Source organism: Triticum dicoccoides, chromosome 4B, assembly GCF_002162155.2.
Source record: "Triticum dicoccoides isolate Atlit2015 ecotype Zavitan chromosome 4B, WEW_v2.0, whole genome shotgun sequence".
NCBI classification, from domain to species: domain Eukaryota; kingdom Viridiplantae; phylum Streptophyta; class Magnoliopsida; order Poales; family Poaceae; genus Triticum; species Triticum dicoccoides.
Genome location: NC_041387.1, coordinates 652,997,839 through 653,069,927, shown reverse-complemented (window position 1 = coordinate 653,069,927; position 72,089 = coordinate 652,997,839). Strand labels below are relative to the sequence as shown.

At 42.2% G+C, this 72,089-nt stretch overlaps 2 protein-coding genes across 2 annotated transcripts; one reads left to right on the top strand and one right to left on the bottom strand.

Annotated features, from left to right (window-relative positions):
- Window positions 1-46,963: 46,963 nt before the first annotated feature.
- LOC119292062 lies at window positions 46,964-48,134 on the bottom strand. The gene has a single exon (XM_037570892.1). It carries the CDS (start codon window positions 47,877-47,879, stop codon window positions 47,202-47,204), a length of 678 nt encoding a protein of 225 aa, XP_037426789.1. The 5' UTR covers window positions 47,880-48,134; the 3' UTR covers window positions 46,964-47,201.
- Window positions 48,135-55,009: 6,875 nt separating this feature from the next.
- On the top strand, window positions 55,010-57,607 carry LOC119292977. The gene is made up of 5 exons (XM_037571604.1): window positions 55,010-55,269; window positions 55,359-55,650; window positions 56,055-56,708; window positions 56,812-56,850; window positions 57,308-57,607. The coding sequence occupies exons 1-5, from the start codon at window positions 55,010-55,012 to the stop codon at window positions 57,605-57,607; spliced, it is 1,545 nt and encodes a 514-aa protein (XP_037427501.1).
- The last annotated feature ends 14,482 nt before the right edge of the window (window positions 57,608-72,089 follow it).

Sequence of the window (72,089 nt, the reverse complement as noted above, 5' to 3'; positions counted from 1 at the left end):
TGGCTCGCTCCATTGTTCCGGAGAACGGAGTTTTAGTCATCTTGCCTGTGAGGCATGGTTCACAAGTATCAAATGATTCATAATCAAGTGATTACAAAAGCCCATGAGCATGGAGTTTCTTCATGCGCTTTACACCAATATGTCCTAAACGGCAGTGCTATAAGTATGTTGCACTATCATCATAAAATTTGCATCTTTTGGCGTCAATATTATGAATATGTGTATCACTACGATCGAGATTCAATAAACCATTAACATTGGGTGTATGACCATAGAAAGTTTTATTCATGTAAATAGAATAGGAATTATTCTCTGTCTTAAATGAATAACTGTATTGCAATAAACACGATCCTATCTTGTTCATGCTCAATGCAAACACAAAATAATATTTATTTAGGTTCAACACTAATCCCGAAAGTATAGGGAGTGTGCGATGATGATCATATCAATCTTCCAACACACATCATCACTTCACCCTCAACTAGTCTCTGTTTATTCTGCAACTCTTGTTTCGAGTTACTAATTTTAGCAAGTGAACCGGTATAAAATACCCAGGGGTTACTATTAACACTAGTAAAGTACACATCAATAACATGTATATATAATATATCTTTGTTCACTTTGCCATCCTTCTTATCCGCCAAATATCTGGGGCAGTTCCGCTTCCAGTGATCATTCCCTTTGCAGTTGAATCACTCAGTTTCAGGCTTGGGTCCAGCTTTGGGCTTCTTCCAGGGAGTGGCACCTGGCTTGCCATTCTTCTTGAAGTTCCCTTTCTACCCCTTGCCCTTTTCTTGAAACTAGTGGTCTTGTTAACCATCAACACTTGATGATCTTTCTTGATTTCCACCTTCGCCGATTTCAGCATCGTGAAAACTCGGGAAACATTGTCTTCATCCCTTGCATATTATAGTTCATCACGAAGTTCTAATAGTTTTGTGATAGTGACTAGAGAACTCTGTCAATCACTAGCGTATCTGGAAGATTAACTCCCACTTGATTCAAGCGATTGTAGTACCCAGACATTCTGAGCACATGCTCACTAGCTGAACTATTCTCCTCCATCTTGTAGGCAAAGTACTTTTCATAGGTCTCATACCTCTCGACATGGGCATGAGTCTGAAATACCAACTTCAGCTCTTGGAACATCGCATATGCTCCGTAGCGTCCAAAACGTTTTTGAAGTCCCGGTTCTAAGCCGTAAAGCATGGTGCACTAAACTATTAAGTAGTCATCATACTGAGCTTGCCAAGCGTTCATAACGTCTGCATCTACTCGTGCAATAGGTTTGTCACCTAGCGGTGCATCAAGGACATAATTCTTCTGTGCAATAATAAGTATAATCCTCAGATCATGGACCCAGTCCGCATCATTGCTACTATCATCTTTCAACTTTTTCTCTAGGAACATATCAAAAAACATAGGGGAGTTGCAACACGAGCTATTGATCTACAACATAATTTGCAAATACTATCAGGACTAAGTTCATGATAAATTAATGTTCAATTGATCAAATTACTTAAGAACTCCCACTTAACTGACATCCCTCAAGTCATCTAAGTATAACGTGATCCAAATCAACTAACCCATGTCCGATCATCACGTGAGATGGGGTAGTCATCAATGGTGAACATCTCTATGTTGATCATATCTACTATATGATCACGTTCAACCTTTCGGTCTCCAGTGTTCCGAGGCCATGTCTGTACATGTTAGGCTCGTCAAGTTTAACCTAAGTATTCCGCATGTGCAAAATTGTATTGCACCCATTGTATGTGAACGTAGAACTTATCACACCCGATCATCATGTGGTGTCTCAGCACAAAGAACTGTCGCAATGGTGCATACTCAGGAAGAACACTTATACCTTGAAATTTTAGTTAAGGGATCCTCTTATAATATTATCACCGTACTAAGCAAAATAAGATGCATAAAAGATAAACATCACATGCAATCAAAATGTGTGACATGATATGGCCATCAATAACTTGTGCTTTTGATCTCCATCTCCAAAGCATCGTCATGATCTCCATCGTCACTGGCTCGACACCTTGATCTCCATCGTAGCATCATGGTCGTCTCGCCAACTATTGCTTCTACAACTATTGTTACCGCTTAGTGATAAAGTAAAGCAATTACATGGTGTTTGTATTCCATACAATAAAGCGACAACCATAAGGCTCCTGCCAGTTGCCGATAACTTTTACAAAATATGACCATCTCGTACAACTATATGACATCATGTCTTGACCATATCACATCACAAGCATGCCCTGCAAAACAAGTTAGACGTCCTCTACTTTGTTGTTGTAAGTTTTACGTGGCTGCTACGGGCTTCTAGCAAGAACCGTTCTTACCTACAGCACAAAACCACAACAGTGATTTATCAAGTTTGTTTTTTTAACCTCCAACAAGGACCGACCGCAGTCAAACTTGATTCAACTAAAGTTGGAGAAACAGACACCCGCCAGCCACCTTTATGCAAAACTAGTTGCATGGCTGTCGGTGGAACCGGTCTCATGAACGTGGTCATGTATGGTTAGTCCGGGCTGCTTCATCCAACAGTACCGCCGAATCAAAATAAGACATTGGTGGTAATCAGTATGACGATCACCGCCCACAACTATTTGTGTTCTACTCGTGCATATCATCTACGCATAGACCTGGCTCAGATGCCACTGTTGGGTGACGTAGCATGCAATTTTATAAAAAATTCCTATGCTCACGCAAGATCTATCTAGGATATCCATAGCAGTGAGAGGGGAGAGTGTGTCTACTTACCCTCGTAGACCGAAAGCGGAAGCGTTTCACAACACGGTTGGTGTAGTCAAACTTTCTTCACGATCCAACTGATCCAGTGCCGAACGGACGACACAACCGAGTTTAGTACACATGCAGCTCGATGGTGTCTCCTCCTTCTTGATACAGTAAGCGGGAGAAGAGAAGAAGATGGGATCACAACCAACACGACTGCGTGGTGGTGATGGTGGTGGTGGAGCACCGACAACGCTTCGCTAAGCGTCCCCGGGACGAGGCGGTGGAACTACGGAGTAACAGGAGAGAGAGAGGGGCGCCAAGGGCTTGGTGTGTCCTCTTGGGGCGCACCTCCCCTCTATATATAGGTGTAGGGGTGTGGAAAACAGCCCCTCCAAGCCCTAGGGCGCAACTAAGGGGGAGAGTACTTGGACTCCAAGTCCAATCCTATTCCTACTAAGACTCCTTCTTTTTTGCCTTCCCTAGCCACATGGGCTTTTTAGGACTTGGTGCGCCTAGCCCAATAAGGCTAGGGAACCTCCCCGCAGACCATTCTAGACTTTGGGTTGTGCTGAACCCAGTTGTGGACTTCCGGGCCCCTACGGAATCCTCCGGAACCTTCTGGAAGCTTCCCGATACAATACCGAAAAAATTGCACCTTTTTCCGGAACCCAAAATATGACTTCCTATATATAAATCTTTACCTCTCTACCATTCCGAGACTCCTCGTGACGTCCGGGATCTCATCCAGGACTCCGAACAACATTTGGATACCACTCATCAAATATCCCAATTGTACTCTAGCATCCACGAACGTTAAGCGTGCGACCCTGCGGGTTTGAGAACTATGTAGACATAAGAGACACCTCTCCGGTTAATAACCAATAGCAGAACCTGGATGCTTATATTGGCTCCTAGATATATTCTACGAAGATCTTTATCGGTCAAACCATTATGACACATACGTCATTCCCTTTGTCATTGGTATGTTACTTGCCCGGGATTCAATCGTCAGTATCTCCATACCTAGTTCAATCTCGTTACCGGCAATTCTCTTTACTCGTTCTGTAATGCATCATCCCGCAACTAACTCGTTAGTCACATTGCTTGCAAGGCTTCTTTTGATGTGCATTACCGAGAGGGCCCAAAGATAGCTCTCCAATACTCGGAGTGACAAATCCTAATCTTGATCTATGCCAACCCAACAAACACCTTCAGAAATACCTGTAGAGCATCTTTATAATCACCCAGTTACGTTGTGAAGTTTGATAGAACACAAGGCATTCCTCTGGTATCCGAGAGTTGCATAATCTCATGGTCGGTGGAATATGTATTTGACATGAAGAAATCAATAGCAATAAAACTGAATGATCATTATGCTAAGATAATGGATGGGTCTTTGATTAATGAGCTAGTCTAGTAGAGGCTTCCTAGGGACACAGAGTTTTATCTATGTATCCACACATGTATCAAGTTTCCAGTTAATACAATTGTAGCATGAGTAATAAACATTTATCATGAAATAAGGAAATATAAAATAACAACTTTATTATTGCCTCTAGGGCATATTTCCTTCATAATATGTTAAGAAATTACCACCTATTGAAGAAATACATGGTCTTAATACTCCGACACATGTAGTAGAGGTAAATTCTCTCCATAGATTTGATGAAGGTGATATTCCTTATAATAAGTCTGCTAGTCAATGCTTGGATGAATTTTTTAACTTTATTGTTAAACAAGAAAACTTCAATGCATATGTTAGTAGACAGTTGAAATGCAATGCTTATATGCTTGACTATTTGAGTGACTATATGTGTTCAACTGTTAATGATCTGAAGATTATTAGTAAACATGCTTCCAGGGCAAATGTAAGTGCATCTAGTGCCCCTTAGTGATTTTGGTGTATTGAAGACTTATAGGTTAAGGGACTAATGCGTTTGTGAGTGTACACAGGTCTATAAGTCTATGAGGAGTTTGATATTTACAGAGAAAGTCGACCCCTAAAAATGAAGTTCTTCAACTGAAGACTTTGATATTCTGAAGACTTTCTGAAGACTTTGAAAGTGAAGAAATTGGTGTGACCTTGAAGACTTGGTATTCATTTGTGGAACATGAAGCGTGAAGACTTTTGTTTTTGTAGTTTCATTTTCTCTTTCTTGAGTCATAGGAAACACCGTACTGTTAAAGGGGGTCGAGAAAATACCAAGGAAAAATTTCCATGTGATGCTCAACTCAAAATCCTACACCTACCAATCCCTTCGAGTGAAGCCTTTGGAAATCTCATACAGTTCAGTCACTTTCTTCAGTGACAGAGACGAAGTTCTTCTGGTCGCTGATGAATTTGTTCTGACTGAGGAGTTAGGAATTCGCCAGTGCGAATTACCTACACAGTGAGGAACATGATAGCCCTGAGGAATTTGAGAGTCAAATTTCCGACTGTTGCTGTGCTGCGCGCCAGCTGTCCCAAAATATCTTATCCACCTAACGGTCATATCATTGAAGGGCATTTATGTCTTATCATGTCGGGCTGCTCCCTAGGCTATAAATAGCCGCCCCCTACAACCACTAGTTGGTTGGCTGCTCCGAGAGAACTTGACACTTGTCATTTGAGAGCAACCCATCCTCCGAGCACTTTGAGCGAAAATCATCAAGTGAGGAAAATCCCAAACCCAAACACCTACAAACCCCAAAGTGATTGAGCATCACTGAAGAAATCGATCCTGCATGGATCCGACGCTTGTTACCTTTCAAGATTGTGCTTCTTCCAGACGGTTAGGCGTCAAGGTCTAGAGCATCCAAGAGGAATTGTGGATCGCCGAGTGACCAAGTCTGTGAAGGTTTGGAAGTCGCCTGAAGACTTACCACGAGTGATTGGACGAGGTCTGCGTGACCTTAGTTCAAGGAGAATACGGTGAGGACTGGGTGTCCTGAGCTGCGTGCTCAGAGACTGGGTGTCCGGGACTGCGTTTCCTCGAGTTTAAATACTCAGCCGCTCCAACCAGATGTACAACTGAGACAGCAGTTGGAACTGGTCTACCAAATCATTGTCTTCACCAACCTACTGGTTCTATTTCCTCAACCCTTTCATTTCCTCATTACTGTGTTGAGTGTTTGTTCATATCTGTGTTTGAAGACTTTGACTAAAGACTTTCTCAATTTTCTCAGTTCAATTTCTTCAGTCTATATGTCTTCATCTTGTGTTATCCTGTGATTACGCTTTCTGTACTCTGTGCTAGTCTTCATTTCATCATGATAACCATGCTTGTATTCTGTCATGCTTACTTCCGAGTACTTATTCCGCTGCTAATAGTTCTTCGCTAAGGAATTTCCTCACCGGCAAATTCCTCAGTGAAGAATTCATAAAAATCGCCTATTCACCCCTCCTCTAGTCGATATAACGCACTTTCAATTGGTATTAGAGCAAGGTACTCCCTTGTTCTGTGTGATTTTGGTTTAACCACCTGGAGTTTTAGTTATGTCGACCGTAGGTATGAAGAAAGTGACATGCCCTATCTTTAACGGTCATGATTATCCCAAGTGGAAGGCCATGATGAGGAAGCGCCTCATGGCAAGGGACAGCAAGCTGTGGACCGTCACTGAGATTGGTCTTACTGATCTATGCAAGTCGGCGAATGCAGATGATATTCGCAAATACACTCGACTTGACTTCATGGCGAAGGATATCATCTGTTCCTGCCTATCCAGAGATCAGTTCAGGCACATTATGCATCTTTGCAATGCAAATCTTATCTGGGACCGAATCTCCGACGTCTATGAAGGTCATCGAACCCGTCATGATCCTTGGTTTGAGGACTTCAAGGAATCTCTCAAATCGATGACTTTCGAACCAGAATCATCATCTTCTGCATCATGTCTCATGGCAAAGGGTGTCGAGGTAACCGAATGTTCCTCATCTGAATTTAGTGACTGTGAATCTGATGATGATGAATCTGATGATGATATTGAACCTAGCTACACCAAACTTGTTTGCATTGCCACCAAACAACAACATGCCTTGGAAAAGGTTCAAAACATGCTAGACAAAAGTGATGATATGTTAGGTGAAGAAATGGATCGCACTAAAGCCCTGACTGAAAATCTTCAGAGACTTCAGTCTAGGTTTGATAACCTTCAAAGTCATCATAACACTCTTTTATCTGATCATGAGAAACTTTCTTATGAATTTCTTCAAAGAAAGCAAGATCTTGAGAAGCTAAGAGTGAGTTATGAAGATCTTCAGAAGGAGCGCGATTCATTACTTGCTCAACAAATCAGCACTTCTCAGGAAGAATTTGTTCCTCCATGCTTAAAGTGCATTGAACGTGAATCTGCTAATTCTTCACCTGAATGTTCAAATGCTTCAACTGTTACAAATTCTTCACCTGCCTCTGCTATCACTAATTCCTCATCTGAGGACATTGCTAGTATCACTGACGATGCAGAGCTGAAGGAATTATACACACCAGGCATGTACAAAAGCCTCAAAGGGCATCAGATTCTTTGTGATGTGCTCAAAAAGCAGATCCTCAACAGAAACCCTAGGAAAGAGGGTATTGCCTTTGAGAGGAAACTTAATGCTGATGGAACATATTGGAAGCCTGAGCAGTACCCCAAAACCTCATGGGTTGCTGCAAAGGGACCTCCAGTTGATCCATCCATGTTATCTGGCTTTACATGTGAATCTCCTCATTCTTCTGATGAGTCATTTGACTCCAACTATAAACTGTTCAAAAATTAGAATGGTGAAGTATTTGCTAGATATGTTGGGACTAACTGCAGGAACGGTTCCCCTATGAAGAAAATCTGGGTTCCCAAAAGTTATGATGAAAGTCTTCAGGTGAATGTCCTCATGACACCACCTGTGAAGAATAGGAACCCCAGAACAAACTCTTCGTATGGACCTAATTCTTCATATGGATCCAAGTCCTCATATGGACCAAATTCCTCACGTGGATCAAATTCCTCAAATGGATCAAAGTCCTCATATGACTATCATCGTGCTAACAACTCTGTTTCGCAGGGTAGAGCTAAGGGCTATGAATATGCACATTATTCTTCAAATCATTATGTTCATAAGTCCTCGAAGAATTTCTCTACTTATTCATATGCTTACCCTAACCCCTCTTATGTGAAACGAAATGGTTTGGCTTCTATGCCACCATTCTCGTATGGTGCTCGCAGAGTGATGAACTCTTTGCCACCCCTTCAGATGTGGGTGGTGAAGAAAAAGAACTAATCTCTTCTGCAGGGTCAGGTCTCCAGACGTGCCTCTAACGTCTGAAGAATTTGCTGGGGACCTGACAAAATTGCCTGAAAGGACGCAGGCTAACCATGATGAAATGAACTTTCATTTCACACGTCCTCATACTGCTATATCTGTTTACCGCTTGATGAAATTCATCTGATGAACTTAATATCATATTCTTCACTAATGAAGCATATGAGATTGTAAGTTACACTAATTCATCTGCAGGATGATCAACCCAAAACCACTGAATGGGTCCTCGATAGTGGATGTACAAATCACATGACTGGTGACAAGGATCTTTTGATGGATGCTCCCTTATCACCGTCACATCTGAAGCATATCATCTTTGCTGACAAAGGCAAAAGTCAGGTATTGGGTCTTGGTAAGGTTGCGATCTCTAAGGATAAACAGATGGACGAAGTCATGCTTGTTGAGTCCTTAGGATACAACCTCATGTCAGTCTCAATGCTTCGTGATCTTGATATGGTTGTTGTCTTTGGCAAGTATCGCTGTGCTGTGATTATGGAAGCTGACAATTCCAAAGTCTTCGAAGGCTTTAGGAGAGGAGATTTGTATGTTGTTGATTTCTCTACAGGACCACAACCAGCCGTGTGTCTACTTGCAAAAGCTTCAGAAGGCTGGCTATGGCATCGACGACTTGGTCACGCAGGCATGAGGAATTTGCACACGCTTGCGAAGAAGAAGCATGTCATTGGCATTGAGAATGTCAAATTCCTCAAGGATCACTTATGCGGAGCCTGTGAAGCTGGAAAAACGACCAAGGCCAAGCATTCAGCGAAGACTATCATGACCACTACTCGTCCATTCGAATTGCTTCACATGGACCTCTTCGGACCTAACCATTACTCAGCAGTCACTAATGCTGCATCTCTATATGGTTTTGTCATTGTTGATGATTACTCTCGATATACATGGGTACACATTGTTACTTACAAACATGAAGTGCAGGAAGTCTTCAAACGATTTTCCTCGAGGGCTTCAACCAACTTTGGTGTGAAGATCAAGCACATCAGAAGTGACAATGGAACTGAGTTCAAGAATTCCGGTCTTGATGACTATCTTGATGAACTTGGTATTACTCATGAGTTATCTGCTCCTTATACTCCTCAGCAAAATGGCGTCGTGGAGCGCAAGAACAGAACTCTTGTTGAGATGGCTCGCACTATGCTTGATGAATACAAAATTCCTGATCGTTTTTGGATTGATGCAATTGATACTGCGTGCCACATCATCAACAGAGTATATCTTCACAAATTCTTCAAGAAGACGGCCTATGAACTCCTCACTGACAAGAAACCCAATGCGAGTTATTTCAAAGTCTTCGGTGCTAAATGTTGGATTAGAGATCCTCACCACAATTCTAAATTTGCACCGAAAGCACATGAAGGTTTTATGCTTGGTTACGGAAAGGACTCGCACACCTACAGAGTCTTCAACATCGCTCTTCACAAGATTGTTGAAACTGTAGATGTGCGGTTCGATGAAACTAATGGCTCGCAAAGAGAGCACCTACCTTTTGTGTTAGATGAACCAGCACCTGAGGATTCTATCAAGTTCAAGGCAACTGAGGATGTCATTCCTACTGAAGAATTTTCTGAAGAATTCATTCCAGTACACGAAGAACGTCGAGCTGACGCACCTGAAGATAATGCTGAAGACAATGGTGCTGAGGAAAATGATCAAATACCTCGATGACAACCAGCTCATCCTCGCGTTGCAAAAGAAGTACAAGTTGACAAGATCATCGATGACATTGAAGCGCCAGGTCCTCTCACACGCTCAAAAGCTTCAAATTTATCTAACTTTTGTGGGCACTATGCTTTTGTCTCTATTACAGAGCCCACTAAGGTAGATGAAGCATTTTTGGAGCCTGAGTGGATTCAGGCTATGCAAGAAGAACTACATCAGTTCGAGCTCAACAATGTCTGGGAACTAGTCAAACGTCCAGATCCTCGCAAGCATAATATCATTGGCACAAAGTGGATCTACCGCAACAAGCAAGATGAAAATGGCCTTGTGGTAAGGAATAAGGCACGACTGGTAGCTCAAGGCTACACACAGGTTGAAGGAATTAATTTCGATGAAACTTTTGCACCTGTTGCTAGACTTGAGGCTATTCGCATATTACTTGCTTATGCTAATCATCATAATATCATCTTATATCAAATGGATGTGAAAAGTGCATTCCTCAATGGTAAGCTTGAGGAAGAAGTATATGTTGCTCAACCCCCAGGTTTTGAAGATCCAAAGAATCCTGACAAAGTCTTCAGACTTAATAAGGCCCTCTATGGCCTCAAGCAAGCCCCTCGGGCGTGGTATGATACATTGAAGGAATTCTTCGTGAAGAATGGCTTCACACCCGATTCACTCGACCCTACTCTCTTTACTAAATCTTATGATGGTGAACTGTTTGTGTGCCAAATATATGTTGATGATATTATCTTTGGCTGTACTGACCAACGTTATAGTGATGAATTTGCCTATATGATGAGTGAAGAATATCAAATGTCTATGATGGGAGAGTTGAAATTCTTCTTAGGTCTTCAAATTCGTCAACAGTGCAATGGCATATTCATATCTTAGGAGAAATACCTCAAAGATGTACTGAGGAAATTCGGCATGCAAGATTGCAAAGGCGTCAAATTCCTATGCCCACAAAAGGCCATCTATGCACTGATGAAAATGGTATTGACTTCGATCACAAGGTATACCGCTCCATGATTGGTTCTTTATTGTACTTATGTGCATCTAGGCCAGATATAATGCTTAGTGTTTGCATGTGTGCTGCACCGAAGGAATCACACCATAAGGCTGTGAAGCATATTCTTCGATATCTAGCTCACACACCAACACTAGGATTATGGTACCCCAAGGGCTCTGTTTTTGATCTCATTGGATATTCTGACTCTGACTATGCTGGTGATCATGTGGACCGTAAGTCAACTTCTGGCACTTGTCATTTCCTCGGACGATCTTTGGTCTGTTGGTCCTCGAAGAAACAGAACTGTGTATCACTGTCTACTGCGGAAGTTGAATACATTGCTGCTGGCTCTTGTTGTGCTCAACTTCTTTGGATGAAGCAAACGCTCAAGGACTATGGCGTCAACGTGAAGAATGTGCCTCTCCTCTGTGACAATGAAAGTGCCATCAAGATTGCTCACAACCCAGTTCAGCACTCGAAGACAAAGCACATTCAGATTCGTCATCATTTTCTTCGTGATCATGTGTTGAAGGGTGACATCTCCATTGAGCACGTGAAGACTGAAGAACAGCTAGCTGATATCTTCACTAAGCCCTTGGATGAGAAGAGATTTAGCAAGTTGCGGTGTGAGCTAAATATCTTAGAATCTTCTAATGTTCTTTGAAAAGGACACACATCCTAACACTTATGCAAAATTGATGACTTAGATGTGCAACACATGAAGAAACGTTTTTCTTCAATCAATGAAGAATAACACTCTAAGTGTGAAGAAATTAATGAAGAATTTGATTCTCAGAACCCTACGACAGTTGTACGCGGTGTCTGAAATCATCATTCTTATACGGTGGGACACGCCACCACAAAAAGTTGAAAATCTTCAATTTGAGTTTTTCCTCAGTTTTGAAATTCTTTAGTTTTTTTTATTCTTCAACTTTGCAAAATCTTCACTGTTCCCTTCGTTTTTCTTCATTGGCTATATATATATGAGTTTATGTCCTCTACATCATTCACTTATGGCTAATTCTTAAAGTTGTTCTTTTTTTCCTAAGTGAATGTGATCGGACCCTTCCCCCTCTATGCTATACTCAACTCAATCTATTCACAAATTCTTCATGTGTGTTCTATTTGAAACTCGTTCAAAATCTTCACTGTGTCCTTGTCAGCTGAAGAAATTGCGAACGAAACTTTAAAACAAATCTTATCCTAATTTTCAATTTTTGCCGCTCAAACCGTTCCGCATCCCACGATGCATTATTCTATTCACCCACGATCGTACACGATCTCCACTACACAGTACATGGGTGACACATGTCGTGAGAAGGAGAAAGGGCAGGGGCACGTTCGTCCTAAATCTTCGGGCGAACAGTTTTTCACTGCCTCTATAAATACCCCTGTCTCCTTCCTCACTTCATTTACTCCGCTCGACCTTTCTCTCCCGCTCGAGCTCCTCAAACCCTAGCGCCACCGCTACTCCATCATCGCCGGTGAGGAAGAGCTTCGCTGCCTCGATCTCGTCGCCGTCGTACTCACGCCGACCGCGGAAATCTTCACTCCGCCGCCGCCGTAGCTGTCTTCCTCCGCCAAGTTAGGGCAAGGAAGATCTAACCTGACGAACTTCCCATATGTTCTTCATAGTTCGTCGTGTTCTTCACTTCGGGTAATTAAAAGTTACTTTTATTACTCGCTTTGATTCTCAAACTTTCCTGAAAATCTTCAAAGGTGTTTATTCTTCAAATCTTCACACACAAACACCTCACTAGTTATATGCTCTTGATTCGTTTCTCTAAGCAATCATTTTTCTTCAAGATTCCTCAATTGTGTGGATCTTTGATCTGTACAACTCTGGAACCTAAGACAAGAACGCTTAGTGAAATTCCTCAAGGTTCATCTGGTTAAATTCCTCAAAACTTGTTCTTTTCGGAAAACCTTCTCAGAACGCATATGACCTCTCCGAATTCCTCGCACCTGTACTCTGTTCACAGGTACTCATGTCTGCTGCTGAATCACTAGGTTCTCATCAACTTAACTCATTTGCAGCGTTCCTCGAAGAAAAACTGCATACTTCTTCAGAGAACTCAATTGTTCAAATTCCTCAACTGAAGAATATGGCAGACGGTAAGAAGCCACAGAAAGGAGGAAAGAAACCTGAGGTTATGACTACGTTTGAAATCCCTGAGGAAATCTATGCTGACTATTACACACCTGATGAAGCAAAATTTGGCAAAGAAAACAAAAATCAGCGCAAGGTGCGCATTCAGAAGATTGAACGGAGATGGGCAAGGGAATGGAGGGAATACAGATATGTGACTCCAAAGTACATGAAGAAATTCGCCCTCAATCCTCCATGCCCAAGAGCTCCATTGGCACCTGGCCAAGTGGCTGATCCCACGAGCATCAAATGTGGTGAGGACTTTCCTGAAGAATGGGCTAAGCGCCAAGCTAAATTGGCAAGACAAGCCAAGGAGGCAGTGAAGAAATTCAATGAGGATTCTGCCACTGCTACTGCTACTGAGGCCTCGGTCAAACCGAGGAAATCCATGCCAAAGAAGCCTGCTCATAAGCCAAGTGCTTCACCAACAGCGCCCTCACGGCCAAGTTCCTCAGCAGCGCCCTCACGGAAAATTCCTCACACTGCTACTGCTCCACCAAAGTCCTCAGCTCCTGTGCATCTGACTACATGTCAAAGGACTGCTGGTTTCTCGATTGCCTCTGGTGTTTCAGCAAGTTCCTCAGCTGCACCAAAGTCATCATCTGGCCCGACTCTGCTGAAGACCAAAGCAACAGCTGGACGAGGTCCTCGGCCAAGTCCAAAGAAGAAACAGGTCGCATTCCATGTGCCTTCTGATGATGAAGCTTCTGATGATGAACTTGCAGAAATCATCAGAGACAGACAGGTGAAGGCCGCTAGAGCCAAGGGCACATTTGTGCCACTGCTATTGGATCCAAGGAAAATCCTCGATTATATTGATCTCTGGCACAAGAATCCAAACACCCCAATGCCTGATTTTCATCTGACCATTGGACAAAGTCATATGTTGACCCATTTCATCACTGAAGAGAAATGGAAGTTTGAAAAGGCAAGAGAGATTAAGAAAGCTCAATACAGAAAGGAGAAGCTCCTGAAGAAAAACGTTGTCAGAATGACACCTGAGGAACTTCTCCAGGCTCAGTCTGAAATTCAAGCCCTCAGCAATGACTTTGATGCATACTATGCTGATTGGCAAGGAGCCAAAGTCAGATTCGTCAACCTGACAAAGAAGTTTACCAATGTTGCTGCCCCAACACAACATGAAATTCCTCAGGCTGAAGTCTCAGCTCAGCCAACTGAAGAACATGCCAGCACCGCTGATGAAGTTCAGGCTGCTGATGAAAATACTAGTTCCAGGGCTGATGATCCCATTCCAGCCGCTGAAGAAATTGCCAGGGCATCCACTAGTGGTGTGCCTGAAGAAACTGAAGAAGTTAGGGCAACTACATCAGTTGCGCCTGAAGAAAATCAACCAGATTCCTCAGCTCCATCTGCACCTACACCAACTCCAATTCTTCCATGTGCATTTGATGTGAAGAATACCAAGGCTGCAGAGCAAGCTGCAGTGAAGAAAAGGAAGGCATACGCTGTGTCAGATTCTTCGGCTGCGAAGAAAATGAAGCCAATGACCAGCTCACTCGAAAATCCAATTGATGCTGTTCCAATTTCCTCCATGCCATCAAAGGACCTTGTTCCTTTTGGAGAAGACTATGAGATCCCAATTGGATCTGATGAAGAACATCATTCTGCTGCTTCATTAGAGCAGATTGATGAAGAAATTGAAGTGGACGCAATCCCTTCAACGCCAATCATTTCCTCACCTATGCCTCAGTTCACAGCTGAAGAGGCTGGTGTTGAGGAAATTGAAGATGAAGATGTGGATATTGGGTGCACCACACCTGTGATGAATGATGACTTTTGGGAAATTCAGCATCCTAATACTCCTCTCTTCACCCCGCTCCAACAGATTCCTCGGTCCTCTGCACCAACAGTTCAAATGGGCTCTGAAGAAACTCAACCCACTCTCTCTGTGCATGAAGAAATTCCAACCACTAGTGCTGATGAACCTGCTGCTGCTGATCCTCAGACTGCACCTGTTGGGGAACAAGAAATTCCTCAGCCTGAAGAACCTGAGCTCGCGATTCCTGAGGTGGTGATGCAACTCACAGACACCCCTCTGCCAAAGCAAAAGAATCCGTTCTCAAGCAAACAGAAGTTTAAGGCTGAAGATTTCTTTGCCGAGCATGTATTCTTCACTGATTACAATCCATATGATTCTGCTCGCATAAGGAAGAGGCGTTTCTGGACTGCCAGCCAAGCCAATTTCTATTCCTTAGTGCTCTTCAACAAAGACAAAGTCTTAGATCATGCACATATTCCTCATGTGGACATGGAGTCTCTGCCCGACTTTGAGCCAGTCCTCAGTGTTCTTCACGACGCAGGACTTCTGAATTTCTGCATAGATATCTGTGACTGGAATGAAGAACTCATTCTTCAATTCTATGCAACTCTGCACATCACCGGAGACGCTGAAGACGTGAACTCATGGGTATTGGACTGGATGTCTGAAAATACTCATTACAAGGCACCAGCAACTGAATTGCTTCATGCTCTACCACTCAGTCCTCCACTTGATGATGCTCGGTGTATCTACAACGAACCAGAACTTTCAAATCACTATATGCAAGTGCTGATGAAGCCTTTGAAGCCAAGGCAGGCCCACGAACCAAATTCCTCGTCAAGGAATTACTGTATGTGCCTCGGACGGTCTATCGAATTCTGACGAAGACAATGAGTCCCATCAAAGGCCACGACTCAAATGATGAAGAAGTCGCTGGCATCATGAAGAATATGCTTTTCAACATCATTCATGGCGTTCCCATCAACTTCCATGATTTCTTCATGAGGACTCTGGCCAATATTGCTGTGTCACCATTCGAGCTGAAGCCCTATGCTCCTTGGATTATGAGATTCATCAGGGCAAGATCTTCACTGAATTACAAAGCTGACACTCTGAACCACGGTAGCTACTTGCCTCCCATTGAAGTCCTCAAACGGACAGTTTCATCAGCTGATGATAAAGGCAAGGCCACTGCTGTGATCGATGAAGGCATTCGTCCATTGGATGGTCAATTTCACAAGGCTGCATCTTACTCTACCAATGACGATTCTGCCACACATGACTCTGCCGCAAATACCTCAGCCAAGCAAAATCCTCAAGCCACAACACCCAGGGTGACGACTGACCATGAGTTACTCCTCAGTCTTCATCAGAAGGTTGATCGCAATCATAAATGGGTCAAGCGTCAGTTTAGTTCAATTCTTCACAACATGACCTCAACACACAATGCAGTGAAGAAAAACCACTACTACCTCCATGAAACCCTCAACCGTACCTGGGCTGTTCTCTCTCATGTCTACAGCGCTGCAGATCTGAAGAATATGGGTCTCAAGGAAGAATTTGACTGGTCTGCACCTCCACCGAAGAAATTCAAGAAGGTCCAAGTTCCTTCCTTGGTGGCCAGCTCTTATTCTTCATCACGTGACACTAATGAGTATGAAGATTTCGACGACACTGCGGTAGGCCCTGCTACAACAAACAACCCCGACAACGCTGGCGCTCCTCCATCGACTTGAAATTCTTCAGGGGCGTTAGTCCTTAGTTTCAATCCTTTTGGTCATTTGATGACAAAGGGGGAGAAATCTGAGTTAGTCTTCAAGCGGGTCTATATTAAGGGCATTTTTTTGAGTTACAACTCTCGTTCTTCTGAGACTTTTATTTGGATCGAGTTGTAATCTTAAACCCGATGGTGCGCTGATACTTTTGTTGCATTATGCTTTGCATGCTTATTTCCTCGTTAATGACATTGCACGCATGCTGAATCTCATCAGGCACCATATTTCATCATACATTTCAAATTCTTCATATTATATATCAAATGCGTGTATGAATTATAAGATATAGGGGGAGATGTCCATGATTCAACTCTTCAAATGTGCATTGCCTCAAAAGCAAATTCCTCACTATGCACATCTTCGGGGGGAGTTCTTCTATATCTTGTAATCAAATTCCTCAATATCAGTGTATACACTTCATATGTTTATCACCGTTGAAAACTTCACCTATGTTGTCATCAATCACCAAAAAGGGGGAGATTGTAAGTGCATCTAGTGCCCCTTACTGATTTTGGTGTATTGAAGACTTATAGGTTAAGGGACTAATGCGTTTCTGAGTGTACAAAGGTCTATAAGTCTATGAGGAGTTTGATATTTACAGAGAAAGTCGACCCCTAAAAATGAAGTTCTTCAACTGAAGACTTTGATATTCTGAAGACTATCTGAAGACTTTGACAGTGAAGAAATTGGTGTGACCTTGAAGACTTGGTATTCATTTGTGGAACATGAAGCGTGAAGACTTTTGTTTTCGTAGTTTCATTTTCTCTTTCTTGAGTCATAGGAAACACCGTACTGTTAAAGGCGGTCGAGGAAATACTAAGGAAAAATTTCCATGTGATGCTCAACTCAAAATCCTACACCTACCAATCCCTTCGAGTGAAGCCTTTGGAAATCTCATACAGTTCAGTCACTTTCTTCAGTGACAGAGACGAAGTTCTTCTGGTCGCTGATGAATTTGTTCTGACTGAGGAGTTAGGAATTCGCCAGTGCGAATTACCTACACAGTGAGGAACATGATAGCCCTGAGGAATTTGAGAGTCAAATTTCCGACCGTTGCTGTGCTGCGCGCCAGCTGTCCCAAAATATCTTATCCACCTAACGGTCAAATCATTGAAGGGCATTTATGTCTTATCATGTCGGGCTGCTCCCTAGGCTATAAATAGCCGCCCCTACAACCACTAGTTGGTTGGCTGCTCCGAGAGAACTTGACACTTGTCATTTGAGAGCAACCCATCCTCCGAGCACTTTGAGCGAAAATCATCAAGTGAGGAAAATCCCAAACCCAAACACCTACAAACCCCAAAGTGATTGAGCATCACTGAAGAAATCGATCCTGCGTGGATCCGACGCTTGTTACCTTTGAAGACTGTGCTTCTTCCAGACGGTTAGGCGTCAAGGTCTAGAGCATCCAAGAGGAATTGTGGATCACCGAGTGACCAAGTCTGTGAAGGTTTGGAAGTCGCCTGAAGACTTACCACGAGTGATTGGACGAGGTCTGCGTGACCTTAGTTCAAGGAGAATACGGTGAGGACTGGGTGTCCTGAGCTGCGTGCTCAGAGACTGGGTGTCCGGGACTGCGTGTCCTCAAGTTTAGATACTCAGCCGCTCCAACCAGACCTACAACTGAGACAGCAGTTGGAACTGGTCTACCAAATCATTGTCTTCACCAACCTACTGGTTCTATTTCCTCAACCCTTTCATTTCCTCATTACTATGTTGAGTGTTTGTTCATATCTGTGTTTGAAGACTTTGACTGAAGACTTTCTCAATTTCCTCAGTTCAATTTCTTCAGTCTATATGTCTTCATCTTGTGTTATCATGTGATTGTGCTTTCTGTACTCTGTGCTAGTCTTCATTTCATCATGATGACCTTGCTTGTATTCTGTCATGCTTACTTCTGAGTACTTATTTCGCTGCTAATAGTTCTTCGCTAAGGAATTTCCTCACCGGCAAATTCCTCAGTGAAGAATTCATAAAAATCGCCTATTCACCCCCCCTCTAGTCGATATAACGCACTTTTAGCAAAAACTCAAGTAGAGCAAGTACTCAAGGCACAAAATGATTTGCCTATGAGATGAATAATAAAATGAATGATAATGTTGTTAGAGTTATGACTAGAGGTGGTAAAATGACTCAGGAACCTTTGTATCCCGAGGGCCATCCTAAGAGAGTTGAACAGGACTCTCAGAGAATTAATACTAATGCACGTAGTCCTTCTTGTAATAGGAAGAAAAGGAAAACTGATAGGACTTTGCTTGCTTCTAGTGAACCTGTTATAGAAACACCTGAGAATCCAAATGTTACTTCTATTTCTGATGCTGAGACACAATTTGGTGATGAACATGAACCTAACAATAATGATAATTATGATGTTCATGTTGATTCTCAACCTAGTAATGATAATGATGTGGAGATAGAACTTGTTTTTGATCGTGATAACCCACAGCCTAAGAATAAAAGATATGATAAGAGATACTTCATTTCTAGGAAACATGGCAAAGAAAGAGAACCATGGGTTAAGAAACACATGCCCTTTCCTCCTAAGCCATCCAAGAAAAAGGATGATGAAGAATTTGAGCGCTTTGTTGAAATGCTTAGACCTATCTTTTTGCGCTTGCGTTTGACTAATATTCTAAATGTCTCATTATGCTAAGTATATGAAAGATGTTGTTACTAATAATAGAAAGATACTAGAAGCTGAAATTTCCACCATGCTTGCTAATTATACATTTAAGGGTGGAATACCAAAGAAACTAGGAGATCCAGGAATACCAACTATACCATGCTCCATTAACAGAAACTATGTCAGATCTGCTTTATGCGATCTTGGAGTCGGTGTTAGTGTTATGCCTTTCTCTTTGTATCGTAGCCTTGATTTGAATAAGTTGACACCAACTGAAATCTCTTTGCAAATGGCCGATAAATCAACTACTATACCCATCGGTATTTGTGGGGACGTACTTGTTGTAGTTGCAAATATTACTATCTTAATGGACTTTGCTATTCTTGATATACCCAAGGACAACAATATGTCGATCATCCTTGGAAGACCCTTTTTGAATACTACAGGGGCTGTTATTAATTGCAACAAGGGCAATGTCACTTTTCATGTCAATGGTAATGAGCATATGGTACACTTTCAAAAGAAGCAACCTCAAGTGAATAGTATCAACTCTATTGGAGAAATTCCAACAATTGCTATAGGAGGTTTTAAATTCCCTATTCTACTGTCAAAAAGAAATATGATATTCTTATTGTTGGGGACATGCATATCCCCTTTGAGGTAAACCTGGTGTTATTTGAAAATTCTCTTGTTTCATGTCATTCGGAAGAAATTTGTTAATAAGACTTGATCAACCTTATTAATGAATTCCTTTTGACAGGCATGAGATGGATGAATTTAGGAAGCACAACTGTCTGTGCCCACCTTTTACTCTCCGTTATTTAGAGTAAATAAAGTAAAATTGCTATTATTTTTCTGTTTTTTGAAATATCCATGCAATAAAAAAGGACTAGAAAATAAAAGTTATCCAAATGCCCTGAAAATTTAGTATGATTTTTTTCTAGAATATTTAAGAATTTTTGGCACTGAAAACACCTCAGGGAGGTGCAGCAGTGGACAAAAAGCCCACACGGTGCACCCAACCGCCTGGGAACGCCTACATGGCTTGTGGGTCCCACATGAGTGCCCCTCACTTATGCCAGCACTCATCCACTTCGTCTTCCTCCAGGAAAAATACCACCATTGCTCAAACCCGTGTTCTTGCTCATTTTGCTGTCATTTTCGATCTCTTTTCTCGAAGCTCCATTTGCAAAACTGTTTCGGGGGATTGTTTCTCGCGGGAGAAAAATGTTTAGGAAAATATACCTAGGTGGTTCCTTAATGTCTACTGCGCAACCTTCTTCTTGTAGACTCGTGTTGGCCCTCCAAGCGCAGAGTTTTGTAGGACAGTAGCAAATTTCCCTCAAGTGCATGACCTAAGGTTTATCAATCTGTGGGAGGCGTAGGATGAGGATGGTCTCTCTCAAACAACCGTGCAACCAAATAACAAGGAGTCTCTTGTGTCCCCGACCCACCCAATGCAATGGTAAATTGTATAGGTGCACTAGTTCGGCGAAGAGATGGTGATACAAGTGTAATATGGATAGTAGATATGGATTTTTGTAATCTGAAAATATAAAAACAGCAAGGTAACAAATGGTAAAAGTGATCTAAAATGGTATTGCAATGCATATAAAGAAGCCCTAGGGTTCATACTTTCACTAGTGCAAGTTCTCTCAACAATGATAACATATTTAGATCATATGGCAATACCCCAACATGCGAGAAAAAATCACTCCAAAGTTCCTATCGCGGAGAACATAAGATGAAATTGCTTGTAGGGTATGAAACCACCTCCAATTTATTCTTTCCAATCAATCCATTGGGCTATTCCTATAAGTGTCACAAACAGCCCTAGAGTTCGTAGTAAAATAACACCATATGACACACATATATCAACCCTTATGTCACCTAGATAATCCAATGTCACCACAAGTATCTGTGGGTCAATTATACGGTATGCATCAAATAACTTCAGATTCATAATATTCAATCCAACACAAAGAACTTCAAGAGCATCCTGAGATTTCTACCAGAGAAAAGAATATGAAAACGCGTACAAACCCCTATGCATAGATTACCCCAATGTCACCATGGGAATCCGCAAGTTGATAACCAAAACATACATCTAGTGGATCAACAGAACATCCCATTTTCACCATGGATATCCCATCGCAAGGCATACATCAAGTGCTCTCACATCGAGAGATTCAATTCGACATAACAAAATCTCAATGGAAAAGACTCAATTCATCACAAGGTAGAGAGGGGAAAACACCATAAGATCCAACTATAATAACAAAGCTCGCGATACATCAAGATCGTGCCATATCAAGAACACGAGAGAGAGAGAGAGAGAGAGAGATCAAACACATAGCTACTGGTACATACCCTCAGCCCCGAGGGTGAACTACTCCCTCCTCGTCATGGAGACCGCCGGGATGATGAAGATGGCCAGAGGTGATGGATTCCCCCTCTGATAGGGTGCTGAAACAGGCTCCCGATTGGTTTTTCGTGGCTATAGAGGCTTGCGGCGGCGGAACTCTCGATCTAGGTTTCTTTCTGGGGCTTTCTCTATTTATAAGAATTTTTGGCGTCAGTGACAAGTCAGGGGGGTCCACGAGGCGACGACAAGGCAGGGGGCGCGCCCTGGGGGGCGCCCTCCACCCTTGTGGATGACTTGTGGCTCTTCTGGTCCATCTCCGATACTCCATGGGCTTCTTATGGTCCATCAAAAATTGTCGTGAAGTTTCAGCTCATTTGGACTCCTTTTGGTATTCCTTTTCTATAAAACTCAAAAACAAGGAAAAAACAGAAACTCGCACTGGGCTCTAAGTTAATAGATTAGTCCCAAAAATAATATAAATAGCATATAAAACATCCAAAATAAAAAATATAATAGCATGGAACAAACAAAAATTATAGATACATTGGAGATGTGTCAAGAATCCCCAAGCTTAATTCTTGCTCGTCCTCGAGTAGGTAAATGATTAAAACATAATTTTTGATGTGGAATGCTACCTAACATATTCCCGCCGGTGGTCGTTACTCCTGGCGTGATCTTGACTGGCCTCACGGATCAATACTAGTATTTTTTGCGCACTTTGTCACCCATCCTGAAATTACTCCAACCTGAGCACGCTTAAAGTTGGAGTTCTGTCCAAATGGGCTTCCGGAAAAGAAGGAATTCCTTATTGATATGAGTAGTATATCATCCCTAATAAGCCAGGCTAGCACATACACCCCACTCACATACACCCCCACTCAGAGGAACTGACGTCCTCGTCGGGCCACATGAACGTTTCCTCTTGGCACATATGTCTGTTCATCCAGTCCAGCACATGTGCCATGCCGTGTGCCACGATGGGTCACAAACATCATGCACAAAATGACCGCGTACCTGTCCGCAAACATCCCTGTAACCACGAGGGTCGGCTCTGATACCAACTTCTAACACCTCGGACACACTCGTCGATGGTCGTTACTCCTGGCGGGATCTAGACTAGCCTCACAGATCAATACTAGTCTTTTCTGCGCACTTTGTCCTCACTCGTGCGCTCCCGGGAGCAACTTCCCGGTCGATCACCCATCCTGAAATTACTCCAAGCTTAGCATGCTTAACTTTGGAGTTCTGTTTGAATGGGCTTCCAGAAAAGAAGGAATTCCTTATAAATATGAGTAGTCTATCATCCCTAATAAGCTAGGCTATCACACATTTTATCAATGTAATCTTCTCTATTGTGGCAAGAATGTTCAGATCCATAAGATTCAAAACAAAATTTTAATATTGACAGAAAAACAATAATACTTCAAGCATAATAGTAAAGCAATCATGTCTTCTCAAAATAACGTGGCCAAAGAAAGCTATCCCTTACAAAATCATATAGTCTGGCTATGCTCCATCTTCATCAAAGAAAGTATTCAAATCATGCACAACCCCGATGACAAGCCAAGACATTGTTTCATACTTTTGATGTTATCAAACCTTTTCATCTTTCACGCAATACATGAGCGTGAGCCATGGACATAGCACTATAGGTGGAATAGAATATGGTGGTTGTGGAGAAGACAAAAAGAAGGAGATGATCTCACATAAACTAGGCATATCAACGGGCTATGGAGATGCCCATCAATAGATAACAATGTGAGTGAGTAGGGATTGCCATGCAACGGATGCACTAGAGCTATAAGTTTATGAAAGCTAAAAAATAAACTAAGTCGGTGTGCATCCAATTTTGTTGCTCATGAAGACCAAGGGTATTTGAGGAAGCCCATCGTTGGAATATATAAGCCAAGTTCTATAATGAAAAATTCTCACTAGTATATGAAAGTGACAACATACGAGACTCTCTATCATGAAGATCATGGTGCTACTTTGAAGTACAAGTGTGGAAAAAAGGATAGTAACATTGCCCCTTCTCTCTTTTCTCTCAACTTTTTTATTTTTTTGGTGGGCTTCTTTGGCCTCTCTTTTTTATTTGGGCTTCTTTGGCCTCTTTTTTTATTTGGGCTTCTTTGGCCTCTTTTATTTTTCATAAAGTCCGGAGACTTATCCCAACTTGTGAGGAAATCATAGCTTCCACCATCCTTTCCTCACATGGTACAATGCTCTAATAATGATGGTCATCACACTTTTATTTACTTACAACTCAAAAATTACAACTCGATACTAGAACAAAGGTATGACTCTATATGAATGCCTCCGGCAGTGTACCGGGACGTGCAATGACTCAAAAGTGACATGTATGAAAGAATTACTAAAGGTGGCTTTGCCACAAATACTATGTCAACTACATGATCATGCAAAGCAATATGACAATGATGAAGCGTGTCATAATAAACGGAATGGTGGAAAGTTGCATGGTAATATATCTCGGAATGACTATGGAAATGCCATAATAGGTAGGTATGGTGGCTGTTTCGAGGAAGGTAAATGGTGGGTGTATGGTACCGGCGAAAGTTGCACGGTACTAGAGAGGCTAGCAATGGTGGAAGGGTGAGAGTGCCTATAATCCATGGACTCAACATTAGTCATAAAGAACTCACATACTTATTGCAAAAATCTATTAGTCATTGAAACAAAGTAATACACACATGCTCCTAAGGGGGTAATTGGTAGGAAAAGACCATTGCTCGTCCCCGATCGCCACTCATAAGGAAGACAATTAATAAATAAATCATGCTCCGACTTTGTTACATAACGGTTCACCATACGTGCATGCTACAGAATCACAAACCTCAACACAAGTATGAATCTACAATCCACAATTACTCACTAGCATGACTCTAATATTACCATCCTCATATCTCAAAACAATCATAAGGAATCAAACTTCTCTTAGTATTCAATACACTTTATATGAAAGTTTTTATTATATCCCTCTCGGATGCCCATCATATTAGGACCAAATTCATTACCTAAGAAAACTACCATGTTGTTCAAGACTCTCAAAATAATATAAGTGAAGCATGAGAGTTCAATAATTTCTATAAAATAAAAGAACCGCCATGCTCTAAAAAGATATAAGTGAAGCACTAGAGCAAATGACAAACTACTCCAAAAGATATAAGTGAAGATCTATGAGTAGTCGAATAATTATGTAGCTATGTAAAGACTCTCTAACATTTAATAATTTCAGATCTTGGGATATTATTCAAATAGCAATCAAAATAAAATAAGATAAAATCACGCTCCAAGAAAAACACATATCATGTGGTGAATATAAATATAGCTCCAAGTAAGGTTACCGATGAACGAAGCCGAAACAGGGGATGCCATCCGGGGCATCCCCAAGATCAGATGCTTGGTTGTCCTTGAATATTACCTTGGGGTGCATTGGGTTTCCACAAGCTTAGGATCTTTTCACTCCTTATTTCGTAGTCCATCGAAACTTCACCCAAAACTTGAAAACTTCACAACACAAAACTCAATAGAAAACTCGTAAGCTCCGTTAGTATAACAAAGCAAATCACCACTTAGGTACTGTTGTGAACTCATTCCATATTCATATTGGTGTTATATCTACTGTATTCCAACTTCTCCATGGTTCATACCCTCCGATACTACTAATAGATTCATCAAAATATGTAAACAACACAGTGAAAACATAATCTGTTTAAAACAGAACAGTCTGTAGTAATCTGGAAACTTTCCATACTTTTGTAACTCCAAAATTTATGAAACATTAGGACAATGTAGGCAATTTGTATATCAATCATGTGTAAAAACTTCAGATCAAAGCACATTCCATTGAAATTTCAAAATTCCTGGACTGAGAGCAAAAGTTTCTGTTTTTGCACATAATCAAGTCAACTATCATCAACACTATCCCAAAGGCTTTAATTGGAACTTTATTGAAACAAAATCTATAAAACATGATTACTACAGTACCATAATCATGTGAACACGCAAAAACCGTAGGTAATGGTGTTGGGTTGTCTCCCAACAAGTGCTTTTCTTTAATGCCTTTCTATCATGATTTTCAACACATAGAGAGGAAACTTGATATTATTATAACTCCTAAAAGCATATGTTCTTCCCTCATAATAATTTTCAGTAGCATCATGAATGAATTCAACAATATAACCATCGCATAAATCATTCTTTTTATGATCTACAAGCATAGAAATGTTGCTACTCTCCACAAACAAATTTCTTCTCATGAATAGTAGTCGGAGCAAACTCAACAAAATAACTATCATGTGAGGCATTATTCAATTGAAAATTAAAATCAAGATGACAAGTTTCCTGGTTATCATTATTCTTTATAGCATATAGGTCATCACAATAATCATCATAGATAGCAACTTTGTTCTCATAACCAATTGGAACCTCTTCCGAAATAGTGGATTCATCACTAAATAAAGGCATGACCTCTCCAAATCCACTTTCATAATTATCACAATAAAATTCAACACCCTCCAAAATAGTGGGATCATTACTTCCTAAAGTTGACACTCTTGCAAATCCACTTTCACCAATATAATCATCCTAAATAGGAGGCATGCTTTCATCATAATAAATATTCTCATCAAAACTTGGGGGACTAAAAATATCATATTCATCAAACATAGCATCCCAAAGCTTGTAGCTTTGCATATCATTAGCATCATGGATATTCAAGGAATTCATACTAACAACATTGCAATCATTCTCATCACACAAAGATTTTATGCCAAACATTTTATAGACTTCTTCTAATACTTGAGCACAATTTTCTTTTCCATCATTTTCATGAGAGACATTAAAAAGATGAAGCATATGAGGCAACCTCAATTACATTTTTTGTAGTTTTATTTTATATACTAAACTAGTGATAAAACAAGAAACTAGAAGATTGAATTGCAAGATCTAAGGATATACCTTCCAGCACTCACCTCCCCGGCAACGACGCCAGAAAAGAGCTTGATGTCTACTATGCAACCTTCTTCTTGTAGACTCGTGTTAGGCCTCCAAGCACAGAGTTTTGTAGGACTTTAGCAAATTTCCCTCATGGATGATCTAAGGTTTATCAATCCGTGGGAGGCGTAGGATGAAGATGGTCTCTCTCAAACAACCCTGCAACCAAATAACAAAGAGTATCTTGTGTCCCCAACACACCTAATGCAATGGTAAATTGCATAGGTGCACTAGTTCGGCGAAGAGATGATGATACAAGTGTAATATGGGTAGTAGATATGGATTTTTGTAATATGAGAATATAAAAACAGCAAGGTAACAAATGGTAAAAGTAAGCGAAAACGATATTGCAATGCTTAGAAACAAGGCCTAGGGTTCATACTTTCACTAGTGCAAGTTCTCTCAACAATGATAACATAATTAGATCATATGGCAATCCCTCAACGTGCGACAAAGAATCACTCCAAAGTTCCTATCGCAGAGAACATAAGATGAAATTGCTTCTAGGGTACGAAACCACCTCAAAGTTATTCTTTCTGATCAATCCATTGGGCTATTCCTATAAGTGTCACAAACAACCCTAGTGTTCGTAGTAAAATAACACCATATGACGCACATCAATCAACCCTAATGTCACCTAGATACTCTAATGTCACTACAAGTATCTGTGGGTCAATTATATGATATGCATAAAACAACTTCAGATTCATAATATTCAATCCAACACAAAGAACTTCAAGAGCATCCCGAGATTTCTATCGGAGAAAAGAATATGAAAACGCGTACCAACCCCTATGCATACGTTACCCGAATGTCACCACAGGAATCCGCAAGTTGATAACCAAAACATACCTCAAGTGGATCAACAGTACATCCCATTGTCACCATGGATATCCCATCACAAGACTTACATCAAGTGCTCTCACATCCAAAGATTCAATCTGACATAACGAAACCTCAAAGGAAAAACTCAATTCATCACAAGGTAGAGAGTGGAAAACGCCATAAGATCCAACTATAATAACAAAGCTCACGGTACATCAAGATCGTGCCATATCAAGAACACAAGAGAGAACGAGAGAGATCAAACACATAGCTACTGGTACATACCCTCAACCCCGAGGGTGAACTACTCCCTCCTCGTCATGGAGACCACCGGGATGATGAAGATGGCCACCGGTGATGGATTCCCCCTCCAACAGGGTGCCGGAACGGGCTCCCGATTGTTTTTTCGTGGCTATAGAGGCTTGTGGCGGCGGAAATCCCGATATAGGTTTCTTTCTGGGGTTTTCTCTATTTATAAGAATTTTTGGCGTCAGGAACAAGTCAGTGGGTCCACGAGGCAACGAAAAGGCAGGGGCGCACCCTAGGGGGGTGCCCTCCACCCTTGTGGATGCCTCGTGGCTCTTTTGGTTAATCTCCGATACTCTGTGGGCTTCTTTTGGTCCATAAAAATCGTCGTGAAGTTTCAGCTTGTTGGACTCCGTTTGGTATTCCTTTTCTATAGAACTCAAAAACAAGGAAAAGCAGAAACTAGCATTGTGCTCTAGGTTAATAGGTTAGTCCCAAAAATAACATAAAATAGCATATAAATGCATATAAAACATCCAAAACAAATAATATAATAGCATGGAACAATCAAAAATTATAGATACGCTGGAGACGTATCATTCCTCGAGGAAGAAAGCCCCAAGGCTCGCGATACGTGAGCCAGACGTCGAACCACCGAGGGGAGCCCTAGTTCGGCCTTGTGAATGGGCGTCGGATCACTTCATGAATGATGTCGGTTTTAAGGAGGAATTTGATGCGTACGTACAAAATGCTAGCCTTGAGGACTTCGTATTAGATAAGTGCCGGCAATACTATCACCTTACTGATTCCTTTGTGCAGAGGTTTGAGTTAACATCTAAGTGCAATACCCATTCTGTTTTATTTGATCTATATGATACATCCTTTTGAATGGACCTTGAAGATTTTAATGAAGTATGGAAAATCCCGCAATGGGGCATTTTTAGTGAACCCTGCAAATCTGATTGCATTGATTTCCTTACTAGCATCACTATGGGGAAACTAGAAATGTCACACAAGTTACTATAGGGGGCATTCACTTTCCTGCTATACTTTATTTCGCTCTCTTTATAGGTAGATGCATTAATGGTAAACATGATCATAGCCACATTTGTGCATCAAATCTTAGCGTCCTCAAGAGTGTGGTAATGGGTGATAAACGGTATAACTTGGGGGCTATTGTTGCAAGGCGGTTATATAATAATTCTAAAGATGGGGATTTCTTCGGTGGAATTTATGCCACCCGGTTAGCTAATTATCTCGGGGTACCCATAAGAGAAAATGACATTGAGTTACCACCTGCTTATCTTGATCATGATGCTATGGCGCGTTACTAGTTTCCTGAGGAGAACGAACCGCCCCTCCGGTACTGACTAATCCTTGACAGGGAGCGCTTCTTCTATATTATGCTTGCCGCTCCTTCCTTCTTTGACTTTCAGGTAAAATCAAGATACTTCATAATCAGAGAGGAGGCGGACGACTATGAGAGAGCAAGGGAGGACGCTCGCCTTCATGAGGCAGCCCTCCAAGCGGTAGCTGTCGTAGCTCGGTACAACCCCAACTACGATTTTGGATATCCGCCAGGCCATCCGTGGCCCTAGACCAACTTAGGCCAAAAGCCTAAGCTTGGGGGAGTACATTTTTCTCACCAACATTACATTCATGTTCACACACTCCTTCCAGTTGTTGGTGTTCATACTTTTCCATTGTATCATCCATGTTAGTTTATTTTTCTTTCTTTCTTCTTGTGGTTTTAAAAACTTTGACAAAACCCAAAAAGATTTCTCGTTCTTCTTTTGCTTGTTGGGAGCTTTCCCGTGTAAATAGTTTTTCTTGTTTTAATTTTCTTTCCGTTGATTTGCTTTCTTTAGAAAAACAAAAACTCCAAAAATATTTCAATTTGGTTCTTTGAAATTCTTTTCTTTTCTTTGGGCCGTGAGGAGAAGACCTTGATGAAAATGATGAGCGGCTCTCATATGAATTATTGTTGATCTAACAAAGAGCCCATAGTACCTTGTCTTCTCGTCTGAATAAATGTTTGTAGATTCCAGCTTAGTCTAATGCATGTGCACTCTTATTATTATTCACATCGTTCGGTCGTGCAAGTGAAAGGCAATAATGATGATATTTGATGAAGTGATTGAGATGAAGAAAAGCTGGTATGAACTCGACCTATTTTGTTTTTGTAAATATGATTAGCTCATCATTTCTGATTCATCCTATTATGAATAAAACATGTCTGCAATGACAATTAGAGTTTATAATTACTCATGGTTTGTCTTTTGTGCCAACATGCATTTTAAAATGGTTATGATGTAGTATGATAGGATGGTATCCTCCTTTGAATGATTCAAGTGGCTTGACTTGGGACATGTTCACGCATGTGATTGAAACAAAAACAACATAGCCTTCACGATATTTATGTTGATGGTGATTTGTATCCTACTCATGCTTGCACTCAATGTTGGTTAATCTCAATGCATGTTTAGGACCGTTGTCGCTCTCTAGTTGATCACTCCTCAATCTTTTGCTAGCCTTCACTTGTACTAAGTAGGAATACTTCTTGTGCATCCAATTCCTTAAAACCAAAGTTGTTCCATATGAGTCCACCATACCTATCTATATGTAGTATTTACCTGCCGTTCCAAGTAAATTTGCATGTGCCAAACTCTAAACCTTCGAACAATAATTTGTTTTGTATGCCCGAATCGCTCATGTAGTGACTGGGGGCTGTCAGTACCTTCCATGCTAGGTGGGTTATTCTCACAATGAGTGTTTATTCACTTGTCATTCATGCGAGAGTGGATGGTAATCAGGATGCCCAGTTCCATGCTCAAAATCAAAATATAATAATGAAATAAAACTCCCCCGGAATTGTTGTTGGTATGGATGGTACGTGTGAATTCGGTTAGCCCTGGAGTGTGATTTTGGTGGAGGGTGAGTAAAAACTTTACCATTCTGTTTGGGAACCGCCTATAATGTATCTAGCATGGAAGATAGTGAGATCTCTTGGTTGTTATGTTTACAATGAAAGCATGTCGCTCAAAATTACATTTATCTCTGTTTTAAAAGCTCCGAGCTCTGGCACCTTTGCCAATCCCTGCTTCCCTCTGTGAAGGGCCTATCTATTTACTTTTATTGTTGAGTCATCATCCTCTTATAGAAGCACCAGCTAGAGAGCACTTCTGTCATTTATATGCTTTGTTTTTAATTAATGTTGAGTATGAATGTGACCGGATCTCTTTTGCCATGGATTCCAATGTCCAGTCAATCCTTGATCTTGAGGGGTGCTCTGAATTTATGTTTTGCAGTCTTAGAAAGGGCTAGCGAGATATCATTATGTCATTTTATATCATGATTGTTTTGAATAAGTGTTGTCATCCGAGATTTATTAATATTACTTGCTAGTTGTTTATGTCATTGATATGAGTAAATGTGAGACCCAACTGTTATTGTGAATATGGTTAGTTCATAATCTTTGCTGAAAACCTGATTATTAGCTAGACAGAGTTTGTAAAAGTTTTTCTTTGCCACTTTCAGTTTGTCAACTGAATTGCTTGATGACAAGTGAAAGTGCAACCATCCCTGGGTGGTTTTGGTAATTCATTACAACATATATCTTATTGAGCTGATACTATTTCAAGATAAATATTTCAGGAAAGCTCAATGGTTGGCATGGCATGGATGAGAAAAGTGGATCCCTCAAAATGCTAAGGACAAAAGGATTGGCTCAAGCTCAAAGCACAAGACTCTACATTTTACTTTTAGTGATCCAAGATCACATTGAGTCAATAGGAAAGCCAATACTATTAAGAGGGGGTGAGGTGTTGCTTAATGAGTTGCTTGCTCAAAGTGCTAAGTGATATGCTCCAAAGACCTCAACTACTTTCTCATATCCACATATGTCCCAAACCAAAAGTCAAACTCGGCCCTACCGAAACTCTTTGTCCGGCGCCACCGAGTTTGGTTGACATAGCCACTGCCAGAAACCCTAGTCTTTTCGGTATCACCGGGATGGGATTGTAATCTCTCTGTTTCCCTTCGTAACCTTTCGGTGAAACCCAGATGAGCGATCGGTCCCACCGAGATTGCAATGCAAACTCTCTGTTTCCCTTTCGTAACGTTTCGGTCTCACCGAGATGAGCGAATCGGTCCCACCGAGTTTGCCTGACCAACTCTCTGGTTAGCTTATTACCAAAATCGGTCTCACTGAGTTTGTGTAATCGGTCTCACCGAGATAACGTTATGCCCTAACCCTAATGATATCGGTCCCACTGAGTTGACATGTCGGTCCCACCGAAATGCCTAATGGTCACATTATGAACTAAATCGGTCTGACCAAGTTTAACGATTCGGTCCCACCGAGTTTGGTAAGTTGTGTGTAATGGTTAGATTTTGTGTGGAGGCTATATATACCCCTCCACCCACTCTTCATTCATGGAGAGAGCCATCAGAAACATGCCTACACTTCCAGCATACATTTTCTGAGAGAGAACCACCTACACTTGTGTTGAGATCAAGATCTTCCATTCCTACCACTTAAATCTTGATCTCTAGCCTTCCCCGAGTTGCTTTCCACTCAAATCTTCTTTCCACCAAATCCAAATCCTATGAGAGAGAGTTAAGTGTTGGGGAGACTATCGTTTGAAGCACAAGAGCAAGGAGTTCATCATCAACACACCATCTATTACCTTTTGGAGAGTGGTGTCTCCTAGATTGGTTAGGTGTCACTTGGGAGCCTCTGTCAAGATTGTGGAGTTGAACCAAGGAGTTTGTAAGGGCAAGGAGATTGCCTACTTCGTGAAGATCTACCCGAGTGAGGCAAGTCCTTCATGGGTGGATCCCTCCATGGACTCACGCAACCGTTACCCTACGTGGGTTGAAGTTTCCATCAACGTGGATGTATGATAGCACCACCTATCAGAACCACTGATAAAAAATCTCCGTGTCACCATTGTGTTTGCTTCCTCAAACTCCTCCCTTTACCTTCATATGCAATTGTTTACATTCCGCTGCTATACTCTTAGAATTGCATGTGTAGGTTGATTGCTTGACTTGTGCTAAGTTGCTAAAATCTGCCAAGAACTACAATTGGGAAAAGGCTAGATTTTTATTTGGTCAAGTAGTCTAATCACCCCCCTCTAGACATACTTTGGATCCTACAATTGGTATCAGAGCTTTGGTCGCCATTTGCCTTGATTTCCATAGCTTTTGGTGGTCATAGCCTTGGTCTCACAACCTAGGAGAGTATGGCGTCTAGAGAGGGAAACTACCACCGTAAAGGTCCTTACTTTGATGGTACAAATTTTGCTAGTTGGAAGCATAAGATGAAAATGCATATTCTTAGACATAACCCCACCGTTTGGGCTATTGTGTGTATTGGCTTGCAAGGTGAATTCTTTGATGGGAGAGAACCAAATCGTGAAGCTAGCGCGGAAGAGTTGAAGATGCTGCAATACAATGCACAAGCTTGTGATTCTCTTCAACGGATTATGCCCCGAAGAATTCAACAAAATCAGCTGTCTTGAGAATGCAAAGGAAATTTGGGACACTTTGATTGACATGCACGAAGGTACCGACTCCATCAAGGAATCCAAATTGGATGTGCTTGAAAGTCAACTTGATAAGTTTGAAATGAAGGATGGTGAAGGCGTCGCTGAGATGTACTCTAGGCTTGCTCTCATCATAAATGAGATTGCCGGCTTAGGAAGTGAAGAGATGACTGACAAATTCATCATCAAGAAGATTCCAAGAGCCTTGGATGGAAAATATGATACCGTGTGCACATTGATCCAAATGATGCCCACTTACAAGAATCTCAAGCCAACAAAGGTCATTGGAAGAATTGTTGCTCATGGGATGTCACTCAAGGATAAGGAAGAGCTCCACAACAAGTCAAGTGGTGCTTACAAAGCCTCATGTGAAGCTCCCACATCATCAAGTGAGAAACAAACCTTCAATGAAGAATTGAGTCTAATGGTGAAGAATTTCAACAAGTTCTACAAGAGTAGAAGCAAGGAAAGAAGTTCCAAGTCAAGGTCCTACGATGACAAAAGATCTTCGAGTCGTGAGCGTAATTGTTACAATTGTGGAAGACCCGGACACTACTCCAATGAGTGTACGGCTCCCTACAAAAGAAGAGAAGATTCTCTAAAAAGAAGAAGTAGAAGAGAAGAATCACCACCAAGAGAAAGGAAGAGTAGAGATGATCATTATGAACGAAGAACATCCCGGAGAAGCAAGGATTCGGAAAGGAAGGACAAATCATGAAAGAGCTACACAAAACGAAGACATCAAGCTCATGTTGGTGAATGGGTATCCGGCTCCGACTCCGACCATCACTCCGAGAGAAGCTATCACTCTAACTCCGAATATACTCAAGATGAAGGTGTTGCTGGTCTAACACTTGTGTCAACCAACTCCTACGACATATTTGACTCACCAAATGAAGGTGTTGGAAGATGCTTCATGGCTAAAGTCCCAAAGGTATCACATCCCGAGTATGTTGATTTCAATAGTGATGAAGATGACTTGTTAGGTGAGGGTGATTTACTTGTTGACAACTCTAGTGATGAATACTATGATGAAACGTTAATTAATCATGCTAAAATGAATGACAATGATAATGAGAAGATTGAGCACCTAACTAAAGAACTAAACACTCTTAAGTTAGCTCATGAAACTATCTTAGAAGATCATCGAGAACTTTTAAAGACTCATGAGAAGTTATGCTTTGAAAAGCTCAACCTTGAGCAAGAGCATGAGTTTTTAAAGGCAATCAATTATGATCTTCGCAAGAAAAGTTCTTCTTACATTGCCAAGCGTTTACTCTTATCTACTTACATGCCACAAGTCAAGTCTGGTAACAAGAACAAGAAAGATTGTCCTTCTAGTAGTAACAATAATCATGCTAAATCTAATATTGTTGCTTCTAGTAGTTCTCTTGATTCAACTAAGATTCTCTTAGACAGTTACACTTGAGCAAGAAAATAGCTTATTGAAGGGAATTATAGAGAAAGGTGTTTACAGGAGCCTTGACGGAAGTAAGCAATTCGAGGAAATTGTACGCAAGCAAGGAAGGCACCGGAAGAATCAAGGTGTTGGTTTTGAACGAAAGTTCAATGCCAATGGAGTTGAGTGGGAAGAAGATCAATACCCCAAGACGAAGTTTGTTCCTCAACAAGAGAAGTATGATCCTACTTCTTTCAAAGGAACACGAGCTCAAGATGATCTTCCACCACAAGACCACAAGCAAAAAGGCAAGGACAAGCTTCAAGAGGAGATTGATGCATTTGAAGAAGCTCCAAAGGCCTTGGTCAAGTGGATTCCCAAAACTACATCAAGTTCTACTTCATCAAGTACGAATACAACTCCAAGGATTCCCATCAAGATGATGTGGATCCCAAAGAATAATAACTAGAGAGTTCTTGAGGGAGACTCCGCCAACATACTTCACTCTTATTATTTTGGCGAGGACAAGTGCAAACAACCTCCACATCTTGCACTAATCCAAGGAGTCACAAACCCTCTTGTTGGTAAGACAAGGGACAAGGTAACCTAATGCTTTCATGGACATCATCTTGCGTGTGCATCACTCTATGTCTATGGATATCCTTGTTTGTTCCTTGTGGGACTAACCCGTGTAGGTACTGAAAGTGCAACTCACTCCAATGGACTGCTCCAAATGATCTACAACAACATTGAGCGTCCACATCTTGAACACCTACATGAAGTCATCATCGACAAAACCCAAGGTTAGTTCATCCCTCTTAGGAGGGATATCACATCTAGGGGGAGCTTTACTCCAAGAATTGAGCTAAAGCAACTCTAATGGTGTGAACACAACAATGCTTTATGTAAAAGTGGTAACCCCACTTGTGCTTAAGCGATGAGTATGACCTAGGGCTGGAATTCGAGCTGAGTCGAGCTAGCTCGGCTCGACTCGCAAAAGCTCGTTTCATTAACGAGCTAGCTCGACTCGACTCGTTACTATAACGAGCTCAAATTCAAGATTGGCTCGACTCATATAACTCGCGAGCTAGCTCATTTAGCTTGTTAAGCTCGTTAAGGATATGAACATAAAACCTTAAAAATATGATAAAAATGAACATTGTTTCTAAACATTGTACATGTTTAATATGTACATTTTACATTCACAAGTAATAATTTTTATCATATTCTTAAGGTGCCTTATGTGGCTGGTCCTTGTGTTGTGCGCCTGGGACGTGGGGTGCATGGCTGATCTCTTATACTGAGCCTAATGAGTTACACGAGTACTCATGAGATCGGCTCGTTTAACTCAGTATATAAACGATCTTAAACTAAAGCTCGGCTCGACTCGTTATTCTTCGAGTTCGAGTCGATTCGAGCCGAGTCACGAGCTACTCGTTTAGCTCGTGAGCTTCGAGCTTTTTTTCCAGCCCTAGTATGACCTATAATCAAATGTTCTCATTTTACTCCTAAGTCAGTATACTCATATATAGATGACCTAGTCATCGCCAATTGTTTGATAGATGCTAGGATTGGTTGTGCATGCTTTGTCACATATTTCATTTGCCATTTTATTGTGTGAGCATGTCGTTTGCATATTCTACTCATTCGAGGACATCCACTTGTTGTTTTGTATGTTTGGGTTTCTTTTCTTTGACCAAGTGGATGAACAAGAATGCCTAAGTACCCTCTCTAGCTATCTATGCTTTTCTCATCTCAAAATCTATTCATGCTACATCACAAAGTTTGATCAAGTCAGATTCAAACCACTTTGTGTGAGGAGCACTCGGAGTCCCCGATTTGTCATAGACTTAAACTTCCAAAACCTCTTTGTGCATTTCGGTCTGACCGAGAAATCCATTTCCGTCACACCGAGTTCACTAAGTTGATCTAGGTTTTCATCTTGGTGCAACCGATTAGAACTCTTCGGTCACACCGAGTTGCAGTAATTGTTCACAGTTTTGCATCTCGGTGCCACCGAGTTGTTCCACTCGGTCACACCGACAGGGACAGGTTATAAATACCGACGGGTCAAATTTTGGAAATTCCTCCAAAACCATTCGCCTGCACATAACCTGCTCTGCCTCCAAGGGTCTCCGGATCGTCTTCTTGCCGCTAGCGACCTCCTTCCGCTGGACTCCACCGCCGTCAACGAAAATCAACTCCACCGTTGCCGCCATAGCAAGTTCATCACCGGATAGGGTATGAATTTGTCTCTTTGTGCTATTCCTTAACTCCGACTCCTAGCACATTGCTTTGCCATGATTCTTGCCACGAATGCAATCATCCTGTCCAGCTAAAACATCCATTAGAATAGATTTGATCTGAAAATTTAGGGTTAGGTTTCCGCCGAATTCATCTCGGACCGACCGAGTTGTAGAAATCGGTCCCACCGATTTGGCTTAGGCCATTGCACATGCGATTCTCGGTCTGACCGAAAATTGCAGATCCGTGTGACCGAGTATGATTCTTTGTGAAACCCTAGTAGTCTTGGTGCCACCGAACTATGACTCGGTCCAGCCGAGTTCACTGGTTTAGGTTCCAAAAGCTGCTTCGGTATCACCAAGTTTACAAATCGGTAGCTCCGAAATGCTTTTTGTGGAAAACTAAAACTAAGTTTTTGAATCGATTGTTTTGTAAAACCTCTGTACCTTGTGATGCTCATCTACTCTACCTCATCTATAAACTATTCACAGGGCCTGCTGATAGTTGTGCTTGAAGATGGCTGATCAAAGTGACAGTTAGAACAAGTCAGAGGAGCAGGCTCAGATGAGTGAGGGCACTAGTCCCTCAAGCAGCTATGATGATGGCAGCAGGAGCACAACTAGTAACTTGCCCAAGGCATCTACTAAGACAAGGAAGAAGAGAACTTCAGATTCTGAGGATAAGGACTACATTGCAGCTGAGGATGAAGCCACCTCAAAGAAGAAAGTGATCAAGAAAGAGTTTGGAACTGCACCTTCAACAAAGCCTGGAATGAACAGAAAAGCTCCAGCCAAGAGAGTTCCTATGCTCAAGGTCAGAGCATCCACTCAAGAAGCTTTGGATCTGAACCCAAAGAAGTAGTTGTGGCTGAGAAGAAGAGGAAAGAAAGGGCCAAGAAAACTATGGCCAGAGTTGTTGGGAAGCCCTCAATGATGGAAGAAGAGGAAGAGGTTGCTGCACCAGCACCTAAATCTCAGAAGCTGATGGGAGATGCTATAAGATCAGGGGATGCTCCATCTAAGCCCAAAGATGCTCCCAAGGCTGCTGCTCCTAAGCCCAAGTCTGCACCTAAGAGGAACACGAGGAGTATTCCTGCTGAAGAGAAGAACAAGGCCCCAGAGCCCAAGGCTGCTGAAGAAGAAGATGATAGTCTTATCTTGAGAAAGTTGAAGCCCAAGATCCCTGACCACAATGATGCACATCCCGTTGCAGAGGATATGAAGCTCAGGAAGGATGCAAGACTGAGACTATGGAGACAGTCTGATCCCTATGCTGTCAGAAGAAGAACTGATGTGGACTACATGTTCCACACAAAGGAACAACAAGATTTCTATGAGACAGTGTTGCTTGACAAGAAGCCCATAGTGTGTGATATAAGATGGGTTGACTGGGAGTACATCAGGAAGAATGAAGATCACTATCCAGGAGTGTATGACAGCTTCAAAGCATGTGGAGTTGACACATTTGTTGCTTAGGAGCTCACAAAGTGGAATGATGAGCTGATCATGCAGTTTTACTCCACTGCCCACTTCTACCCAGATGGGAAGATCATCTGGATGTCAGAAGGTACTAGGTACCAATCCTCTGTGGAAGAATGGGCATAGCTGATCAATGCTCCAGAAGAAAGTGAAGATGACTTGGATGTCTATGCTAAGAAGAAGCAGGATCACAACTCCATGGCTAGTATGTACAGAGAGATCCCAGATGCTGCACTAGAGACACATAAGTTTGGATCTGTACATTACCTGCTGTCTCGATTGCCTACTATCAACTGGATCTTAAGGCACACTTTGCTGCCCAAGTCAGGTGATCACAAGATGATCAGAGGCCATGCAATTAACTTGCTGCATATATTTGATGTGCCTCAGAAATTCAAAGTCATGAGTCTGATTGTAGAGACAATCAAAAGGACTGCTGCTGATCAAAAGAGATCATGTGGATATGCCCCACACATTCAGGAGCTCATCAACTCCAAAATGGGCAAAGGAAAATATATTTTGGATAAGGAGCACCTGCCCATCTACCCTGATTTTGAGGACAACACCATTGTGATGGATGAAAATGAACCATCATCACCTCAAGCACAAAAGAAGAGAGAGAAGGCAAAGGCAGAGAAAGCTGCAAAGATGCCGACAGCTGAGGAAGCATCTCAGGTTTTCTTGAAGAGCAAGCAAGATCAGCTTGGATACTTGATTGCCTCCACCTTGAGGATTGAGAAGGGCTTGGCCACCCTGACTCAAAACCAGGAGAGCTTTGGAGAGGATCATCGAGCAGAAATTCTATGATCTTGATGTCAAGGTAACAGAGATCCAATCAGTAGTTGAGCAACTTCAGGAGGAAGTGGAGGAGTAGAAGGGAAAGTCTACCACAGATGCTTTTCATAGAGTGCCCAGGAGCCAGAGGTCTGCTGCAGTGCCTGTCATAGATACGAGAGCTACTACATCAACACCAGCTGCCACAGCATCAGTTCCACCAGCTCCAGCATCAGCTCTACCTGCTCCAGCTTCATCGACAGATGCCTTCGTCCTTGGAGTCATCTCAACGCCTCCTCATGAAGACCAAGCCTGAGACTCGTTTAGAACTATGCATTTTTATGAACTTTTTGGAAACTTCTTGCCAAAGGGGGAGAGAATGTATAGATCATAGTCAGAGAGAGAGAGAGAGAGAGTGTTGCTTTTTGGTCTCTCTTTGCTTTGCTTGAACTTTATTGTGTGTTTGCTTGATACACTATGTCGTTTGTGTGATACTTGGATGATCATGTGTTTGATCATATGCTATCTTAATGCTTGTTGGATGATATTATCTCTTATATCCTTTTATGATCATTCACTTGCTTGGTGATGAGTGCATGCTTTTGACTTCTATCATTTTGAGCGCTCCACCAAGTTGTATGTGACATGAAAGAGTAACCCATGATCCTAACACATTGTGCATTTGCACTCCAAAGCAAATTTTTAAATAATGCACACATTTAGGGGGAGCTCTTACTTATCACATACTTCTCAAAGCGACGATGTTTTTTCAATCTTATTATCATTTCTCAAAGTTTTGATCTATATGTTGTCATCAATTACCAAAAAGGGGGAGATTGAAAGTGCAACTATCCCTGGGTGGTTTTGGTAATTCATTACAACATATATCTCATTGAGCTGATACTATTTCAAGATAAATATTTTAGGAAAGCTCAATGGTTGGCACGGCATGGATGAGAAAAGTGGATCCCTCAAAATGCTAAGGACAAAAGGATTGGCTCAAGCTCAAAGCACAAGACTCTACATTTTACTTTTAGTGATCCAAGATCACATTGAGTCAATAGGAAAGCCAATACTATTAAGAGAGGGTGAGGTGTTGCTTAATGAGTTGCTTTCTCAAAGTGCTAAGTGATATGCTCCAAAGCCCTCAACTACTTTCTCATATCCACATATGTCCCAAACCAAAAGTCAAACTCGGCCCTACCAAAACTCTTTATCCGGCGCCACCGAGTTCAGTTGACATAGTCACTGCCAAAAACCCTAGTCTTTTCGGTCTCACCTATAGGGAACTCAGTCTCACCGAGATGGGATTGTAATCTCTCTGTTTCCCTTCATAATGTTTCAGTCAAACCGAGATGAGCGATCAGTCCCATCGAGATTGCAATGCAAACTCTTTGTTTCCCTTTCGTAACGTTTCAGTCTCACCGAGATGAGCGAATCGGTCCCACCGAGTTTGCCTGACCAACTCTCTGGTTAGCTTATTACCAAAATCGGTTTCACCGAGTTTGTGTAATTAGTCTCACCGAGATTACGTTATGCCCTAACCCTAATGATATAGCTCCCACCGAGTTGACATGTCGGTCCCACCGAAATGCATAACGGTCACATTATGAATTAAATCGATCTGACCGAGTTTAACGATTCGGTCCTATCGAGTTTGGTAAGTTGTGTGTAACGGTTAGATTTTGTGTGGAGGCTATATATACCCCTCCACCCACTCTTCATTCGTGGAGAGAGCCATCAGAACGTGCCTACACTTCCAGCATACATTTTCTAAGAGAGAACCACCTACACTTGTGTTGAGATCAGGATCTTCCATTCCTACCACTTAAATCTTGATCTCTAGCCTTCCCCAAGTTGCTTTCCACTCAAATCTTGGGATAGACAAGGTTGGGAGCCTCCGTCAAGATTGTGGAGTTGAACCAAGGAGTTTGTAAGGGCAAGGAGATCGCCTACTTCGTGAAGATCTACCCGAGTGAGGCAAGTCCTTCATCGGTGACGGCCATGGTGGGATAGACAAGGTTGCTTCTTCGTGGACCCTTCATGGGTGGAGCCCTCCATGGACTCGCGCAACCGTTACCCTACATGGGTTGAAGTCTCCATCAACATGGATGTACGATAGCACCACCTATCGGAGCCATGGATAAAAAATCTCCGTGTCACCATTGTGTTTGCTTCCTCAAACTCCTCCATTTACCTTCATATGCAATTGTTTACATTCCATTGCTATACTCTTAGAATTGCATGTGTAGGTTGATTGCTTGACTTGTGCTAAGTTGCTAAAATCTGCCAAGAACTAAAATTGGAAAAGGCTAGATTTTTATTTGGTCAAGTAGTCTAATCACCCCCCCCCCTCTAGACATACTTTCGATCCTACAACAAGCAATGGGTTAAGCTTGGGGGAGTTGATACGTCTCCATCGTATCTCTTTGCCAAACTCTTTTGCCCTTGTTTTGGACTCTAATTTGCAAGATTTCAATGGAGCTAACCCGGACTGACGCTATTTTTAGCAAAATTGCATTGATGTCATTTTTGTGCAGAAATAAAAGTTCTTGGATTGACCTGAAAATTTCGGGAGAATATTTTTGGAATTAATAAAAAATACTAGCGCAAGAATTAACCAGAGGGGGTCCACCCAGAGGCCACAAGCCTTGGGGCGCCCCCCCTGGGGCGCGCCTAGAGGGCTTGTGGGGCCCCTGGACCTCCTCCGACCTCAACTCCAACCCTATATAACCTATTCGGGGAGAAAAAAATCAAGGAGAAGAGTTCATCGTGTTTTACGATATGGAGCCGCCGCAACCTACTGTTCTTCCTCGGGAGGGCAGATCTGGAGTCTAATTTGGGCTCCGAAGAGAGGAAATCGTCGCCATCAGCATCACAAACTCCATCGTCAATTCCATGATGCTCACCACCGGGAGTGAGTAATTCATTCTTAGGCTTGCTGGACTGTGATGGGTTGGATGAGATTTATCATGTAATCGAGTTAGTGATCCCTAGTATGCACTATGTTCTAAGATTGATGTTGCTATGACTTTGCTATAATTAATGCTTGTCACTAGGGCCTGAATGCCATGATTTCAGATCTGGACCTATTATATTTTCATGAATATATTTGTGTTCTTGATCCGATCTTGCAACTTGTAGACACTTATTATGAGTTGTGATCCGCATACCCCAAGGTGACAATAATTGGGATTCTTTCCGGTGATTATCGTAGTTTGAGGAGGTCATGTATTCACTAAGTGCTAACACTTTGTTCCGGTTCTCTATTAAAAGGAGGCCTTAATATCCCTTAGTTTCCTTATGGACCGCGCTGCCACGGGAGGGTAGGACAAAAGAAGTCATGCAAGTTCTTTTCCATAAACACGTATGACTATATAGGGAATACATGCCTACATTATGTTGATGAATTGGAGCTAGTTCTGTGTCACCCTAGGTTATAACTATTGCGTGATGAATGCCATCTGACATAATTATCCATCACCGATCCAATGCCTATGAGCTTTTCACATATCTTTTCTAACTTACTTTGCCATTGCCACTATTACAATTGCTACAGAACTGCTACTATTACTGTTACCACAGTTTCCGTTACTTCTATACTACTTTGCTACTAAAAACTTTGTTGCAGATAAAGTTTTTCAGGTGTGGTTGAATTGACAACTCAACTGCTAATACTCGTGAATATTCTTTGGCTTCCCTTGTGTCGAATCAATAAATTTGGGTTGAATACTCTACCCTCGAAAACTGTTGCGATCCCCTATACTTGTGGGTTAACACGCGGATCTGTAGATAAAAATAAAAGAGTGTGTGTGGTGTTTTTTCCCTACAAAATACTTTTAGATGCCCTATTTTTTTGCTTCAGGTTTAGGACTATTTGGTCTCTTACATAATCCATGTTTCAACCGCAAAATTTAGTTTTTTAACTATGATATTTACTATTTCTTAGTAGTAATACATAACACGTCACTCGTAAAAAGCCTACTGGAAAGATTAATTAGTCAATATTGTCTTAAGAACATTAGTTTTAGGCTCAAAGTATAAACATTATCAAAAAAATTGAAAAGTTGTTAGCGGGTGTTCTATGTCCACCACTACTGCCATCTATTCCAATTTGTTGGGATTTCGTATGGCAGTTTGGAGCAAGTGATTGGCCTAAAATCTGATTAATATTCAGGCTTATTGAGAACATTTTTACTAGGAGATAAGTAGATGATCATTTCACTCATAGCGAAGATAAAGTAATTTATGGTGACCGAACTAAGCACAAGCGGACTTAGTGCTTCGAGCTTTCATGTTTATGATTCACTAATTCTGATTCTTCCATTAATATTGAACTAAATTCAAAGTTTTTCTATGTCAATGTGATTGCCTGCTTGCCATGGGTTTTCTCCCTACTTCGTTCCCCGTTGATTAGCTAATTGGCACGAGAAAGAAATATTATGTATGTACATGTATTCTTATCTCCCAGAGATGTAGTGCCCAACAAATTGGTATGTTTAATATAAAATTATTTACCTTTAACAATGGATGAAACCTTTTAGCTTAGTTGACATATTTGAATCATGTATATATAGCATAGCTTTCTGAAACAAACTTACAATGCTTTATGTTTTTGGGCCTAGAGTTATACCTCGGCGTTCATTTTGCATCTAGCAATAAATATCGTTGTTAGGTCAAAGGAGACTTTCTGAATGGAGCAACTATGGTCCATCAAAACGTCTATTTCCAACTGTAGTTTGTTGTTCAGCAGTGCACATATAAGTTACTTTCTAATATGGTTATCCTTTCTAGCTTTGACAATATATTAAATAACTAATAAGTTTCCACGTTGATGTTATTCATAGATTACATGCCAAAGATCTATCTATTATTTCAGAACAAATAACAATTCTGTTGGCATGTATGTGTACATTTGTTATTTGCAACACCTCATTATTCAAACTTTGGACTTTAAATGCGGTAATCCATTTCTGAGCCCGGGCTCAGCTGCACCCACCCCGACAAAAAAATCAAAAAAATACTAGAAAAGTTCAAAAAATTCCAATTTTTTGTGTGGTAGATATTTTGATGCGTGAGGTTCACTCCAGTTTTCAAATCATTTGGACATCTGAGCACTCGGCAAAAAAAGACAAATCCAGGGTCTGTAAAAATGTTTACCGTACTTTCACTTTTCCAACCCGATTTGTATTTTTTGCTGAGAGCTGCTCATATTCCAAATGATGTAAAAATTGGAGCGAACCTCACGCATCAAACTATCTACCACACACAAAAAAAGAATATTTTGAAAAACAATTACTATTTATTTTGATTTTTTACTGACCGGGTGCAGATGAGTCTGGGCACCGAAACGCCACACTCCTTTAAATGTTATCATTTTTAGTGTTATGTTTCTTCCTTTAAGGAATAGTACGATCCCTACTTGATTATACAAACTGAATAAATAAGGTAATATTACATGGCCACACTTAACCTTGTTGTTTGCATTATTATGTCTTTTGGCGAGGAGAAAATTACCGTTTGGAGGACAGAAGAGTGATGAAACCACACATGATGCATATTCAAGAGACATTCCCTAGATGACCCTATATTGCTATTATAAATCACTGTGTGCTTTTTTAGTTTACCCTGTTTGCAGCGAGCGTCAATCTTCATTGTTGCTACTGTCCATTTTTTAGAACCAAATAAATATTGTGTAAGTGTCTGAGGGGAAAGGCTCCTCGGGGATTATGTCGATTGGTGTGATGCTTCTTTTGCTTGGAAGGGATTGGCCTTTAATATGGATCTTTCATGGTAGTGTTGTACATGAATAGCTTGACAATATCTTATTTGCATGGATAATAAATACATGTTTTCGTAAGCTATATGTGTTGGTCTTACTCACGCATCCATACAATTTTTTTGTCTTTGAGTTCAACATCGATATGCAAATTTAGGTTCCGTACATGGATGCCATTATTTTGATTTCATTCAGATTCAACATCTCTCACTAATAATGTTGTTTACAAATTTGTGTATTCCTTTCAACTTGCCACAACTTTCCAGTACGGGTGATGTTTACCGAAATTATATAGTTATTATAGTTAGAAGATTGCATTCTGCTTGTCTTCCATGTTTTTTTCCTTTTTCCTACAACAATATTTTATAAAAAGATCCCGATGACAGTGACTTATTGATAATGATGCTTTCGGTTATTTGGAAGACATACTCAAAATTGACTATATATCATCGTGATGTGTTTCAGAAAAAGCTTAGTAATGAAGCAAATGGACAAGTTTTGGCAACTTTTAAGGCTGGGAAAGAAGAACTAGAGGAAGCACCTCACAGGGAGGACAACAAACAATACATCTTCAAGAAGAGATAATTGAAGCAGGCAGAAGAAATGTTGAGCTGACGACGTGTCTTCTTTGCTATCTTCATGTTGCTTGCCCCTACAGATTTGTAGTTTCAAGTGTACTTCGATCGATGCATAGTCTTTGAATTTGGGTGCTACTTTTGAATAACATCCTATAGTAAGCTCTGCTTTGAATTCAAAGCCAATGGGAGTTTTGTCTTTTCAAACATCGTGAGATAGTTTTTTCTCTCTCCCATTGCAACACACGGGCATGTCTACTAGTTATACTAACATACATATATTTGGTTGTCTATAGAAGTCTAAACCTTTTTACAGAAATTTATACTAGATGTTTTTAATTGCAATGTACAAAGAACAAAAAATCTATCGATTTCTCCAATTTCAGTTTGAGATTTTATTAAATGAAAACACAAGTTAGATTCATATATCATGTGGATAACTAATATGACCCAATTTCCACAAATGCCTAAAATTTAGATTTAATTTCAATGAAAATCAGCAATTGGTTGTATACAAGTATGAAATATTCAACCTAAAATTGAAATGCAAACACACGTTTTTCCATTGCAATTTGGTTTTCGTTCAGTAAATATAGTCCTGAGGTGAGTCCTCACAATGACCACATAACAAAGAATCGTAATACTACAAATAAGCTTACTGCATATCCTAATAATGGTGATAACATGTAGCTAGTTGAGTGACATGATCATTTGTGCACCTATATTTTCATTTACTATCATACATGTCATTTCATATGTACACATCACATTTTGAGATACATAACACGTTTTAAAAGTGGAGCTCCCTTTTGGTGTATAAAATTAAAAAAAAACATTTGATTCGTTATTATGGTAGGACATATATCTGTTGGTTATATGAACTGCAAGTCCTCATGATTCTAAATACATTTGCTTAGATCCTGCTTATGTGTAATCCTTGCTTGACCACTCGTTGACATGTCATGGTCAGCCGTCAACCTAAAATGATTTGAGGTCAGCCTAGAAGGCTCAAGTCTTATGCATATATTGGCATACAACTATACTTGGACTCGCTAGCACCAAGTTATGTTTATAAGCGCAATACCCTATGTAATTATGGTTAGAGTTGAATCATAAATTACTTAGGGCTTCTTTGATTCAAAGAAATTTTGTAGGATTCTATTCCTTCGGAATTTTCCATACGTATACCTTTTGTCTAGGTATACAAGGCTCATTTGGTTTGTCATGGCATGTTTGGTCTCTATGGATATAAATCATATGAATTTTTCCTCTGACCTATTTTGCATGCAATCCTATAGAAAAATTTCACTGAGTTCAACCACATGAAAATTTCTGTTCTTTCAATAAAAACCATGGCATAGACCTATTCCTCTAAAAAAATCCTGCATTTCCCCCATGGCACAACTATTGTGTACATCATGTAGATCACTTAAACAAAGTAAAATTTTCATAAAGTTGAACTCAATAAAATGTTCCTATAGAATTTGCACACAAAGTAGGACCAGACACAAACCATACGGCTTCTAGTCATGTAAATCGAACATTGTACGTAGAAAAAATGCTACAAAAATACTGCAAAATTCTTGAACCCTTCACCACTTACCATTAAATGGACATTCCATTTGCATAACGTACACACACACTCATGACACCAACCATGAAGAATCCAATCAAACCAAAATATTTACACCAAGGAACCAAATACATGACCACCACACCACCATTATTATCATTGTGCTAGTGTAACATACAAGTAGTACTACTAGTATACATGGAAAAAAAATATAATACCGATTTGACTGACTAATCAAACCTAAAACCCCAACAGAACATCAAGCCCACCAACCGGCTAAACGAACTAAAGATCTCACTGGCGAGGAATATCGGCTTGCGTCACCGACTAGTGGGACCCCCACAGGCCCCATCCCCTCCAGTTGAACACGCCGGCGACCGCGCCCCACACCCGGCGCCTGCGCTCCTCCGGGACGTCGTCGCGGGCGCAAGACGCGGTGGTGGCTTCCTCCTCTTCCACCGTCTTCTTCACTTCCTCCTCCCTGCCCTCAACCACCTCCGCCAGCACAGGAGCCGCGGCGTCCGAGGTCTCCCCCTGCTCAGGCAGCGGAGGGTCAACGGCCGCCGACGCCTTGGCCTTGCCCCTGGAGGAGGCCGCTCGCTTCTTGCGGCGGCGGCCACCCTTCCCCTCCTCCTGCCGGGCCAGGTGCTCGTCGAAGGCCTCAATGGCCCGGTGAATCGCCTCGCGGTCGCGCTCCGGGGACCCGTCCCAGCGCGACCAGTACGCCGTGTAGCACCCGAAGCACCCGCACCCGAGCTCCGGACGGTGGGGCTTCTTCCCGCAGCCCTCCCCAGCCGCGGAGAGCTCCTCCCTCGCCGGCGTGGGCGGCGCCGAGGAGCGCAGCGAGGCGAGGACAAGGTACGCGAGCACCTCCTTCCCCTCGGGCCCCAGCGGCGCCGCCATGGCGAGCACGACCGCGGGGAGCAGCCGGAGGAGCACCCCCTCCGCCGTCTCGCCGCCGGCCACCGGTGGCGACGGCGACGGGTGGACCTTGCCCTTGCCCATTTCTTGGAGATTGTCTCCCGAAAGCCTCTCGATGTTTTTTTTTCTGGTGGGATTGCTTCGATGTTAAGCGACTTTTGGGTTCAGGTGGGGTCGACTGTTTTATGCGCGGGTTAGAGGGTCGGTAGTGGGTTTGGTGCGGCGTGATCTTTCGTGACCGTGATGGCGTGGGGACGGTCTGGCCGGCGGATGGATCATCTGATAAAGCCACCAATCGGCCGAAGCTCTGTTGGCTAGGGCTCATATGATTTTGACGCTTATATTTTCTTACAACGTGTTTTGTTCATTGGAGTTAAGGTACTAGATTTTCTAGAATTATGTATATATTGTTTTTTTTAAGATTCTTAGCATTAGGTGAGATCTAATAGAAAAATCGAAAGGGTTAAAGTGGACAAACCATCTTGGACCTTGATAAATGCCACGCGTGTGGCACGAAGCAATTTCGCCCAAACGTTTTTTGATGGTAAATTTAGTTATCCGAGGATGGCAGCTTTAGTTATGAAGTATGTTAATTTTTTATTTGGATGGCAAGTTTCAGGCTTTTTGACATTTTTTTGGATGATAATTTTAGTTATAAAAATTTCAGGGCAGTGTTACTAACTACCACACGTGTGACACTTATCATTTGGGTAATCATTTATTCTTGCTGATATTTAAAAGAGAGAGAGTGTGTGTGTGTGTTTCTATCGAGTGGGTTCCATGAGTCAATGACCGTGCATAGAGGGGCAAAATGAACCACCCCTTCATACACACATGGTCAAAGGGCAAAACACCGGATACACATCAACAAAAGGACACGAGTGCCAGAAAACATGTAAATGAGATTTTACAAAACCGTTTATGCTAAAAACATTATCCATGACATATTTTTGTGTGGAAAAGGCAGAAAACTCTAAATTAGAATATGTCCACTTTCAAAAAAATCCGAAAGAAGGAAAAGAAATATTGAAGTCTTTGGGGAGCCCCACGTCTTCTACCCCTAAAGGTGACCACACTGGATTCTTCCTTCACTTGGATGGACCAACACCATAAACACAAGAGAAAATACATTCTACCATGCACGGTATATACCATGCATGTATCAGCCAGGTTATCTTTGAGATTCGGATCCGTGCATGTATCTGGTCTTTGTGTTGCTTAGTTCACCTCAATTTATGCATGCATCTGGTCTTTGGGTTGCTTAGTTAACCTCAATTTATGACCCCTTGTTCTATTAATTATGTCATATCAATCAGTCATTATTTCTCCTGACAACTTTCCTGTAGTTATTACCTTGAAAATTTCTCCTCTCACTCACAAAGTAGAGACGAGTAGTAATACACTCACTCAGGGTTTTTTATATGATTCTAAAATTTAAATTTATTTTATCTTTTGAACAGTAAGTTTGATTTATGATACATTTGCAAATTTATGTTCCTTGTGAAGAGAACATTGAAATAAGATCAGTCTTGAATATATTTTCACAAGTTGCAAAAGGGGGAGGCATCCAAACGGAAGAACACTATTTAAGAAAGGCTGACACACACAAACTGACCATGTGACAGAAAGGTCGAGAAAAGTAAGACGTACAACAGGTTAGTACATTGTGATTTGTTTAGGACCCTGAATAAGCGGCTGATCAATGCACGGTATATACCGTCCATGGTAGAAAATGCACTCCCATAATCAAAAGGATTGTCGGGGCTGAGAGCCAGGGGAGAACCTATGTACAAGGTTGTGGGGGCGAATGCCCCCATAAAATTTTTCGGCCCACGTATACCAGGCCTAGGATATATATCGTTTGCCCCTGCTCAGCCCAGGCTATTTGCCCCCACCTTTTCTAAGCGGGAACAGAATGAAACGACCATAATAAAAGCGCTTACTATCTACTCTTGATTCAACACACTTCCACTGTAGTGTTTGAGTGGATCCTGCTACCTCCTCTCGAACCATAATAGACTAGTATTATTATTTTATCATTGAATCGTTTATTTCTCTTGAAATGAAAATTGAAAGTTGAAAGTTTCTAGCGATTTTTCTGTCGACGCCTGCAACTCTAAGCAACGTGTAGGCCGCCCCTCCGACGGATCAGCCTTGATCTGCAGCATGCGCCCCGGCTGGCCGGCCGGGTCGCCGTCCCTAAGGAGAAAAAAATACGTGCGCTACTCATCAATCTTTCAATCAAGGTAAGCCCTAGGTTCAGTTCTCATTTTTATCTTCTAATTTCGTATTTTCAATCTATTCTGATTCCGTGTTTAAAAGGTACAAGGTAATTAGGTTGATTTAATCTTGCTTTACGTAATCATTTCATATGAATAAGTTTGAGCACATGGGAGTAGAATAAATCTCTGGACTATGTAATATTCTGCCTTTATGTACTTCAATTTATTTAGAAAGCTAATGGACAATTTTTTCTTTGCAAAATCCACAACTGGTAGTATGCTTGAAATAGTCGATCTATCTGAGTAAGCTTACTTGGGATCCATCTAAAAGAAGGATACTTACAAATTTTAATATCAATCATCTAAATGGAAGGTAATGTGCTCAAGCTTATGTTTTTATCAATCAACGTTTACATTCTCTCTTTACATTTAAACACTTCTATTTTTCATGTAGCTTGAAGGCTAGAATTCACGGACATACCAACAAAAAGGAACGGCATATTCATATTTCTCAAGTTACTGTGCCTAAAGTGGTTAGTTTACTTTTATTTTGGCAATGATTTTTTTTCATAATTACGTGTGATCATATTACTTTTTTTTCTTTTCTTTCACACTATATCTATATGTATGCTTTGTGTGGTCAGTTTCTTAAATTATCTAGCCATTAGTTCGTATACATGTTTATGAAGAAAAAAAGTTCTATACCTCTTTGCCCCCTCTCGGTGTTTCATCCTGGCTCCGCCCCTGCTGAGAGCGTACACCTGCCATTTTCTATACTTGATCAGGCCAATCCTGTACACACCCCGCTGAATCCATGGGTAAGGCTGGAGCACGCATGATCATAATGGAGATAGAGCTCTGGACAAAACCTCCACAAAGCAATGTCTGCATCCGTCATGTCCACGACCCCAGAGACACAAACCTTGCTAGATTGTGGGATCCTAGAGCACGCCAAGTCGCCTCCGAAGCCACGACGATGAGCCTAGAGACACAAACTTTGCTAGGTAGCCGATCCGGAAACACGCTAAGACAATGGCTCTGCCAAGATGATGATTCCTAGAGGCACAAACATTGTCAGCTCACCAGATCCGTGAGCACATCAAGCCTCCAGTTCCTTAGCCGCCAAGATGGCATCATCGGGAGACGGAACAAACTCTGGCACTACTATTTTGACAACACACCACGTACGCCAACCCGACGACACTACTGAACACATACTCGTCGCCCAATCTTTACTGAATTATATATATGTGAACCAAATTAGATCATAACTAAAAATCCTGGTAGGCCATGGCACCAAGTTTCATTGGGTCCTTGTGTTACAAATGTTAAGGCAGTTCAAGTGCACTATATCATACTCAGTCTAGTGACATCAAATAGATGTTTAAATATAGTTGTCCTAGTGCACAGTATATCTTAGTTTGCATCTCAAACAACTTTAAGCCTCTTCCAATGCATAGGTGCTTAGATGGGGTGCTAGGTGAATTAAAAAGTTAGCAACTAAAGTCGTCAATGCATACGTGCTTAGTTTGTTGTTGCTAAGACTAGCCACAGTGGGAGTAACTTCAGTAGTAACATCGAGTCCAACTCAGCAAATTTGCTTATGTGGCAATGAGTTAATGAGGAGAGAGGTAGTTTGAGTAACTTAGCTAGTTACTATAACATTAATGTCCCAATGCAACATGAGTCTATAACCTAATAAATGAAGTTTTGCATGTCACCACACTTATGTTACTACCCACAATGAAGGTAGTAACATAGTCTAGGGATATGTGTATGTTACTCTCCCCTGTGGCTAGTCTAAGCTTCCTTCATTTAAGTGGTTTGTATAGGTCCGCGCGCTTGGTATTAGTTCTTTCCGGGGTCAACAAACTCCCCTCTCTCCTCTTAACTACCTTGCCACATCAGATATTTTTGCCTATGTGGCATGCTTTCTTGCACATGTACACCATGTAGCACTGGGAAGGGCCTCAGGCCTCTTCCAATGAATGGATGTTTAGGTAAGGTGTTAAGTGTGTTAAAATCTTAGCAACTAATGTTCATTGTGCATGGGTGCTTAGGGTTTTGTAGCTAAGCTTGCTTTATTTAGACTAGTCATAGTGGAGAGTAATTTACACTAGTGTCATGCATATGACACTAGTCTATGCTATTATCTTTATAGTGGGGAGTAACATCAAGGTAGTGTCATAGGTGGTTGTATTTATTAGCTTGAAGACTCATTTTGTCTTAGGAAGTGTTATGTGATGGTAACATATTATGTTACTCAAAACACCTCTCTTCTCATTAACTATATGTGACATAAGCAAACTTAGGTTGGATGTAGTGGGGAGTATCATGTATATGATACTAGTGTATGATACTACCTCCCTAGTATCATGTATTAGTATCATATTGTACTTTATTTTTTGTCATGCATGACACATAGTAGCATAGCATTTATTATGATATGGTATCATGATATGATAATTAATCCTCTCTTTCTTCATTTAATTACATGCCATCTCATCAAAATTGCCTACTCCCATTTACGACCAACCTTATCTTGATCGAGTTACGCTATGTTACTAGCTAAGTTTTACTCCCACCACGACCAGCCTTAAATGTTTAGCAATTATATCACTTCATGCATTGGTTGGTAGGTATTTTGCATAGATCCATGTGCTTAGTACTATTTCCTTCTGAGGTCCCCGTAATGCTCTCTTCTTTCTTTAATTGCTTTGCCACATCATTTTTTGCCTAGGTAGCATCCTTAACATCTGCACACAGTGGAGCACTGGGAGGGCCATCATGAAAACATTGTGTCCTCATGGCACGATCGCATCTTTGTGCTACAAATGTTGTGTACTTTGAGGTACAGCCTATGCTGACCAACACATGCATATATGATTATTGAACTTCTTTTCTACAACTTCCATATAGTAAACTTCTTTTCAATCAAATGAACCAAAATAAACACAGAATTGTGGGCAGACTGGCCCGAGACGGGTGGCACCCTAGCTAGAACGAAGCGTGGCAACTTAGAGCATGGTTAATAATATCGTCAGCTACTGAATATATATGATCTTGCCACATCATTTATAGCCATGCTTATAACTGGTAAGTTTTTTTAAAGGGAACAGCAGGAGCTCTGCTTTTGCATTATAGTGGGAGAAGGAAACAGACAATACGAGTACAAGATCCAAACATAACAGGATCTCGGATAAGAAAGAGCAACTCGAAACATTCAAAAACTACTTGAAAAACCCTTTACTTTACCTTATGCTATCACCACCTCTACATGACCACTCGCTTCAGAGAATAACTTTACATCATTTTTTATCAAATCAGCCAACATTAACACAGTCATCTCTTGCTGTTAACAAACCCTCCTGTTGCGTTCCTTCCATAAGAGACAGGCGATGTAGGCCGCCAAAGTGATATCCTCATTCACTTTGATCTCATTCCTCAGCCGGAGCAGAGCCTCCTTCACCAATCTGTAATTGACTTTGTTGAAGACAAACCGACAAGTACAATAGTTGCATATAAATATGTACTATTACCTCCGTCTAGGAGTCATTCGTGTAGTTCTAGGTCATCGATTTGAGCAATTAAATATGTGTTATATGTCATGAAAAGTATATCACTAGATTTCTACATGAATGTAGTTTCTAAATATACATTTTTTGTCACATATAATACATATTTAGATAGTTAAATTGTCGACCTAGAACGACGCGAATGACTTATTCACCGAGACGGAGATAGTACTTTTTTGATACATGGTCCATCTCTCTCACACACAATATGCTTAGGAGCATGTGCTGCAGCCGGCTGTTTCAGTAGCCCGTTTTCTTTCTCTCTTCTACAACTCATCCAAAATATAATATTCAAAGCCTTACAGCCCATCTGAATCATCCTACAATATTGTACCCCTCCTCGGTACTTGAACACATGCCTAGGAATACTATCTCTGTCCGGGTTTATTGGTCCCCATTGTATTTTGTGCCAAATTTTGACCATAGATTAAACTAACAAAATGTTCACGCATGTCACCAAACATTATATTTTTGAAAACTATGTTCAAATACGAATCCAATGAGATAATTTTTCTTAACATGCATTAACATTTTGTTAGTTAAATCTTTAGTCAAAATTTGGCACAAACTACGAAGAGGACCTATAAATCAGGACGGAGGTAGTACATGCGAGTACTTGCTGTTATTCATCGGAACGGGGCGAGTAGAACGGTCAATTTCATTTCATGCATTTTACAGCTTTGGCCTCATCGGATTCGACGACCACTTTTAATTACCTCTTCCAATTCCCAAGACGTCACATTTTAATCACTTGCTGATTAGTTCCGCGGACCCATGCTTGCGTGATTTCCTCCTCCTTGGTACTTAGGCTGGTCATAGTGGGAGGTAACCTAGACTAGTAACATGCATACTACTAGTCTATGTTACTACCTCTATAGTGCATAGTATCATATAGTAGTATCATAGATGGTCTCATTTATTGCCATGCATGATATATAGTAGCATCATATTTATTATGTTACGGTTTCTATAACCATCTTTCTCTTCTTTAATTACCTGCCACATAAGCACGTTTGCGAGTCCCAAGTACATGTTACTACTTAGGCTGGTTATAGTGGGGAGTAACTTAGACTAGTAACATACATATGTTACTAGTCTATGTTACTACCTTCATAGTGGGTAGTGTTATAGGTGTGGTAACATAGTTGCCTTCATTTATTACTTTGTAGACTCATTATGCATTGGAAACCGCTATGTGATGGTAACATATTATGTTACTCTATTTGCCTCTCTCCTCATTAACTACTTGCCACATCATCATTTTTGCTTATGTGGCATCTATGTTACTACCTATGTTACTCCCACTATGACCAGCCTTATGTTACCCTCACTATGGCCAGCCTTAAACAAGCCACAGCAGAGGCCACCGGGCACCGGCATTTCCCTGCCTCGCCCCTTGGACTCCACCTGAACCAGTATGGCCGCCATCAACATCAAGCTCGCCGTGGACAGATCCTGCAACCGTGTGTTGTTCGCCGACGCCGGCTCCGACTTTGTCAACGTACTCCTCTCCTTCCTCACTCTGCCGCTCTCCGCCCTCCAGTGCTGCGCCTCAGGAGCGCCATCGCCGGGTTGCCTCTCCAACCTCTGCGACAGCGTCGAGCGTAACAGTAGGCTGCTGAAGGTTGAGGCCTGCCATGGCATGCTTCTCACGCCTGCTCACACCGATGAGTTCCGGTATGTATATGTACCCTATGCCCTCTCGGCCATCCGTTTTTTGCAGTGAGAAGGACTAATTAATTCTGTTTTTCCTGATCTATTGCCAGGTGGTGCAAGTCCACTCACATCCCTCCCGGAGGGGCCAGGCTCGGCTCGTCATCTCACAGTTCCTGCAAGTGTTGGCTAATCATGGCTAGAGTTTTGCATGTCTTCGAGCAAGTGGGCAGGATAGGCACGAGTACAGACTTTGTAGATGACAAACAACGTTTTGTGATCAGTGATGACATGAGAATCAAGCCAGCATCCACCAGCAGCATGCAGTCCCTGCCGCAGGCGTTTGGTTCTGATGGGACCGTCCATAACTTTGAGGTGGTCGAACAGTTGGTTGGATGGGAGCAGGTAATAATTTTTTTTTAGTATGTAGTATATGTGACGTCGCATCAATATGAGATTGTTAGTACTCCCTCCGTTTAGGTGTTACGAAAACCAAATAATCCCAAAACACTTAGGCGCGGTGCATTAAATTCTACCTCGTTTCTTGTTTCTTTACATATCAACCAATAAGAGATGTGGGGTGTGCATGCTTTTAATGACTTGAGACTACCAAACACGGCATGCAGTGGTTAGTTCATTGCATGCAATGCTATTAATTAGCAAATGAACATTAAGTTCTCTTGTTTTCTCCTCCTCCTTGGTCACGGTGCACAACCTAAGAAGACTTACTCACCTAGACGGAGGGAGTAGAGAAAACCGGAATCATTTTTCAGTACTAATGTCTAGTTCTGGACTCGTTTGTGATTCAGGTTTTGTCCATGCTGAAGGCCTCTCCTTCATCAAATACAGTACTCACTGATGCATTTCTTGCAAATGGAACCGATGACATGGCTGCCCGTGCTACCGTGAAAGTGAAGCCGAGTATCAATCACAAAATTCTACCGTCCGATCAGGATGCTGCAGGTCTCTTTTCACAAGAAAGTAAGATCAAGGTCTTCTTCGACACCCGTGAGAAGAAGGTCATGTATGCGGAATGCAACCATGAGTTCATCGACCTGCTCCTTGGATTCTTGACTTACCCTATCAGCTGTGTGATCAAAACCACGGGGCCTGGCGCTTGCCATCTTGGAAGGTGGTCCGACAATCTCTATGGAAGCGTCACCGATCTCCTCAATGCTAAGTGCTTCACGAGATGCCTCGCCCCTATGATGTTACTGGATCCAAGCGCTATGCCGTTTATCGCTTTGAGCAACATGACGTGCCATGCGGCCCTTAACTGCGGCTGCCCCAAGGATGATATATTACCGTACTGCTTCCGTCGTGAGCTTGTTGAGAGCGGGAGGTATGTAGTGGATGATGATCTACTTGTACATCAGGGCTCTGCCATGTCTGTGATGAAGCATTGGTGTGGGAGAAACAAGGTTATGGTACTGGAAATGGACATTACCATCGGGAAGCCGGAGGTAATCAAGATTAAACTATTGCAGAACGTACGGACGTACCTACCAACTGGGTAATTCGGTTTGCTGGCATTTTTGTAATTGATTTTTGTTATATATGTTGCAGGCCCTTGCGCTGCTGAGAGCGATGCTTACTTCGAAGGCGGTGCTCACCGCACAAAGTTCCTTTGTAGCTCGTCCTACATAGAACCTCTTATCTTCAGCCCTTCAACATTGCTTTCAGATCCGTACTCTTCAACTAACTTGCAACAAGCAGATTTCTCTTTTTTGTTTCTCTTAAATGAAAGAACATATGGACTTCAAACTTTCCAGATCAAACAAACTTTACAACTTCAATGTGTGAAAAAACTTTCAGATTTTTTGGACCAACATAAATATACAAAATGTGAATTTTTTTGATTAAAAAAATAAATTTTAGCATTTTAAATGCATGAAAAAATCTGAAAGTTTTTTCCCACGTAGTAATTAGAATGTTTTGTTGTCCTGCAAAGTGTGAAGTTTATACGTTGTTTTGTTTGAGAGAAACAAAAATGACAAATGTGCCTGCACGGATCTTGATGCCAAAATGGATGGCTAAGATAAGGAGTACCGTGTAGCTCCAGCTACACAAAACCACACTCGTGCTCACCGACGTATTCATCGACAGGCTGGAGGAACATTTCTCCCAGAAGAAGATACAGATATTCGCTAAGATCGCCAAGGGTAAGACCATAACCGTGGAGGTTGCGAGAGCCGACACCATTGCCACTGTCAAGAGCAGGATCAAGGATAAGGTATCCATTCCAGCAGGATGTCGTCATGAGTTGGTCTACGGTAGCAGATATCTGAAAGAGTCGTGCACCGTTGCCGAATGCAACCTCGTCAGAGAATGTACCGTCACCTGCGAATTCTACAAGAAGTGATAGATTATATAGCCGGTCGCGACGAAGTCTGCTGGTTGTGCAATCGTTTTGTTGTTTTGGTTCTTTTTGGGGTTGGAAGAGGCATACTTCTCCTTGAACTGGTGTTTTTAGGGGCTGGAAAACTGGTTGTTTTTAGTGCGTGGTCATGCGTTCATTTTGTTGCTGTTCAGTAGAGGAGTGCATTTCTGGTGAGTGCATTTCTGGTGAGTGCCCTCCTGTAATGGCCTTCGTCGGCCAGTGCGCTTGCAAAGGTCACAGCTAGCTGTGAGGGAAAGTCCAACACACTCATGCAAACGGACGCTGATTTTGTTTGCTATTTGTTCGTTTGGTTCGGCCGTAGGGGAGGCGGCCATCCTTGTCCGCGCCAATCTAAGCATTGCGCCCAACCAGCCGATCCATTTCATTCGTCTCACCGGCTTTTTTCAATAAATATATTTTCATCATCAAACATAGCTAGTAGATTGCAGTATGAAGCTAGAATTCATGCTGGCATACAAATTAATCGCATCTCGGACATAGTTCATGCATCTCGAAACCATGTAAATAGAAATCATTTTCATGTCACCATTTTTTTCCGCAACATGGCAATTTACTTTAAGGGCCTTTGTAAATTATACTTTACCTTACGGATGACGACAAATGTACCTTACAGTTGCCATGTGACCTTGGCAAATTTACTTTATGGACCATGCAATTTATTTTGCAACATGGCAAACTTAATCATCTTAACCATGGAAAGTTTACTTCTTGAACCATTGCAATTATTGTATTTTTGAATCACCCCAATTTTATTGAACAATGAATGGGAAATTATATATTTAGACATATCAAATTTATTTTTGGTACCATGGCAAATTCATTTTTTGCACCATGGTCAATTTGTTTTGGAACATAGCACATTTGTTGAAGCAAACCATTCTAAAGTTTTTCCATCTACACCATGTCAATTTGATTTTTGAACATCCCTTGGCAAATTTTGTTTTCATGAGACTGTTTTATGTTTTTTTTTTCATGAACCTATTTTTTATTAAAATTTCCCTTGAATTTATGCATTATGGTAGAAGAAAACTTCTAATATTGCCATCTGTAAAAAAATATTTTTATTAATGTTTTAAGCAAAAACATGCCATTTGACAATAAATTTTTCCAAAACTTTCCATGTCTTATAAATTAAAAATGAGAATTTTGGCATCTAAAAAAACTTTTTTGCCATGTTCCCATTATGAAAATGGTAAATTTTGCTATGTGACATGTTCAAAAATTCATAAAATTTTACCAATTCCATATATCATCCCGTTGTGTTAGTTGTTTATATGTTTTGGCACTTGATGAATTTTGGCCAGTTTCATGTAATATAGCATGAAATTTTTTATAATTCATGCTTCCTTGTATTTTTTTCTATATCACACTTTTTCATTTGTTTTCTACAAAAGTAGTCAGCTCGGCCTAGTCCGCTCTCCTGCATGCTGGTGGGCCAACTAGCGGACACACTTGAATTCCACTGCGACAGAAAAAGGATAACGTTTCGGGGCCAAATCCTAGGAAAATCCTATTTGCCGCTTGCTGCGTCAAACTGCTGGACCTTCGAACAGGCGAGCGACCGAGCAGCAACGCAATGGGTCAGCCTGTTTAACCGTTTCAACGCCCTGGGAACCTTCTAGACGTTCCCAGCTGGTTTTTTCTGGTTTTGCAAAACTTCTAGAATGTTCCTTGAATCGTTCTTTCTTTATTCTGTATTTATTTTTCTCTTTTTTCTATTCTTTTCTCTTATTTTTCTTTTTCTTTTTTTTCATTTGTTTCTTTTATTTTTTTATTAAATTAAAAATTGTGCACAATTCAAAACAAAAATCATGGTTTCATAGTTTGTGCATAATTCAAAAAAAATTCATGATTTTAAAATTTGTTCAGAATTCCAAAAATGTTCCTAATTTTATAATTTTGTTCACGAATTTGAAATTTGTTGATGTTTCAAATATTGTTCACAATTTGAAAACTGTTCACGCTTTTATAATTTTACTCACGAATTTGAAATTTATCCATGTCTCAAAATATGTTCACAGTTCGAAAAATATTCACAATTTTACAATTTGTTCATGAATTTGAAATTTGTTCATGTTTCAAAATTTGTTCACAATTCAATAAATGTTCGTGGTTTCAAAATTTGTTCACAATTTGAAAAATGTGCGGTTTCAAAATTTATTCACATTTCAAAAAATGTTCACGGTTTCACAATTTTTTTTACCTTTACAAATTTTGTTCTAGAATTACAAAAATGTTCACAATCAAAACATTGTTTATGATTTTCAAAAATGTGGCAGTTTTTGAAAAAATTGTTCACGGTATTCAAAAGTAGTTGCGTTTTACAAAACATTCACGATTTTCTTTTTTCTTTTCTTTTATCTTATTTTCCTTTTTCTGTTTTTCCATTTGTTTCTTTTTCATTTTTTGTTAATTTAAAATTTGTGCACAATTCAAAACAAAATCAGGGTTTCAAAGTTTGTGCATAATTCAAAAAAGAAATCACGGTTTCAAAATTTGTTCAGAATCCGAAAAATATTCACAATTTTTTAGTTTTGCTCACGAATTTGAAATTTGTTAATGTTTCAAAATTTGTTCACTATTCGAAAAATGTTCGCAATTTCAAAATTTGTTCACAGATTCAAAAAGTTCACGGTTTTATAATTTTATTCACGAATTTGAAATTATTCTTGTCTTAAAATATGTTCACAATTAAAAAAATATTCACAATTTTACAATTCTTTCATGAATTTGAAATTTGTTCATGTTTCAAAATTTATTCACAATTTAATAAATGTTCGTGGTTTCAAAAATTTGTTCACAATTCAAAAAATGTGCGCTTTCAAAATTTATTCACATTTCAAAAAATGTTCACGTTTTCATAAATTTTCTCACCTTTACTAATTTTGTTCTGGAATTAAAAAAAAGTTCCCATATCAAAACATTGTTTATGATTTTAGAAAATGTGGCAGTTTTTGAAAAAAATTACTCACGATATTTAAAACTAGTTGCGTTTTACAAAACATTCAGGTTTTTTTTTTGAAAATGCATTTGAAATTTCGAAAAAAAACGGATTTGCGCTCGGTAGTTTGTTCTTAAAGGTTTGTGTTGTATACTGAGCATTAAAGCCTTCTAGCTCCACTGATAGTAGCGCATTGACGCTAGGATGAGATTCTCGATTCGATCCGTGCTCGGCGATTTTATTTTTGTGCTACAGTAGACCCCCTGTGCGTGCGAGCGACAACCTACCATAGAGAGCAGCAAGTAGGAGCTCCCCCAAATCTTATTCCGTGCTTAAGGTGCCGAAATAAGCCATCTCGACCACGTGCTGTTTCACCCGTTGTCAAGTGGGTCGGCCCAATAAAAGCGCTCATTTGAGCGGGGTTGCACCTAGGGATATAAACTTTCCTCATAAGAAAACTAGGGATATAAACAGATAGGATCGGACCGATAACGACTTTCTCATATCATTTACCATATTTTTACATCGGATTCAGAGCGGAATGGATAATCGAATGTGGATTTAAATGCGGATTTTATCAGATCACGTATTCAGACCGGAAACGAACAAAATAAATCGGATCATACATGTTTGTGCAGGTATTCAATGACTTGTGGATCGTCTCCTATTGGATTAATACCTTGGTTCTCAAAACCGAGGGAAATACTTACGCTACTTTACTGCATCACCCTTTCCTCTTTAAGGAAAAACCCAACGCAAGCTCAAGAGGTAGCATGATCTAATTGGGCGTTTGGGCTTGTCGAATGGGCTAAATTAATCGGATAATCATATTTAATAATCTCAGATAATCCACAAAAATACTAGATAATCTACAACGGATGTATAGACTAGACAATCCACAACTGATGTATATTAACAATACCATATCCGTCGGATGTCCAATGGACCAAAATCTGTATCAGCATCCATATCTGGTGGATTTGTGGAAGTACATACCATATCCTCAAAGTGGATGCGGATGCAGATTCGAAACAGATATTATCCGTACCATTTACATCCCTAGTCGCACCCCCGGCATGTCGTAATTCTCACCCCTCTTCTGTGAAACTTCCAGAAGCTTCTTGGCCTAGTTTTGGAAGCTTCTAGTCCAGGTTTTTCTCTTTTCCCGCTGGATTTTTTTCTCATCGATTTTTTGTTTGTTTTGCATCCGGTTTTCTATTTGTTTTTTCTGTTTCTTTGTTCCTATTTATTTTTTCATTTTTGATCTCTTCTCTATTTTTTTTGTTTTAAAATTGCATTAACTTTTTCTCTTCAAAACGTGATTTTCTTAAAAATTGCAAACAATATGTTTCTAATTGTGAACTTTTTAAAATTCATGAATTTTTTCCAATTCGTGAACATTTTTTAAAAATCACAAAATGAAAGTGCGTTATATAGATTAGAGGGGGGTGAAAAGGCGATTTTTACAAATTCGTCACTGAGGAATTTCTAGGTGACGAAATTTCACTACTAGGGAAAAGCTTATAGGCAGACGCTTACTAGTAGCGCGGGTTTATAACCCTCGCTACTGGTACTTACTAGTAGCGCGTGTTTTTACCCCTCGCTACTGCTAAGTTGATAGTAGTAGCGCGGGTTTTTAACCCTCGCTACTACTAAGCGGTCTCTACCGTGCCCTCCCGGGATATGCCATAGTAGTAGTGAGTGGTATGAACCCGCGCTTCTAGTAAGTTGATAGTAGTAGCGCGGGTTTATACCCCTCGCTACTACTAAGTACGAGGTAGATGAAGTCCCCATATCCTTGGCTGAATCCCTCCTCTCTCCCTCTCTTCATAGGCTCTCCGGTGGTGAGGTGCTCCTGCCCAAGCACATCTCCTCCTCCATGGAGCCACATGAGTCCGCCTCCTCGCATCGCCGACGTCGAGGAGCTCGCCCGTCTTCCCCCTCACCTCCATGCGACCACGACGGAGCACCTCACCACCGGTACCTGCCCCGACGCGCCCTCCATCTCCTTCCTTTCTCCCTTGTTTCTCTTTTTTCCTCTCCATCTCCCTTTGACTTTACTCACCTCCCATGCCCATGCTTGCGCAGGTCGTTGACATGGCCAACCAGGAGCTCTCCGCCTTGGCCGCTAAGAGGATCCTCACACCGTCGACTTGCTCTACACTAGATCTGGTCCCTCTCCAACAGTCGTCACCGGATCTGGTATGCCGCTACCCGTCCGCACCTCCGGCAACCCCTGGCGTTGCTGGATCGAACATTTGACACCATTGACAGCATGCACGGGGTCGAGATTTTTTTGTTGTTGAAATTAATAGTAGTAGCGCGGGCCACAGACACACGCTACTACTAACACACGTACTAGTAGCGCAGGATGCACCACACTACTACTACCAATTAGCTGCGTCGTATCAGTGGTGCGGGCACCCGCGCTACTAATACCCCAAAAACCCGCGATGTTGCTAGGATTTTCCCTAGCAGTGTTCCTAAGTAATGACACACTAGCAGCGGAATAAGTACCCATGCATAAGCATAACAGAGCAGTATCATAGTCATCATGATGAAATAAAAACAAACATAGAGTACAAAAAACGTGATAACAGGATAAGCAGACTAAAGACTATGGACTGAAGAAATAGGATTGAGGAAATAGAGAAAGTCTTCAGTCAAAATCTTCAGACAGTAATGATTAGGTTCATAAACACATGAAAGAGGAAATGAAAGGGTTGAGGAAATAGAACCAGTTGTCTTGGTGAAGATAATGATTTGGTAGACCAGTTCTAACTGATGTGACAGTTGTACGTCTGGTTGGAGCGGCTGAGTATTTAAACTCGAGGACACACAGTCCCGGACACACAGTCCTCACTGTATTCTCCTTGAGCTAAAGTCACACAGACCTCGCCCAACACTCGTGGTAAGTCTTCACAGGTGACTTCCAAACCTTCACAGACTTGGTCACTTGGCGATCCACAATTCCTCTTGGATGCTCTGACCATGATGCCTAACCGTTTGGAAGATACACAGTCCTCAAAGGTAATAAGTGTCGGTTCCACACAGGTACAATCTCTTCAGATTGTGCCAAATTCATGGCACCCCTGAAAAACCTGCGAATCACACTCATAGAGAATGCTGGGTCTTCAAGCAGGCCGGCAAGTTAAACGCCGAACACAAGAAAAGGGAAACACCAAGTGAAGACGAGGATGAGCCTCGCTAGCCGAACACTGGGGGACAGAAAAAATTCCCACCAGAAGTCAAAACAGTAAACATGATCTATGCGACTCACATACCAAAGAGAAGGCGCAAACGCGCGCTCAGAGACGTATACACTATAGATCCCGTTGCCCCCAAATTCAACCCCTGGTCGGCCTGCCCGATCACCTTTGATCACAGGGACCACCCGACTAGTATCCGCCACGGAGGGTCGGCTGCCTTGGTGCTCAACCCAATAATCGATGGATACCATCTCATTCGAGTCCTCATGGACGGCGGCAGTAGTCTTAATATGATATATCAGGACAACGTCCGCAAGATGGGGATAGACCCATCCAGAATCAGCCAAAGTAACACCACCTTTAAAGGAGTGATACCAGGCGTTAAGGCCCGCTATAGGGGCTCCCTCGTATTAGAGGTGACATTCGGTTCTCCCGACAACTTCAGAAGCGAAGAATTACTCTTTGACATTGCTCCCTTCAAAAGTGGTTATCATGCATTACTCGGAAGAACGGCCTTCGCTCGCTTCAACGCAGTACCGAACTACGCCTACCTTCAACTCAAGATGTCCGGTCCACGTGGCGTCATCACTATTAGCGGAAACACAGAGCATTCCTTATGTGCGGAAGAGTATGCGGCGGCTCTTATAGCCGGACACTAAGCGGCCTCTGTCACCAGAACGCATGATCGGTCGTTAAGACCACGGACACGGCTAAACGAGTCCGTTGCACCACCATCGGTAACAGCCCAGATAAACTTGAGCTAGGTGCTATGCATATACCCCCATAGATGGTACCAGGGGCTGCAAACATGTAATAAGGCCCACAATTCGGCTTGACCTTATTAATATGCCAATATCTCACATTTCTAACATTCGTTGAGAATAAACAACTTTTCGCACGCTTACGCCATACTCTTTTACATGAGTTTCTCATTTTTACAGACACTATTCGTGCGACATCCTTCCAGGATACGGCACAACGGAGACAAAGGCGCAGACGTGCAGGAGGGCCCCACTCAAAGGTTTCTCTTTAGATTAAGCCCATGTGTAAACCTTCTTTACTATCTCTTGTTGCTTGACATCCCATGGGTATTCAATACACCCACAGGTGATACTGGCGTTATAGGCATTTCGCCACGACAGATCAAAGCACGTACCTGGAAATACAGGGTTCATAATCGAGGGCGTTGCTCAGCCGAGTATATGTTATAAAGTCCGAATACCTTCGGGAGTGTTCGGCGTCGCGAGTTTGGCCTTATATGCATCAACTCTGAATCATGTCTTTGGTCAAATGTTGGGTTTGCCTGGCTCCTGGGTTTGCTGCCTTACGTTCTGTTCTATCGACTAAGGCGGCCAAAGGAGAACTACTGCGATTGTGCCCTGGTTATTTCGGATGAGCACCTTAGTAGAGAAAGCCGAAACTGACTGTCATGATACAGCGAGAGACTGGTCAACCACTCGAGGACTCATCGGAATCTATAGAATTCCTCCGCATTAACGAAGGACCGTTTCCCGGTCATGTACATATGCGCCCCTATCCGGATACACGCGGAGGTACTAGGGGCTACATAGTAGCCCCACCGTAAAACTCCTATGGCTAACTGAAAGTGTTACAGCTATATAGTCCGGTTGCCTAGTTCGACGTGCGATCACCTCCTTAATGGACCAAGATGTTGGATCAAGCATGATTACACACATTTTCTCGAACACCCCCGCATTATATGCGTGGGGGCTGAAGCCAACGGCTGCTAACTTTCAGGTTATATACATACATAAACGACCGCACAGGAGGCACTATAATACTTCCAGGCGAAAGTATAAACAAAGCCTTTACAATTCAAACATAATTGTTTTTACAATTAAATGACTTGTCACTCGATAATGACACTCTTCGAGCACTGAGCCTCTATTATACGGGCACCTTCTATGACCTGCTCAAAATAGTGCTCGGCTAGGTCCTGGCTTCCTGCCGGACTCTGGGTTGCAATGCTGGTAGCCTCCATATCCGTCCAGTATGTTTTAACACGGGGAAGAGCCATCCGCGCATCCTCTATGCATGCCAACTTCTTCATGGCATCGATTCGTGATACGACGCCAAGGAATTGTTGCACTAAACCAAAATAACAGCCCGGCCTTGGCCCCTTCGGCCATAGATGGTCTATTACAGACCCCATTGCAAGACCGGACAATCTATGGAGTTCGGCCATAGCGGCCATCCTCTCACTTAACGGCAGCGGGAGCGTCGGAGCATGGAATTGCGACCAGAACAACCTTTCTATGTCATTATCTTTTTGATCCTTGAAGAACTTGGTCGCATCAGTCGCACTTTTTGCCAGATCTGCATACGTGTCTGCAGCGCTCAAAAGCTGATCCAGAGGAGCGTACTTGGGGTCTCCAAACTTCATCCGCAGCAAATAGGGGCTTCCCGCCGCGATGTCTCCGGCCTGTCGAAGCTCCTCCCGTGCAGCTCTAATTTCAGAGTGCTTCTCCTTGGCCGCATCCAGGGCCTTCTTCAGGTCAGCCGACTTTGCCTGATTCTCCTTCTCGAGAAGCTCATACCGGCCGGCGGCGTCCCTCAGCTCCACATCCATCTCGACTATTTTTTCTTCGCTTCGGCGATGAGCAGCCTGTTCGGCTCTCAAATCTTCGGCCGCCTTTAGGGCAGCCTCATTGCTAGCCCGGGCTTGTTCCTTGGCTAGGGCAAGTTCCGCCCTCAGGGCCTCAAGGGCAGCAGCTCCACTTCCAGCCAAATCATACCATATTAAGATTACACTCCTCTTAATATTTCCTAAACAAATGACGAGAAAAGAGCACATACTCTATGAATCGTCAAGCCGCTTGTTTAAAAGCGTGATGTCGGCGTCCACCACATCAATCTGTCGCCTCAGCTCGGTGAATTCAGCGGACCGGTCTACCGTCGGACCCTTAGCAACCTGTGCACCAATGCAGTGCGATCATTACTTGGGAGTGATCCTCCGTTTGCCGCCTAGGGCTCGCAACCGGAGTCTCAGTGGCTACTATCTATATGGAGCACACCTATCACGTGTGGTACAACCAAAAAATTACGTGTTTTGTGGCGTACCTCAAAGCCTTTGAGCAGGCTCGTAAACGCCTCATTCAACCCGCTTGTGGCGGATGAAATCTTCTCCAACACCGTACCCATTAACGTACGGTGATCCTCCGAGAGAGCAGCTTGCTCCAGGAGGCCCGTCAGTCTGTTCGGCCGGGCACCGGAGTGTCCCGGACCCTTCTCACTGCCCTCCATGGGAGCCGAACACGCCGGGCTCGGGGTGGCCGAAGTGTTAGCTTCTGGTCTCGGCGAATCTGGACTCCTCCGTGACGACACCTCTGGGTCGCCCGCCCCATGGGGTGGAGAGGCAGGTGGGGTTTCACTCTCCATCCTCTCCGGAAGAAGATCCCCCGAAGACGAACTCTATTTAGACGAGCTACTAGCCGGACTGCAAAAGATAGATCATGGTCATTGTTCTCAGAGGAAAAAGCAATAGCTTTTTATTTACGATGAACTTACAGCTCGGTGGAGGGCTGGCCCGTTTGCAGGCATGGTGCGGTGAGGACGCCCTTCAGGGCAGGGCCCCCTGGTGAAGCTTTCTTCCCTTGTTTAGGCACCTCCATTTCCAAGTCTTCGGAGGCAGCCCTTTTCCTCCCGCGGGGGGAGGAAACCTTAGATTCACCTCCTCGATTATCCTCCTTTGTGGAGGTAGTAATCCCCCCGGTTTGGATGTGCAATGTGTGAAGCTCGGCTTCTCTATTCTTCCCTTCCCCTTTCCCCGAGGGCACTTGACTTAGCGCGCGTCTAAGCATCCTGGCTATCGCAAGACTAGGCGAGCCTTCGGGAAGTGGGGCCGGACACCTGATCCTCTCCGCCTTGCTGAGCCAAACCTAGTCGCGGACAAGTTTTCAGAATAATGTTGTGATAAATATAAATGAAGTGTTCGGTTACAAGGTTACTTACTTGGGTATCTGGGCGGTTGCAGCTCAGGCCCGCATCCTCGGTGGTGTCCGAACACTTTACTCGTGGTCCGAAGAATAACTTATACATCCCTTCGAGCGTCATGCCGAAGAAGTGCTGAATGGTTCGCGGACCTTTTGGATTGAACTCCCACATCCGGAGAGGTCGGCGTTTGCACGGCAGGCCCCGTCAAACTAGCATTACCTGAATGATTCTGACAAGACTGATATCCCTCTCAAAAAGCTCTCGAATGCGGCTCTGCAATGTCAGTACGTCATTTGCAGGGCCCCAGTACAGTCCCACGTTGGCCCATGATGCCAGTTGAGGCGGAGGGCCCAAGCGGAAGGCGGGGGCAGCCGCCCACTTTGTGCCTCGGGGAGCTATGACGTAGAACCACCTCCGTTGCCATAGACCGGACACCTCCGGGAAGGAACCCTCTGGCCATGGGACATCGGCATTTCTGCTTATTGCAGCGCCTCCGCACTCCGCGTGTCGCCCCTCGATCACCTTCAGCTTCACATTGAAGGTCTTGAGCCATAAGCCAAAGTTTGGGGTGATGTGGAGGAAGGCTTCACACACGACGATGAACGACGAGATGTGAAGGATGGAATCCAGAGCTAGATCGTGAAAATCTAGCCCATAATAGAACATGAGCCCTCTCACAAAGGGATCTAGGGTAAAACCTAAGCCTCGGAGGAAGTGACAAACGAATCCGACACTCTCGTTGGGTTCGGGAGTAGGGATGACTTGCCCTGGAGAAGGAAGCATGTGCTTGACGTCGGCGGTCAGATATCTGGCCTCCCTGAGCTTCACAATGTCCTCCTCTATGACGGAGGAGACCATCCACCGGCCTTGAAGGTTGGATCCGGACATGATTGAAGATCCGAAGTGCCTAGGCTTAAGCTTCGGGTGCTGGAACTCGAGGTGCGGAAAGGTGCAAGCATGGTAAGAAAGGGATAGGCCTCGACCCCTCTATAAAGGGGGGGGGGTATCAAGCATCCTCAGCGTAACCGTTTGGGACTTGCCTAAAAACACGGAGTCATGCCAACAGGTGTAGTTGGGTTACCCTCACCCGTATTGATGAGAATCCCACGATAAGGGGGACACGATCTCTGCTTCGACAAGGCGTGCCAATAAAACCGCCTTGCACTGCGTGTCGTGGCAGGCTGAGGAAAAATGGTTCGTATTAAACCAGGCCGCGCTGTAAGGATATGCTGGGAAAAATTGTCAGCCGATTGGATTTGTAAAGTATCGTGCTCTCTACGGTGGTGTGTGGAAATTATTTTGCAGATCCGGACATGATTGAAGTGTTCGAAATTTACCTTGGAGTATTCGGAGATGGAACCCGCCTTGCAATGTCGAAGATAATCTGCGCGCCGGACTCATTGTCACTGAAGCCTGGTTCAGGGGCTACTAAGGGAATCCTGGATTAGGGGGTATCTGGACAGCCGGACTATATACTTTGGTCGGACTGTTGGACTATGAAGATACAAGATTGAAGACTTCGTCCTGTGTCCGGATGGGACTCTCCTTTGCATGGAAGGCAAGCTTGGCGATTCGGATGCTAGATCTCCTTCTCTGTAACCGACTCTGTGTAACCCTAGCCCCCTCCAGTGTCTATATAAACCGGAGGGTTTTAGTCCGTAGGACAAGAACAATCAGAATCATAGGCTAGCTTTTAGGGTTTAGCCTCTACGATCTCGTGGTAGATCAACTCTTGTAATACTCATATCATCAAGATCAATCAAGCAGGAAGTAGGTTATTACCTCCATCGAGAGGGCCCAAACATGGGTAAACATCGTGTCCCCAGTCTCCTATTACCAATAGCCTTAGACGCACAGTTCGGGACCCCGTACCCGAGATCCGCCGGTTTTGACACCGACACCACCAAAGAAGGAACTTTGACTTTCCTGAATTTCTTCGACGGTGGCTGAGACCAGTCAAAGTCCTGCTTGAAGCCCATCTGATCAAGATCTTCTTCACCGTAGAGATGAGACAGAACAGCCCAGGTGCGATCAAATACTTCATGGGGGTATTAATGGTTCTTCTTCACTGAATTGTCTATAGCAGTCATGTTATGAAGAATTGAACCAAACTAACGCTTGATCCATTTGTGGTTGTGATTGACCTTCTGATGATGACTGAGGAGAAGCTCATGATCAATCATCACCCTTGGAGTTGTGCCTTGAGGATTTTGCTTTGAAGCATTGGCGGCAGAGTCATGAGTGGCAGAGTAATCATTGGTGGAGTAGGATGCAGCTTCGCGGAACTGTCCATCCAATGGATGAATGCCTTCATCAATAATAGTGGCCTTTCCCTTCTCATCAGCTGAGAAAATAGTCCACTTGAGGACTTCAATGGGGGGCAAGTAGCTGCCATGATTAAGTGTATCAGCCTTGTAGTTGATTGAAGACCTTGATCTAATGAGTTCCACGATCCAGGGAGCGTAAGTGAAACGATCGATATAGTTGACTAGAGGGGGGGGGGTGAATAGGCAACTAACAATTTTTTAGCTTTTCTTTACCAAATTTAACTTTGCATCAAAGTAGGTTGTCTAGATATGCAACTAGGTGAGCAACCTATATGATGCAACAACAATAAGCACACAAGCAAGCAACGATAGAACACAATATAGCTTGCACAAGTAAAGGTGAGAGATAACCAAAGGTGGAACCGATGAAGACGAGGATGTGTTACCGAAGTTCCTTCCCTTTGAGGGGAAGTACGTCTCCGTTGGAGCAGTGTGGACGCACAATGCTCCCCAATAAGCCACTAGGGCCACCGTATTCTCCTCACGCCCTCACACAATGCGAGGTGGCATGATTCCACTATTGGTGCCCTTGGAGGCGGCGGCCGAACCTTTACAAAAAAGGTTGGGGCAATCTCCACAACTTAATTGGAGGCTCCCAGCGACACCACGAAGCTTCACCACAATGGACTATGGCTCCGAGGTGACCTCAACTGTCTAGGGCGCTCAAACACCCAAGAGTAACAAGATCCATGAGGGATTAGTGGGGGGAATCAAATTTCCCTTGGTAGAAGTGTAGCTTGGTGGCCTTCTCAACCAATCCCTAGAGAATCAACAAGTTTGATTGGCTAGGGAGAGAGATAGGGTGAAAATGGAGCTTGGAGCAACAATGGAGCTTAGAGATGGAAGAGGTGGTCAGCTAGAGGAAGAAGACACCCCTTATATAGTCACGGGACAATTCCAACCGTTACCCACCTACTCAGCCCGTGACCCATGATACTACCGCACTCCGCGAGCGGTACTACCACACGGGCCTGCGGTACTACCGCAGAGGGTTGTGGTACTACCATGGGCACGGCAGGGCCTGGACCCATTCTGATGAGCACCGACAGGGCATGGTAGAACCGCTGGCGCGGTACTACCGCGACACCATGCGGTACTTCCGCAAGGCAGGCATGGTCCAAGCACTGTAGGCACGGATATAAAAAATGCATGGTGACTACCTCCACTGAGAATATATCTATGCAAAATTCCGACATGGTACTACCACAAACCATGTGCGGCACTACCGTGGAGGGCGCGGATGTAAAAAATTACATCTGCCCCTACTTCCGCTTCATGCCGCTGTGCCTGGCCAGGCAACACGGTACTACCGCGCCGGAGCACGGTACTACCGCGTGGGGGGCGGATGTAAAAAATTACATCCGCCCCTACTACCGCTTGCGCAGTAGCGCCTAGCCAGAGCTCATGGTACTACCGCTCAGGAGGAGCGGTACTACCGTGGACGCCTGCGGTACTACCGTGCCTGGGCCCGGTACTACCACAAGGGCCTGCGGTTGTACCGCTCTAGGGAGCAGTACTACCGCCAGCCTTTGAAGAACAACACTAGGAAGCCTTCATTCTGCAGAGACACGGTGAGACGGAGGAAGCTCCAAAGAGCCAAAGGAAAGAGGGTGCAAACGAAACATGTTTACGTGAGATTCCACCCAAACCTTTCCAGGGCGGACCCCCTCTTAATAGTATGGCTCTCCTACGACTCAAATCCACCGAAAAAAACATAGAGAAACACCGTCTTCAAAAGTCTTCGAGGGGCACCAAATCGTCTTGTGCTCCGACATGATCTATCTGAAAAGCTCAATGCACACGATTAGTCCGCAAAACCATTGTCATCAATCACCAAAACTACTAAGGGATAAATATGCCCTTACAATCTCCCCCTTTTTGGTGGATTGATGACAATACATGATTTGCACACATGGATAAACAGTGAGGCAACGGCAAACCCACAATCTATAAAATATAGACGGGCACCCCCTAGACGTGTGCACTTTAAAGATGTGCTTTGGATTGCACGA

What these genes read in the sequence shown, in the direction of transcription:
- LOC119292062 (XM_037570892.1), bottom strand. Translation starts at nt 47,879, where the DNA reads ATGGGCAAGGGCAAGGTCCACCCGTCGCCGTCGCCACCGGTGGCCGGC.
- LOC119292977 (XM_037571604.1), top strand. Translation starts at nt 55,010, where the DNA reads ATGGCCGCCATCAACATCAAGCTCGCCGTGGACAGATCCTGCAACCGT. An exon ending in GCTCACACCGATGAGTTCCG is followed by an intron (nt 55,270 to 55,358) that starts GTATGTATATGT and finishes ATCTATTGCCAG; the next exon opens with GTGGTGCAAGTCCACTCACA. An exon ending in TTACCATCGGGAAGCCGGAG is followed by an intron (nt 56,709 to 56,811) that starts GTAATCAAGATT and finishes TATATGTTGCAG; the next exon opens with GCCCTTGCGCTGCTGAGAGC.